This window comes from Chenopodium album, chromosome 16, assembly GCF_948465745.1.
Source record: "Chenopodium album chromosome 16, dcCheAlbu1.1, whole genome shotgun sequence".
In the NCBI taxonomy this organism is placed as follows: domain Eukaryota; kingdom Viridiplantae; phylum Streptophyta; class Magnoliopsida; order Caryophyllales; family Amaranthaceae; genus Chenopodium; species Chenopodium album.
Window position 1 is genome coordinate 2,005,423 of NC_137849.1, and position 72,089 is coordinate 2,077,511.

At 31.9% G+C, this 72,089-nt stretch overlaps 5 protein-coding genes and 1 pseudogene across 7 annotated transcripts; 4 read left to right on the forward strand and 2 right to left on the reverse strand.

Annotated features, from left to right (window-relative positions):
• The first annotated feature begins 6,569 nt into the window (after positions 1–6,569).
• Positions 6,570–7,568, forward strand: LOC145586002 (uncharacterized). The gene is made up of 3 exons (XM_081642702.1): positions 6,570–6,903; positions 6,988–7,116; positions 7,273–7,568. Exons 1-3 carry the CDS (start codon positions 6,570–6,572, stop codon positions 7,566–7,568), a joined length of 759 nt encoding a protein of 252 aa, XP_081498828.1.
• Positions 7,569–10,627: 3,059 nt separating this feature from the next.
• LOC145586041 (pentatricopeptide repeat-containing protein At3g58590-like) lies at positions 10,628–23,487 on the forward strand. 3 transcript variants are annotated; one of them, XM_081642755.1, is made up of 6 exons: positions 10,628–10,787; positions 12,076–14,738; positions 19,176–19,357; positions 20,253–20,310; positions 22,538–22,767; positions 22,909–23,487. In XM_081642755.1, the coding sequence occupies exon 2, from the start codon at positions 12,083–12,085 to the stop codon at positions 14,387–14,389; it is 2,307 nt and encodes a 768-aa protein (XP_081498881.1). In that variant the 5' UTR covers positions 10,628–10,787; positions 12,076–12,082; the 3' UTR covers positions 14,390–14,738; positions 19,176–19,357; positions 20,253–20,310; positions 22,538–22,767; positions 22,909–23,487. The 3 variants fall into 3 exon arrangements, with proteins under 3 accessions (XP_081498881.1, XP_081498883.1, XP_081498882.1); XM_081642757.1 differs by lacking the exons at positions 22,538–22,767; positions 22,909–23,487 and adding an exon at positions 22,280–22,346; XM_081642756.1 differs by lacking the exons at positions 19,176–19,357; positions 20,253–20,310; positions 22,538–22,767; positions 22,909–23,487 and adding exons at positions 15,068–15,141; positions 18,418–18,552.
• LOC145586042 (putative inactive purple acid phosphatase 27) lies at positions 20,607–28,397 on the reverse strand. The gene is made up of 13 exons (XM_081642758.1): positions 27,948–28,397; positions 27,087–27,174; positions 23,809–24,078; positions 23,465–23,573; positions 23,249–23,363; positions 23,009–23,141; positions 22,562–22,749; positions 22,272–22,458; positions 22,089–22,156; positions 21,811–21,904; positions 21,514–21,702; positions 21,250–21,330; positions 20,607–21,115 (listed from the first exon to the last, which is right to left on the reverse strand). Exons 1-13 carry the CDS (start codon positions 28,310–28,312, stop codon positions 21,059–21,061), a joined length of 1,944 nt encoding a protein of 647 aa, XP_081498884.1. The 5' UTR covers positions 28,313–28,397; the 3' UTR covers positions 20,607–21,058.
• A 10,854-nt stretch (positions 28,398–39,251) lies between these two features.
• On the reverse strand, positions 39,252–44,465 carry LOC145586006 (putative inactive purple acid phosphatase 27; annotated as a pseudogene).
• Positions 44,466–52,633: 8,168 nt separating this feature from the next.
• Positions 52,634–59,776, forward strand: LOC145584629 (uncharacterized). Its single transcript, XM_081641446.1, has 5 exons — positions 52,634–53,200; positions 54,976–55,661; positions 56,750–57,443; positions 57,556–58,028; positions 58,912–59,776. The coding sequence occupies exons 1-5, from the start codon at positions 52,642–52,644 to the stop codon at positions 59,599–59,601; spliced, it is 3,102 nt and encodes a 1,033-aa protein (XP_081497572.1). The 5' UTR covers positions 52,634–52,641; the 3' UTR covers positions 59,602–59,776.
• An 8,416-nt stretch (positions 59,777–68,192) lies between these two features.
• On the forward strand, positions 68,193–71,849 carry LOC145586009 (protein ACCELERATED CELL DEATH 6-like). Its single transcript, XM_081642710.1, has 2 exons — positions 68,193–68,751; positions 71,275–71,849. The coding sequence occupies exons 1-2, from the start codon at positions 68,193–68,195 to the stop codon at positions 71,847–71,849; spliced, it is 1,134 nt and encodes a 377-aa protein (XP_081498836.1).
• The last annotated feature ends 240 nt before the right edge of the window (positions 71,850–72,089 follow it).

A 72,089-nucleotide genomic window follows, 5' to 3' on the forward strand; every position in this document is an offset into this window, starting at 1 on the left:
AGATGGCGCACTCGTCTCGAATTGGGTAGAATGTGTAGTTGAAGATCCAGAGACGGCAACAGATCAAAGTTTGGCCATAATGTGAAGGAACATAAAATCCCTTTATGATCAAGCTAGAGAAGAAAATCAATCCACCATGCGCCCTAAGAACTTTGAGATCTATAAAAAGTTGGTGGGGAAGAATAAATAAAGATGTGAGTACATGGGTTGGTTGCTATAGTGAAGCGAAAAAAAGGTATAGGAGTGGTACCAACACTCATGATGAGATGACTGAAGCTCATGAAATATATAGAGGGACGTGTAATGGTTCACGCTTTGTTTAATTGGCTGTTGGGAGATGTTGAGAGACTTAGACAAATGGAGGCCAATAGACCTAGACATACCTTCTAGTGATGGTGGCAATTCAAAAAGATCATAGCCAGATACTCCAACTGATGATGGTCCAAAAACTCGTTCTCGTCGTCGTCGTTCGAATGGGGTGAAAGCAACGAAAAGAAAAGGTAAATCTGTTGCTAATTCAAGAATTCAAAATGGTTGAAGTTCTGAAATTCAAAATTTAGATTCTTTTACTCAAGCCCTTTTAGAGATGAATGTGATTAAAGGACAACACAAAGATGTTGATGAGAGGCGTATTGATGTAGCGGAACGTATGCTACAGTATCAAAAGGAACGAGATGCCGCCAAAGCTTAGAAAAAACAGGAGGAAAAAAAGGTTCGAGCTATTTAGTGTCCTCTTGCAAAACCAATTCTATCTAAAGATGAAAAAGAAATTTATGTAAAACTAAAGCAATAATTTGCACATCTTTTGGGCTAGTTTAAATATCAATTAAGTTAATTAAACTCCATATATTATTGTAGACACCAAATTTTGATCCTACTTTTGTAATTATCACTATCTTTTATTATTATAGTTATGGTTTTTGCAAATAATTACTATTTTTTGCTAAATATTTTTATAAACTTAATGACGTTTTTTTTATTATTTAAAACGAATAAAACAAGTAATAATAATGATTTTTATTCATAATTTCCAAAATACATGTTACAATTCGTACTTCTAAACTACTAAATTACAAAATACTGAAGTACAGCTAACACCACATGTATTTTTACCCTGCTCCACCGAAGTAATTTTCGAGCTTTACTTGTGGATTAGCAAGTAAATAAATGCAGCCATTAGGAGGACCACTAGCCCCACAATGTACATGAAGTACACCCGTAGCATCCTCATGTCTTCCTCAAAGGTGAAAACAGGCTGATCTTCCTGGTTGTTTTGAAACATGGTGGCCGAAATTAATGGTGGTGTTATTTGGTTTTTTCGAGCAAGGAGGGAGATGGAAGAAGATAAGAAGTGAGTGGTGAGTGGAGATTTTGGATAAGGGTAGTTTTCTTTTTATAGTAAAACGTAGTGTTTTATACCGTATTTTTGTACGTATATGTATAATAATCGTATAGTATAAAATACAATACTTTTTCATGCCAGGGGAATTTGTCATTTTCTTTACAAATAAGTATTGTTTAATCCTTTAAAGTATAGTAAGTATATTGATATGTTCACTTAGAGTGTTAAAATACTTTTATTATTTTAGTGATTTTTGCGATTTGTGCAATACTCTATTATTTGGCCAGCTTACCTATAAAGTCCACTACTCCAAGGACTCATGCCCAACCAATGTAGGGAAATAACAAATATTCCCACACCTAAAGAGATACTACATGTCATAGTACTAAAGGAACCTCCTTTTATACACACTTGTTTTACCACAGACCAGAATATCATTGTCTTTTTGTTCCCCAGTTAATACTTGATCCGATAAATACAAGTTCGGACCAAACCCATCGATATTTATCTAGGTGTTGTATGGATGAGAGGAAAAAGAGGGATACATATGGATGGGAATGTATAATTGTGATCATTTTTTTTTTTGGGTTTCAATCATTCTTTCTCTTTGCTATTGAATTCATGTCAATCTGACATTTCTTTTTTTCTATTTCGTTTTGTCCTTTTTTTTTTGTTTACCTTTTTTTTTTGTTTTTTTTTATATATATATCTTATTTATTTTGTATAACTTGTTTATTTCAGTCTAGTTTTTGTAACCTTTTGTCAATTTTGATGAACAATTGTCAATAGTGAAATAATGCTACCTTTTTTTTTATCCCCCACGGTTAATATTGGCTCCAATAGATATCAATTTGGATCAATTGAATCAATGATCATTTATCGATAGGAAGCGTGTATGTGGATAGGAGTAAAACAGGTTGATAATGGTCGAAATTTATAAGGAAGCACAGTATATTATTGTTAGCTTTTGGAGTATAATGCGGATTGTAATGCCATGGCATTTTAAAACCTTTTTATAATATGAATATTAGAGTCTGATTTAATTACGGTTTTCTTTATTTTATCAGTTTAAATGTTGCAAAACAAATTAAGTAGTTTGTTACATATAAAACGAAAGAATTTAATATAAAGATTCTCATTATTACCAAAATCTTGATATTTACCATTTAAATCCTTGAATTACATTTTATTTACTTTTTTTTTATTTACAAAATAACCCCTTTATTTTCCTAAAAATATCCCCCTAATTTTCTCATTTTGGGGACACCAAAAATTTCCTACTAATTCTCTCTCTAAAAATTCTCACTAAAATATTCTCCTCTAATCTTTTGCTTTAGTTAAAAACTCTCTAATTTAGCTTTATGTTTAAGTTATTAGCTTATTAAAAGCATCATATAATTAAGTTGTCATTTTTTATTTTATTTAAGTATTGTTATTATCTTTAATTCCTAAAAAAAAAAAACACAAAAATATTCAAGTTCAAGCATTATTTTTCTTTATTATCCTTGTTAAAAAATATTAGTGTAATTGCTTAAGTATTCCTAGTCTATATTAAAACCAAAAAAAGTTTATTTCTCAAGATTTAGTTTTATTTTTCAAGTTTATTTTCTATAATAATAAAAAAAAAAAGTTCATTAGCTTTATTTTGCACTAATTTCTTTTAATATCTCAAAATTCCAAAAAAAATCACTTAGTCTCTTTTATTTACTTTAATTAAGGAATTATCATCTTTTAATCCTTGATAAGCAAGAAGGGTTATCCAAAAAAAAATTGCTACATCTAGCTCAAGGTATTATCTTTATTCCTTTCTTAATTTCCTTAATTATTATTATTATGCTAACTAATGTGTTTATTTCCATGTGATGTTACCAATAGGGGTAATGACGATATTAGGTGCTAAATTAGCCCTAAATATTTCATTACTCCACATTAGAAAGCCAAGCCTATTGGTGAGGTGATAGGTTATAAAAGGGGGGGGGGGGGGGGGTTAATTGCATTTTGCTTTGCATCTCTTTCTAATGCATTTAAAATATAAAAGGTTAATACATTCATGTGTCTTCCTAAGGTATATTTTTAAGAATAATTTCCTTCTTAAAGTGAGCCTAAAGATCTAAGGAATTAAGAGTTTATGTAAAGGATGTTCAAGAGTAAAGAGTAATTTACCACGTCCCAAAGATGGCCAATGAAACAACCCTTACATCCAGAAACAGTTCCTTTTCTTTAGCTCAAGTGATAGAATTTTTCAAGAGCTTTTCAACCATATCTCACAATAATTTTTTCGATTTTTCTATGATTTTTAATGATTTTTTTTAGTTCAAACTATCAAAGAGATGAAAAAGGCACGTTTTTTCTCTTAATTGCTTTTTTAAAAGTGTATTAATTTATTTTTAAGAAACTAATGGTGTCATGGAACCTATATTACACTATATTATGTATTTTTCATTTATGAAACTTTAATTATTAGGAGTTTTAAGTACCTTTAATTTTATCTAGAGACGACTTCAGAAATAAGAGTTTTAACAAGGTTTAATTCTAAATTTTGTTTTAAGAAACCTTAATCTTATTCTAAAGATGACTTTAGAAATAAGAATTTTTACCAAACTTTAATTCTAAAAGATTTTTTTTTTTAAAATCTTAAATTTTATTTTTAAGATGACTTTCGAAATAAATGATGTCTTAAAGACTTTAATTTTATTTTAAGGCGACGTTAGAAATGAAAGTTTTAACAAACTTTATTTTCTTTACTATAAGACGATTTTAGAAATAAAATCTTTTATAATTTTGTGGACCTTCTTATTTCAAACCCTTTTGTAACACAAGAATGAATCATAACTTTGCTTGTTTTTTTTTAATAATTAATGATAGTTAATATGAGGTTCTGGCCTCATTTCCAAATATGAGGTTAAGATTAATTATTTAGTTGTATAAGGTTGTAACAATTATCCATCTCCATAAAAATAAGCTTATATCCCATTATAATTACCCGATGAATTAATTGACAATCGGATATGATTAAATAGTTTATTGTTCCCTTTTATTTGGAAGTAAGGCCCTGACAGGTGTCGTGTTTTATTTGGTCAATTCCATTAAGCCTAAACACATAACCCTTAAAACCTTACAAAATTACCCTTGAATTTTTATTTTTTTTTAAACCCAAAGTGAGATTATACATTGAACCCTTACAGCTTCACTCCAAAAAATACCTTGACCCACTAAAAAGTCGTCAATTGGGATGCATTTGTTGAATTGTCTTGTTCAAAATACATTTTTGGTGATCACCAATCGGGGTGATTTTCCTCAACCAAGGTGATTCATTTTACTTTATGAGTGAATCCGTCAAAAATCACTAAAATCCCACTTACAAAAATGACGTTTACGTCAACTACCCAAATTAAAAACCCAATGGACTTGATTACTTAAAACATGGTATCAGTCCGAACTACGAAGGATTTGATCCGTGAGTGAATTCAAAATCTCACTATGATCTGTACGTAGTGCAACTTTGGTGCTCAAACCTACCTTATATTAATTATTATGTCGTTTTATGTGATTAACATGTCTTAAAACTTGATTTTTAACAACGCAATAGTAAGAGCCTGTTCCTTAGAACGGAAGGGAAGACGAGTTCTAGACGTTCGATTCTCTTAACCTAAACCCCGAACCCTGTACCTTATTTATTTTTATGGAGTTATCAGTTGATTTTTTTTAGTTTTATTTCTTAAAATTGATTGTTTTAAAATTCGTCCTTATTCGGATAAAAATAAGGTGGCGACTCTAAGTTTTTAATTATAAGTCTTATCAGACACTTAAGTAGAACCTTTATAGACCAATTTTTGTCCGCTAAAAAAACCAGGTACTACAATTATGCTAGTTTTAATTGATGTAATGTTACTTTTATTATTTTAAATTTCCTTTGTAATATTTTGTTGTTAGTTCTTTCTTAATGCAATGAAGTTGAAGTTTTTATTATTAATTCTCTATTTTTGTTAACATCATAAATTATTTATTGCAAATAATTAAATTATTAATATCAACTCCATCTTGAAAAATGTTCTATAGTAACTTTTGAAAATATGTAAAATATGACCGACCTACAATAATGCTACATTGAAATGTCACATGTGTTGACAGAAAATCTATATGCATCATAAGAAAATCTTATCTTTCACTGTTATGTGTACACATGAATTGAAATGTCATACAAAAGAAACATACAAACTCTATCACAAAGGTAGAAAATCTGTAAACCTTATCGAAAATCATATCTCTTATACTTTTGTGTCAATATATCATAAACACCAGTTATTTGTTTTGAATTATTTAGAATTTATATATAAGGGGGTTGTACTTCATGGTTCAAATCATAAAAATAAGTATCATTTCTGCAACAAAACTCTCCTCCTCTTAACCAAAAAATATTACAAAATGAATTCTGATTCAAATTCTTCTAGTTCATCTAGTTCAGGGTTATTTGATTACATGGTGAACGACTGTGTAGAGTGGCATGAATCAATTACCCAAAGGCGAAAAGAAGAAGAATTGATCGAGGAAGCGATCAATACAGCCGTTGTTCCCCTTGTAACCTTTACTCACTCCTAAACCTACGTACCAAAGGTGGTATGTACCAAGAGATTGAGAATATGCTGATGTACAATTATATAACGACTACTTTAGTCCCCAACCATTGTACACAGACGATATGTTCCACCGACGGTTTCGGATGCATAAGAATGTGTTCACATGCATTGTTAATCAACTAAGAGAAAGTAATTTTTACTTTCAACAAAGGTCGGATGCCACCGGAAGACTAGGTGCATCCCCCCTCCAAAAATGCACTGTAGCAATTTGGATGTTAGCATACGGTACATCCAGTGGCGGATCCAGAAAATAATAAATGGGGGTCCAAAATAAATTTATAAAGGGGCACTACTGGTGTCCGATGGACGGTGCCACGGTGGCAAAGTCGGGTTGGGCAGTGGCAGATCAGATGTGAGAGTAGCAAATATAGGTGTCTGTTTGTATTTGTGGGTTCCTGGAGTTGGAGAGACAAAATTAGAATATGGGCCCTAACCTCTCGTAAAAGGTGATTAGATGACCAACAATTTTAAAAAAATAAATAAAAGAAAACATTATATCTAGTTGTCTTGGACTCTTGGTTAGTAGATCTTTAAGTGATGACATTAGAAATGCGGGTCCAAATTTATGGGTTTTTCTTCTTTTAATCTATATGGGCCTAATGGACCTGATTTATTTTTCACAAAATGGGGATGCAGCTGCACCCCACCTGGGCTTTATAGGTCTGCCCATGGGTACATCAACCGTTGCAGTTGACGAATATCTTAAAATCGCATCAAGTACCGCAAGGGAATGTCTCGCTCACTTTGTTGAAGGAGTCGTCTCTGAGTTTGGACTGGAGTACTTGAGGAGGGTGAATACAACGAATACTGAACGACTCCTACGTGAAAGTTATAGTCGTGGATTTCTTGGTATGATGGGAAGCATTGATTGCATGCACTGGGAGTGGAAAAATTGTCCACGTGCTTGGAAAGGAATGTATCAAGGTAGAAGTAAAACATCAACCGTGATCTTAGAGGCCGTTGCTTCACAAGACTTGTGGATATGAAATGCCTTTTTTGGTACACCAGGTTCTTGTAATGATATAAATGTCCCCCAACGGTCACCAGTGTTATCTGATATATGTGAGGGCCAAGCTCCAGAGGTTAGCTTTAATGTCAACAGAAAGACATACAATATGGATTATTATCTTACAGACGGTATCTATCCAAAATGGGCAATATTTATCCTAGCAATCAAACACCCACAAACCGCTAAACACAAATTATTTACCAAGAAGCAAGAGTGTTATTGAAAAGACGTTGAACGTGCCTTTGGAGTGTTACAAGCTCGATTTGCAATAATACATCAACCAGGTCTAGCATGGTCGACTGAAATTTTATGGAAAATCGCAATGGCTTATATTATCATGCACAATATGATTGTCGAAGATGAGCGAGATGGATATTTGCATTACGATGCATCCGAATTTATCAATGATCAACCGCAAAATGTAGTTGGGTCATCATCTGGTAACAACAACCAACCATTCACCGTGAGAAGTGGACGATTGGATAGGCTCAATTCAAGTGGTTATACGGCAAATAGAAATAATGTTCGTGATAGGGAGACCCATATTGCATTAAAAAATGACTTGGTTGAGCATATATAGGGATGTTTCAGCAACGAATGAATAGATGAGCAAAATCACTTTTAATGAAGATTGTATTTTATATTTATGTGTATCTCTTTGTTTTATAAACTATGTAATTTAAATTTTACATTACTATTGTATTTTTCATTTCAAAAATTAGAAAAAAAAAGGCTTACATATTTAAGTGATTATTAAGATTGTATTGTAGTAAATATAATGCTCTAATTAAAATAATAAAACAATTAACAATGTCTTAGTTTTATTACATAATTATGTAAGTTCAATAATTACAAATTCAAAGAAAGAATAGATGATGGGGTATTGATAAAAATTAGGAGAGAGAGTAGTGAGTAACCTTATCATTGTAGATAAAAAAATAAGGTAACTCATAATAGTAACTTTAAGATAGTGGAAAGTGAGGTGGAAGATGATTCGGAAGAGAGAGAAATAAATGAGATGAGTTGTAATGGTTGTGAGTTACCCACCATTGCTCATGCTCTTATAGAAGAGAGAGAAATAATAAAATATAACTTAAAGTTACCAAAGATAGAAATGATGCATTTTAAAAAAAAACACACCCCAAAATGGAAAGTGATGCTTTAAAAAAAAAACGGAGGGAGTATTAAAATATTGTTAATAGTATAATGTGTGATCCAATTTGAGTACAAAAATGATACGGAGTATACTGTATATAGAACTAGAGGGGGGGGGGGGGGGGCGGGGGGAAGAGATCAATTAGTGGGTAATTTATACATTTGGATTTACAATTCTATATTTCTATGTGCATGTGTTTATTTTTTTAATTTTTTATTTTTTTTGGCTTATTAGATGACAGACTAATATATATTGCTATTTTGATTTTTGATACTACATTATTTTAGTGATTTTATTGAATAAATTGTTAAATTCAATAGTTTAAATATATTGTGTAAATTGTTACATGCTATATCCGTGTACTCTGTTTTGAGATTGAAAGTTTTCCCGTATTTGTGTTGTATCCATATCCGTATTCGAACCCATTCTTGAGCAACCTAGGCACAAAGTAAAGACATTGGAGATATATTAGTAGCATAATAAATTAATAAAACATTTGTTTACAACTGATTTACAATAATATTAGTACAGTGTAAATTGAATAATATTTGAGAGCGTATTGCATGCGGATGTCCGCACAGAAATTTTCGTGCGGATGGCTTGGCTAATATGTTTTACTTGTTGGCTTATATGTTTCATGTGTTAGCTGATATGTTTCATTTGTTAGCCGATATGATTTTTGTGTTGACTTTTATATTCTTTTTGTTGGTTGATATGTTATTTTATTTTTTGATGGTTTCTTTTGTTGGCTGATAGCTGACATTATTTGGCTTATATGTTTCTTTAGTTGGCTGATATATTTATTTTGTTGGCTGATATGAGTATTTTAATTGTTGGCTTATATGTTTTATTTTGTTGGCTGATATGTTTATTTTGTTGGCTGATACGCTTAATTTGTTGGTTGATATGTTTTTTCTGTTGGCTGATAAGTATCTTTTGTTGACTGACAACCTGATATACTCCTTTTATTGGCTGATAAGTATATTTTGTTGGCTGATATACTCCTCTTGTTGGCTTACATGTGTTCAATCATTAATTGGCTTACATGTTAAGTGTACTGGATGATATATACGAACTTATTTTATTTCCTTCTCTCTCCTCTTTCCCCTTCTTCTTCCTCTATGTACAAACTATTTGGCTCCTCACGCCACAAATTCTCACGCCCACTCTCACCGCACCCACCAACCACCAACCATCGACCACCAAACCCACCACAACTCCCACCGCACTCACCAACCACCAACCATCTACCGACTGAACCCATCACCACCAACTCTTTCTCTCTCTTCCTCCATTGTCCCCCAATCACAACACTAGGGTTTTAATCGCAAAACCACCATTGCTGCCACCATTTTCTGATCGTCATCGTCGTCATTGATGTCTTCATCCACCATTTTTGTCATCGTCTTTATCGTCGCCGTCGTCTTCATCGTCATGTTGTCTCCTCTCGCAGCCAATAGTTTGTGATACACCCAATAATTTGTGATAATATATTATGACAACTTTTAGCCAATTGGGTCAACTTTTTGTCTTTTTTGGTAATTTTATACTCGATCCTATTTTAATAGACAACGAAATAAAATTTTAAATTTTACAACGGCAATATAATTATTTTCGATCACTAAGATTTGATTTTCAGTCATATAAAAGAGTTTACCAATAAATTGTAAATTAGATAACTTTTATTTGTATTGGATAACATTATTTTTGGGATAACTTTTTATTCATTTTAAGGTAATTTTCGATCATTTTAATACAATATTACAACATATGTACAATTAATGTTGTACACCCGATTGTGATAAAAAACTTTTGTGTCCATTCGGTTTACAATAACATTAGTGTACATCGGGTAACTTTTAGCCAATTTGGGATATACTTTTGCCTTTTTTGGGTAACTTACTAATTAAAACATGATACGATCTTAATGTAAATTAAAACTACCACACACGCTCGTACTTTAGGGCCTGCTCTCTTCAGCTTAATTTCAGTTCATTTCAGTTTAGTTCCTAATTTCCTACTCTCATAAAATATTCAGTTTAGTTCAATTTAGCTCAGTTCAGTAAATCGGAACAGACTCTTAGTCTCTTAGCAACTTGACACCCAAAGCTTACTACATCCATACTGGGAAAACTGGCTAGAATAGAGAATTAGAGATAGGGGTAGTGAAACCTACTGATTGTAAATTAGGGGTGATATATTTTTTAATTAAAAAAAGTGATTAATTCAACAAAAGGTACATTCAGTCATTTAGAAGTGGTTAATTTTTTTTTTTTTTAAAAAAAACCCTTTTACTAATAGAATCTTGCTAACGAGCGTCCCGTGGCGCTAGATAAGGAATAATTATATTGATCGAAAGAGTATTAAGTTAGGAATGCATGACAAAATCACGCGTCGTTGTAATTAATGTTAGTTTTACTCTAATATTTCCATTTTTAATTATCTTATCATCTAACGCCTCGGGTGCTCGTTAACTTTTGCCTAAGTAATAAAAGTTTTTTTAAAAATTGAAAAATTTCTTTTGCTGAATTCAAAGGAAATTGTTGCTCCCCCTCTCTCCTCCATTGAAAGCATACTCTGAGTTTTCCATTAAAGCAGCTCTTGAGCTTTCTCTCTCCTCCATTGAAGTAGCTTCATTCTGAGGTAATCTTTCATCGACATTTTCACATTCAAATATTAATCTTTAATTTAGTCATTGCATTCAATTTAGGGTTCTTCTAAGGTAGAATATTGAACTATTGGTTATCAACACTGAAAGATTATAACGACAAATTTCTTTGCTAGATTATAGTCAGTTTAGGGTTCTTCTTAGGTAGATAATTGAACAGTTAATTATAATAACTTAATGATTTTGACGAGAAATTTCATTGTTAGAATTTCGGTTATCATAATTTTAATCGAGAAGAACTTAATCTGACAATGGAGTGAAATGTGGTTGCTAATGTGTTACAGAACCCTTTGATGTTAGTACAGAACTATAAAAATGGAAATTTTCTTCCTGGAATTCTTAAGCGAGAAGAATTCAATCTGATAATTGTGTCAAATGTGGTTGCTAATGTGTTGCGAAACCCTTTAATGTTAGGACGGAACTATAAAAATAAAATTTTTCTTCTTGGCCGAGGTGGCCACCTCTGCTGCCTTACCTCAGAGACGGGTGTTGCTTTGAGGATGGTTGCAGAGTCAACTTAAGAGGTGAGGATTGAGGAGGGTACTTAAATGATATGATTAGCAATGAGGATTGGTACTGCAATTGCATGTTCTTAAGGTGATTAGTGGAGCTTATTATTATAAAAACTACTCACTATCCAAATGAAAGACGATTGATTATCGACCCAAGAAGATAGAAAGTCCCAAATGCAAAAAATGGTTATGAATAGAGTTGAACCAAGTATCATTGCAAAGGCTTAATAATTATAGGGTCGGGATGTCCTGCCTTCTCAACTGGATGTGAAGTTCTCCCCTCATTCGATTCCATTGGCAGGAAAATATTTCCTCATTGCTTCCCGTAATATCCTTCCTATCACGTCATGGGGGTTTGTAGGAGGCTCGCTTGGAAAGGCTGCTATACTATACCTTTTGCACTAACTCTAATCTAGTACTCAGCAGATATACTATACTAGTCCTTAATTGTTGTCGTGAAATCATGTCTGATTTTTACATGATATTCCCTACATTGTCTTTATAGTAAAATTTTATGCTACCATATGATATAGAAAAAAAAAAAATCATCGTTAATTAAGCAATTTATTACTCATAACTTTGCCATTGTTGGTATTAAGAATACACTCCATTCTAGCACTTATGTTTTCCTTTTATTATTATTATTATTATTATTATTATTATTTTTTTTTTTTTGACTTTGGGTTGTAACTTGTAAGTGTAATTCATCTCTGAACTTGGGTCTACTTGACTGACTTTTCTTCTTTAGCAGGGTGTACATGATCACCTCTTATATACCAAGCACAAGCCTCCGAAAATCTTTGTGCTCTGTATTGTTGAAATTGCCTTGTTCTTCTACTGCTAATTTAAGGCATTGTCAATTGTTCTGTACACTCCAACATACTTTAATTGGATACCAAGATGAACAGCTTCATGATTTCCTGCATAAATGCACTAAAGCTGCAACCCTCAAAGCAGTACAATCCTTACATGCTCTTACCATTACTCTGGGTTCATATGCTAGACAATCAACCTACTTTGCTAACAACATTATCTCTTTGTATGCGTGTTTTCATGAGTTACAGAGTGCACATAAGGTATTTGACGAAATACCCCAAAAGAACTTGGTCTCCTACAATGCTTTAATGAGTGCATATAGTCGCAATGAGCAGGTGGATGATGCTTGGGAACTCTTTTCTTGTATGTGGATTTGTGGTTTTAGACCGACCCAATTCACTTTTGGTGGTCTTCTCTCTTGTTCTTCTTTGGACTTGATGAGGGGATTTATTTTACATGGGTTAATGTTGAAGAATGGATTGCTATTTGCTGAACCTCATGCTGGGACTGCTTTAATTGGTATGTTTGGCAGACATGGGTGTATTGACAAGGCTGTTCGAGTTTTTGAAGATATGCCTCACAAGAGTCTGGTCACATGGAATTCTGTTATATCTTTGTTAGGATATCATGGGTTCATGGAAGAATCTATGCTTTTATTTCGTGAGATGATGAGGGCAAGTTATAAGATTTCCGAGGGCTCTATAGTTGGTTTACTGTCTGGTTTTACGGGAGAAAAGGCACAAGAATTAGGACAACAAGTGCAAAGTCTAGTTATTAAAACTGGTTTAACTCATGAAGTTTCTACCTCAAATTCCCTTCTCAACATGTGTGTGAAATGCATGAACTTTTCTTTGGCTGTAAAAATGTTTGAGGCGATACCATTTCGTGATGTTGTGACATATAATACCTTGATTGGGCCGTTGGCGAGAAGTGACAGTCCTAGCAGGGGATTAGAGCTGCTCTATCATATGCTCTGTGAAGGGATTTTGCCTAACAAAACTACTTATGTTGGTGCTATCAATTGTTCGGCCAATCTGCGGATACAACTGTGTGGAGATTATGTCCATTCTAAGGTTATAAAAAACTCAATGAAAAATGATGTTTCTGTGGGTAGTGCATTGGTTGACTTCTATGGGAAGTGCGATATGTTAGTTTGTGCTCGACGGTGCTTTGATGAAATATGTGATAGAAATGTTGTTTCATGGAACAGCTTGATTGCAGCTGTCACTTCTAAAAGTCAGAGCAGCTCTGTATCTTTATTTCAAGAGATGCTTCAGTTTGGTTATTGTCCTAACGAGTTTACATTTTCTGCAGTGCTGAAAGTATCTTCTGTCCTTGAGCTGCAACAGCTCCATTGTTTGATTATAAGAACAGGATACCTTCAACATGAGTATGTGTTTAGCTCGCTGATTACCTCGTATGCCAAAAATGGACTAATATCTGATGCATTGCTCATTGCCAATTCTGCGGAGACACCAATTCCAGTGGTTTCCTCCAATGTCATAGCTGCTGCTTATAGTAGAAAGGGGGAGTCTGATAAATCTATGGAGATCCTTTCTAAGCTGGATGAACCTGACATTATTTCTTGGAACATTCTAGTGTCTACTTGCTCTCATAATGGCTATCATACTGAAGCATTTGAAGTTTTTAAGCACATACTGGAACTTCAAATTTATCCTGACAATTATACAATCGTGAGTGTCCTGTGTAGTTGCACCAGTCTGCGCTGCCTTGCTTTTGGTATTTCCATCCATGGTCTCCTAATTAAGTCCAACTTTGAACGTTGTGATACATTTGTTTGCAACACCCTAATAGACATGTATGCAAAATGTGGATGTGTTGAAGATTCGGTGAAAGTCTTTGATGCTACACAAGATAAGAACCTTATTACATGGACTACTATAATTTCTGCTCTTGGGCATCATGGCTTTGTATTACAGGCCTTGGAAAGGTTTAAGGAAATGGAGCTCCTGGGGATCAAGCCAGATACTGTATCATTTGTGGCTGTGCTTTCAGCATGCAGACATGGAGGCTTAGTTGAAGAAGGAATGGCGTTCTTTTCACGAATGCAAAGGCTATATGATCTTGAGCCAGGGATGGATCATTATCATGGTGTGGTGGACCTATTAGCTCGTCATGGGCATTTAAAGGAAGCAGAGCAAGTGATCGCTAGCATGCCATTCCCTCCAAATGCTCTTATATGGCGTAGTTTCCTTGAAGGCTGCAAGAGACATATTTCTAACCATTAAAAAGTATGAAACTGAACCATATGCTTATGAAATTGATCTGAGTGTGTAAATGGTGAAAACACTGTAGCAGCTACATGCACCTGAAGATCACATGAAATTTGTTGCTTTTCATGTGCGGACTCACTTCCTCTTAGTTGGTCTTCCTCCTTTTCTCCCACTATGTCCTCAGCACTATATATCTCCCCTTTCACGCTGCTTCTCTCATTACCATCCTCTTTCTCTCTCCTAATTTCCTCCCAATTGAAGAACAAATCCAGAAATAACAGTGAGAGTGATCAAGAATATGAAGACAGTAACGGTGCACAAGCCAATTCAAGCTTTTGAATTTGATGGAAATCGCTTTTATCTTGTAAGTTCTTTTATTTTGGTTTACTGTTAGATTTTAGAATCTGAGTTTATTCTTTGATTTTTATTTAAATAATGTGATATTGAATTATTGAATTTTGGGTTTGTTAATTTTAACAATTTCCAGAAAGATGACAAACTTCTCATTACATATTATAACCCTCTAAGCCATATGCTGGTATTAAATAGGAAACCATTAACCATCAATTTAATCTGGCATTGTTGGTTTCACCAACACTTGTCATTTTGGTTGATTGTTTTATGTTGCAGTTAATGTGAATTAGCTGGCAATATGCCCTAACTTCCTCCTTTTTTTTGCCCCTTTTTCCTCAGCACAACATATCTCCTCTCACACTGTCATTCTTCTGCCATACTTACCACCATTGAAGATCCTTCTAATGGCTTAGGTTTGGGCTCCCTTTCTTGCTTTTCATTTTATAATTTAAATAGAGCTTTATTTGTTGTTTTTGATTTTCATTTACGGTTTGTTGAGATACCAATGTGGAAGGGAAAGGGAAGGGATTGAAGAAGAAGGCAGTGGGGAGAGAAGGAAGGGAGAGGAAAGGAAGGGAAGAGAGAAGGTAAGGTTACATCATATAGTTTATTAAAAAGGGAGTGAAAATGAATCCTTTCATTTCCTTTCCCTTCCCTCCTACTAAATGGTATCCAAACAAGGGCGGATGGATCCCTTTTTTTCTCCTCTCTTCCTTTCCCTCCAATTTTCTCCATCCAAAGATTCCAAACAAAGGGCTATTTTTATAATTCCATTTTTTGGTTATTTATTAATTGATGGCCATTTTGAAATTTGCTCTCCCCCCCCCCCCCCCCAGATTTCTTCAAATTTTCTGAGCTGATTTTCTCGGTGACACTCATTATTGTGTAAATGTGTGTGTTTCTAATGCATCATAATCTCCTCATCAGAACAAGGGCATGAAAGATGATATTCCTTTGGAGTTTCTTGAGAGGGTACATTTTATTAATCTCACTTGGATTTTACTTCTCACTCAAAGATATAAAAATTATATCACATTCATAACTGTAAGGTCTTTGGTGCATTGCCTCCATATATTTTACCTTTCATCACTTTCTTTGGTCCGGATTTGTTAGTATTATGTAATTAGCTGTAGTCATGGTGATAATGTTGGCACTTTTGGCAGTAATAACTTATAGAGTGGCATCTTTTTGCATGACTCATCAGTAAAAGTGTGAAAAGTCTTTTGAGGTGAAATTGCAGTCAACATAGTTGAGGTTCATTATATGTAGGATACTGCAAACGTGTGGAATATTAGGTTGTGCGCATTAGTTGAAATTCATTTGGAGGCACCTACTCCCTGCATGCTGCATATTATGCTCCTTAATTTAAATCTACACACTCTTTCCAATAACATTTTCTTACTCTCTCTTTCCTCTACATAAAATTATCCACTATCTTCAATCTGTGTACCTTTTTATTCCACTAGCAATTACATTTCCCACCAAAGAAAGAAACTCTTTAAAATTCTGCTATTTCCTATGATGAAATATATTGCAGGACACATGGAGTTCTATATTAATTAGCTTTATTTTGATTGTCTTGGAGTACATTCTTTTTACTTGAAAAAATATGATATAATATATTGGCTTGTGCAAGGAATCAGACTAGGCCTAGTATCCGCTTCACTTATGCAAGGAGGCCCAAGAATGTTAGCAATGCTTGAGAAGGGAATTTTGTTAGAAAATCAGTTTTGGATGGGAGAGGGTAAAATAGTAATCCATAAATAAATTAGTTATGGAGTTTGTTATTTGATTCCTTTTGCTAGCAGCTTCTAGAGTCGGTTGCTTGCTTCAGTTTTGGGTATTAATAGGGAATTGGGGTCAAGGGAAATGCATGCAAAAATTTGTTAAGAAGTTTGTTGTGGAGAGAACCTTCCTCTCGAAAGAAGGCTCGTATTGTAAGTTACTTTGATTTGCAATACAACTATCCCTTGGCTGCCATTGTTACTCTGTTTTCTTTGCTTTGACTACTCTGTTCTGTGCTAAATCCTAGCAAATTGAATGAGCTTAAGTTTAGTTGTAAAATGAATTTGGTACCCCGTATTGCCATTATTGGTCCTTATTAGAACTTATTTTTCACGTTTTTAATTTTTTCACAATTTTTTTAAGGGTGAAATAAAAAGGCCTTAGAAAATTATATTTATATATTGTTGAAAAAGGTACAGTTTTGCGAATGCACATAGATATTCTAATTTCTTGTATACATCCCTTTTCCTTTTCATTGATTCTCCATTTTGTTTGGGGACTTGTAAATGTCACAGTGCTTTGAAACCCTAGTTATTATTAGTCTTACCAATAGCTCATTAACTGAAATTACTCTATCATTGAACTATAACCTTAATCTAAATCTATTGGTGTCATATTTCTTAACACCAATATTTGATCCATATGTGCCACATACATAATCTACACTGCTGTTGGAGGATTGAGCTTTAGGCTTGTAATGATGATTTTTGTCTTTGACTGGGGGAGTCTGTAATGCTCCAAAGTAACTCATTGGTTGTGAGAAGTTTAGTTTGCAACTTTATCAAGCACTTGGTCCCTTTAACTTATAGCAATATTTTGCTAGGTTTTGTGATCAAAGTTGAGAATCTTCTCCAAGAAATCTCTCATTTGCTTATAGCCTTATATAGGTCATGTCTGACAACAAGTAACCCAACCTGATCAGAAGACTTTGTTTATCAATTGTGTGTAAATAATCTAATTATTGTGATGATAAGTAATTTGCTTTGTTTTTTTTGTACTTTCTTTCTTTTTTTTGTACTTTCTTTGTTCTGTTTTAGTTTGACCATATATTGTAGGGATGTTTGACATTGGTTCTATCATTTTCAGATTTTTGGTCTGGTTTGATCTTATTTCATGGTCTGGATAAACATTAACTGTATCTTTCATCAATGTATCCCGTTAGATTTGTCCCAATGTGTAAGTAAACAAATATTAGATCTTCTAGTTTGATTTTGTTTTTTAGTCTGATTTGATCTTGTTTGATTCTTGTAAGTATAAATAATAAGTTTATGAAATAAGTTGAAAAGAACAAGTTCTTAATAAAGTAGCGTAAGAAAAGTGGTTGAACTAAAAATAAAAGAGGATGTATGAATTTATGATAATTAACTGTAAAAAGCTCTATGAATGTTCATATACAGTTGCGTAAGAGTACCTTAAATCCAAACTTATGAAAGCAAAGTTGCATAAATTATTTTACATGGACTGTGAAAACAACTTTCAGGCTCATTAATGAGCATTATAACTTTGTTATTTGCTCATGAACATGGAGGATTGATGGTTTTATGATTTTCTCAGAAAGTCGATATGCTATTTGTTTTGTGTATCTTCATTTTCTATTTGATGAATTCACAAGTCAAAATCTTCTTTTGTCACTACTATAATTTTGTGATGGAGGCTTAGCTATGTTTTTGTGTATTGACTCTAAGGTTGAAGATCACCAGTAATAGCTTTGTTTTTTCTGTGAATCTTGATTTTGTGTTTTATGTGCTATGTTATATGATAATTAATGATTGAACTTTTGGATGCAAGTGTAAAGCATAATACTTGACAACCCCTCCCTCCACCTACCAAAAAAAAGGGTTGGCTGCCTTTTGTTTTCAGCAAAAGAAATAATGTGTATTTCTTCTGCAATCTTGCATTTGTAGTTCACAACCTTGGGCTACACAAGTGAACAAGTTTTACATGCTTTAGCTGAAGTTTCTGTATGTTCGCCAACCCAAGAATTATCTACACCCTGGTCCACAGTTCTTTGCCAACTGCGAGAAAATGAAGTTTATGGTCTTCACTCTGATCCTCAGCCAACTGGAAGAAGAAATTCTGATGATGCATCTACTAGCTGTAGATATGTTGAGGGTAAAGGGCCATAATAAGCCATATCATAAGTCTTGGATTTTGGATAATTTATATCATTGATCTTTTTTGCATCCCTATTAATTAAGAAATCAAATTTCACTGTCATTTTTGTTTATATTTTTCCTCCATTTTCTTTCTTGCTGAAGGTGAACAAAAGGTGACTGGTGTAGTTAATCAAAACGGTCTTACTTCCTCATCAACCTTGGTCAGTAATCAACGAATTTACCTTTTTTTTAGAGGATTGCTGAAAGCTGCCAATTGCACATGCATGTTTATCTCTAAAAAAATATTAGAAAGTAAAAGCAAGCAACTAGCTTAATCCTTCATGCTGCGTTTTTCCTTCTGATTTTTCGATTTTATTTGGAAAGTTTGTTTATGTCTGTTTGAAGTGGATGGGCTACACGTCCGGAATTATTAAAATTTGAGGAGGCATATTTTTTTTTTGCTACATTTGGTTTCTATTGGCTCTATGGAAATTCTATTGCTACTTTGGATATACTAATTTTGTGAATTTGGTTTTCATCACCTTTTCTATTTGAAAATGTTTTAGGATTCTCAGGGAAAAAAGGCTAGTCAACCTGCTTGCCAAACCAGTCCAGTTGATCTTAGACTGCCACCACTTGAAGTATTGCAGAAGTTCGAAGATACATACGAAATCGTCTTGATTTTGGATGACCGAGAACACTTTGCCAAGTGGGTCACTATCTCTTTTGTATACTTCGGGCTGTGACTGTATGCATTCCTGTACCATCTCAAATTCGTTTTAATTTCACATCGTGGTGGTTCTGGCTTCTTTCTTCCTTTTGATTGTATGTTGTACTTTCATGATGAAATTATTGGTCATTAGTCATTAATATTAAGGCTCCGTTCTCCTCATCTTAGTTTTACTTATCTGAAATCTATTAAGTTAAGTTAAGTTTCTGTAAGATAATGCCTATAAATTTAGATAACATAAGGTAATATAAGGGCTAATAAATCCAGATAAGATAAAATTAGACAAGAATTGGAAAGTTCAGATAAGATCAATTTAAGGTTAATAAGGTTCAATAAGGTATAATAAAACTTCATTATAAGGTCTAATAAGGTTGAATTAGATAATACTGTATAAGATAAGATATTATATGTATGGACTAATAAGTTTAAATTAGATAAGGGTTAATAAGTTTAGATAAGATAAGTTTAAGGCTAATCAGATGAGACAATACTTCCTCCATTTCTTTTTACTCGCAACACTTTGACTTATGCACTGTTCATATACTCTTCTTTAACTTGTTTGAATGATCTATAGTTTAAGAAAAATAGTCATGTGGGAGTTAGTTAAATTTGCCTCATTCGTGAATGAAATAATGCATTGGTGAGCGTGAAATGAGAAGTGTTGCAAGTAAAAAGAAATGAAGTATAAGTCTATAAGATAAGTGAAACTCAAATGAAGAGAACACACTTAATTTCCAAGTAATTTATTTTTCTCATAATGTTTTTTTTTTTTTCTTCTTCTTCTGTGGGAGGATAATTTAGTAGTAGACATGCATATATACTGTAGCCTCATTGCTGATGTCTTCCTAGCTTCTTGATGATATGATTTGTGTACTTGCTGCTTGTTAGTCTGATTTGTCTCTTCTGGTTTCAGGACAAAGTCAAGAAATCTTAAAGAAAAGATCTTTGAGGAATATAAAATTCAAATAGAGGTAAATGTTTGCTTCTTAATATTTCTGTATTTTTGTCCAACTGTCGTAAAACTTGGTCTGTTTCTCACTTCAGATGTTCTGAGATTACACCCTCTTACAAAATTACATCATTTTTATTGTTTGGGTTTTTTAATTCACTATTATCCATTTAACCTAGTTAGTCAGCTTTTGATGATGAATAGTTATCAAAGTCATTAGGAAGGGAAAAATTAGAATGTGTTTCTCTCAATCTATATTATCAAGTCCATATTTGCCTAAATTATGAGACAAAGGCCTAAACAAATGGCAAAGAAAATTTTAGCTGCATAATTTTGTATCTTATAATGAAAAACTGAAATTACTGAATACAAACAGTATCACCTGAGTAACACCCAATATGAACACGAAAGCTTCCAAACACCACATACAAAATTCACATAACTTTATATAATTCCTTCCATCCTTTTCCTATCAATTTCTTATGATCATGTACGCATTTCATTTCATACAAAGTGCCAAATTTAATTTTTGAATGAATCACAAGAATGTACTATTGTATGTGTTGAAATTTCAGACACTATATATGATTCTATACGAAACTAGCTAGTTTGATTAAAAAAACTATCCTTGATCAACTCTTCTTCATCAGGACTTGAAATGAAACACGATGGGGACACACTCTCTGTCCTTGATTAGCTTTGATCTAGTTCTATTGTATGGGTTGGTTTGAAATGAAACAAGTGCAAAAACTGCCCTTCCTTGATTAAGTTCACTTCTTTATGATCCGAAATGAATCCTCGACTTGCCTTGTATTTGAGTCCACAAACTGCAAGGTATGAAAAGAAGAATTACATTCGAAAATAGTCACATAAGAAATTTTACCAATAGTGTCTAACGAGTGCTTTAATATTTTTTTTTTCTTTTAATGGATTCATAATGAGTTATTTTGCAAAAACAAACCTCAAAATTCAATTCTTTCCGTTTTGCATGTATTCTTGAATAACCAAACTTGCTAATCCTCTTTAAACTCCAATCTTGTGCCTGTAACAAAATAGTGTTAACAAACATTTCTATAATTTGATGAAGATTAATATTTAGAATGAACTGAAACTTATGTTTTTTTCGAAATATTCTTTTTTCAAAAAAATATAGTTGTTTAATTTATGAAATCATTCAAATAACATGTAAGATCTTATACTATGGAAAAAGTTAACAAGGCCTTACTATAGGTGAGAATTCATCCAAAGTGAACCCTGCCATCCCAATAACAGCTTGAACAGGAGCAGCATAGTTTGAGTTATTAAAAGTGTCTACTCCATTTGCATCTTTCACAGGTTTGGCTTTGCATTTTCCTTTATACAATGCACAAGTCCTCTCATAGTTGTGAACATGCCCGAATAACACCAAATCAACCTAACACAAATCATATACAGTTGTCAGATTTTGTATGAAACCAAAAATTTCATTTACTAGTGCAAATATATACTACTTATATAAATTCATTTGAGGGGAAGAATTAACCTTGTTTTGGAGTAGTAATGGCTCAACAAAAGTAACAAATAACGGATCAACACTGACTAGAGCCGATTTTGCAGAAGTGTACATTGGCCTGTGCCTGAAATGAAACCATAACTTTTGTGTCAAGATTGGCTTTCATTAAGGTTACAACTGTAATACTCCCTCTGTTCCTGAGTTTGTTTCCTAAGATTACTCTTTGACCATTGATATGTATAGTTGCACAGAAGGACTAGTTAAACCACTACGCAGCGAAGAATAGTGATGGAAAATATTGAACTAACCCATTAAATATTAGCCAAGGAGTTCTTGTCCTGTTAACTGAAGCCATATCTGATTTCATCCAATTGTACTGCAAAAGTGCAACGGAAGAAGGGTAATCAAAGGACCAAAAATTACTGAAAATGATGCAGAAAGAAAAATAATTTTTATTTAGGAAGAAATGAGGATTAATGATTGAATTATACCTGTTCAGAACCTGGCGTCCACTTATGCTCGGTTGAGATGACAGTGAAGTGAACAGGACCTTGTTCAATGGAGTACCAAGGCTTATCTTTTAATGAGGTTGGCATTTGGAAGTAACTCTCGTAAGGAACACCACACTCTCCACCGGAGTCTGGTGTTGGGTACACTGATCCTGAATCAGCATAGTCCCTATTGTTTTGGCAAGACAATTGAAACAAGAAAGAAGCATTAATAAAGATGCTGATTGCGAGTTTGTTTGGATTTTCAGATCAGATAAGAAGATATAATGAACCTTTCATGGTTCCCAATTGCGGTCATGTAAGATACTCGAGATGCTAAGGGTGTGATGAGGTGAAGAAAGTAGTCCCACTCGACTAAGAAACCTGTGGCATAACTGATGTCACCTATGTGAAAGATGGAGTCCACTTTGCCTGTAGCAACTTCCTCTGCCATTGCATCCACCACTGAGAGTGATCCTGGCTAATGCCATAAATTAAGGTTAGCTGGCTGGAAATTGATGAAATATGTTTATATGACTGCAGTCAAAAGCAGTTATTTAAATTTAGTGATGTTGATGAATGCAATATATGGTTAGGATTGTTGACTTACTACAATCTAACCCGCACTGTCAAAATGCAGGTCAAGAAAACTACGATTCTAGCCAAGGTTGTGGTCTTAAGCACATTAGGACTAATTCTGGCCTACATGCCTTAAAAGGAGAAAATGCTATGGCTCTTACCTGAATATAATGCTCTACTGTAGAATCTCGAGGAGCTTTTCCCATATCACCAAAAGCTAAAAACATCAGTTCATCTGATCCTCCTGCAGGCGGTGTTCTAAATTGGATCTCATCACTCCATCCAACTGCACCACTGCACAGCAGCGCAGCAGAAACAAAGTTTTTGAGAACACAATTCAAGACTTAAAGAACCAAGGGGGAATAAGACTATTGGTGTGTCAAACAGTAGAGAAGAACAACCTTCCATATTTGTAGGAAAATTTTGCAGAAGCCTGAAGTCCTGTTATAACAGCTGTATGTATATAACCTGGATCATGCCATCCAAAATCCTCTGCAGGACTCTTCACAATGCCACCTATATGATTGTATTATTTGGACATCCAAGATTATAAAAACATGTAAAATTTACAGGAAAAGATAACGAAATTTGCTCAAATATTAGCAATGGGTTATTACCACACATATCATCTTGTGTAAATGTTGAAACATTTGATGTTACTGATTTGCCATTACCATATTGAACTTGTTGAGGTTCCATACTTCCACTCACCCATGTTACTCTCATCTGCAGTTTTTGCTTAAATTATTACGAAGTTCATAATCTAAAATTCTAATCTACTAATCCATGACGACAAAGAAACTTCCAAATATATTTTTGTAAACTTTGGTACTTCCTCGGTCTCAGCTCAAGGTGATTGGTTAGCTCTTAGCTCTGAGATTAGACAGAGGGAGGCCTCAAATATTTATTACATAATGTTCGATTTGTCTAATTATCAAGTTTAGTTGTATATGTGTATTACCGAGGTAGCTGCTGAGTTCACGCTTGAAATATGTCCATAGAGTGGCTTATTAGGAGTAGCAAATGGAAGAGGTGTAGTTCTCTTTAAGATGCAAGGTGCATTAAAGCCGTTGTCAAAGAGCACAAATTGGATGTCTGTTCGTATGTTGATGACGTGAAATATAATTGATGAGGTGCAAGTTTTGGTACTGCAGCTTCCATTAGCTCCTTGTTTCTTGCATTCACTCTTTTTGCAGGTTAAGAAATCTGGATCGTTTTTCAGAAATGCAGCCTATAATTGTGAGCAAAGAATAAAGTTAGGAATAAATAAGTGTTACTTAAGAAACAATTTTATCAAATTGAAATCAATTTCGATGGAATCCCTTCTCGCAAAAAGAAGTAATATATGCTAAGTTCATATTGGATTATTGGTTACACACATTTTTGTATTCATAACAGACTTTCGGGCAGCGGGGGAACATAAGGGGGTGTTATGGGAAGTTTTTGAAAACCGGCGGGCTATTTGATATGTAAGAATGAGAGTTTAAGGATTAAAAGGTGGGATGAGTATCGAGTATGAGTATGAGTAATTGAGTATGAGCACGAATGTTATTTATTTTTACATAAAAATATGGTCATTCTTTTGTTTGGTTTTTGTAGAGAATACAATAAAAATATATCAACAAAAATATATAAGAACTGTACTTTGTGTACCCTAACTAATACTATCCTTACCTCGTTTTATTAAGGACAATAAAGTCATTTTAATTACGTTCTATTGTTAATCCTTAATACGAACACCATATCTTTATTTTGTACTTTACCCCTTACCCCACATGCATGAAGACAAAATTATTGACTCATTCGATCAAACTAGTCTAGGGCTTCTTCACATTTACTGAATTGAGCTGAACTAAACTGATTAGAGATGAACTGAACTGAACTGAACCAAAAAGAATATTTTATGAGAGAAAGAAATTAGGAATTGAATTGAACTGAAATGATTGGAGCTGGACTGAATTAAACTGAAATGAACCGAAATTAAGCTGAACTGAACATGCCCTAAGTAGAGTGAAATGAGGGGAAATGAGCAATCTTTAAAGAACAGATGGAGTTAAGTACTCGAATTGAATACAAGTTAAAAGTTTCTCTTCAAGATCAATGCATGTGTTGGTCCATGAGTTGATAGCTGGATATTGATTCTAATTCTAAGAGTTTGTGGTTGGTTTTTATTGAAGAAGTATGGATGAAAAGCATTCACAAAAAATGTTTGGTTACAATTTTGATACTCCGTATGTTTTTATCGAAACAGTTTGAATATAATTCATGTGACATTTGATGGCAATGTTTGTAGTTGGAAAAAGTTGATCCACATTCAACTGGTTCAAGATAATTCTAGTGCTACCAATTTAAGACACGATACTTATAATGTCGACCAATAATAAATGTGTGAACATAAACTAGTGGATTTAAATTGACACTTTTATTAACTTATAATACTCTATGATTTTTTTGTTATATTTTTTATTTTATTTTTTATATAGCGAGAAATAACTCAAGTGATTAAAGCTTTACTAGTGATTCTAAATGAATAAGAGATTAATTTTTATCACTCGTCCTTGTGGCTCTACATTTTTTATTTCTTATTAATTTTTTAAATTTTACTTGCAACACACTTTATATTTGAGGAAGTAATTAGAAAAGATAAACCGATGAATGAAGTTTTAAAATTTAAACCATAACTACTCAATATATTCTTTTTATAGGAGGTAAAATTATTCTGATTAATTTGTATGTTTATAGTCTAATATTCATCTTAGAGTGCTTGCCAAAATAATGTGTAGAAGTAATATATAAATGGAGGAAGTATATGTTAACCTCTTCAATTTTATGCAATTCAAGTAAAATGTTTCTTTATCTTGGAATATATAGAAGAACTATGTTTTCTTTTTTTAAGGCCAGATGGCATTCTAATTAGTTGTTGGTACAACTTTGTCAATGCTTCTATTATAATGAAAATTTATTCTCCATTACCTTATGATCGATCAATGTAGGGTCACTTGAGTTAGCTAAGAGCGTGTTCCCACCAACTAGAAAAATTGAAATATTTTATTTTTATATTTAACAAATGTGATCATTAATTAAATTCCTTAATTGGTTAGTAATTAACTAATTATAGCTTTAAAATCAACAAGTATGAAATATAAAAGTATTTATGGATCAAAACAATTAATTCTTTCTAGTACAATTAATTCTTTCAAAGGCCCTTAAGTGAAAGTAAGGATTGTCAGTTGGCTTAAACTTAGGGATATCGGTGGCATTGAACTTCTGCGGAAGAAGTTCCTTGTCCACTAAGACCCCTTGCGAGCTAATGCCCTGGAATCTATAGTCATTGGATATTTTGCTCAAGCTTTCTTGCATGAGCTCCATTTGTTGTTGTTTCACAGGGTCATTGATTTGAAGGGTTAAAAAAGTTTAGTCACAATCAATTCTTCTTAATAAAAAATATCTAATCAATAAAATTATATTGTGTACTAAATAAAATAAATTTTAATCAAGAAAAATATGTTTAGATCGTCAACAAATAGTTGAAATTCTTGAAAAGAATAATATAATTTATATATTTAAGTCTTTATTATAATATACATAGTACTAAAAATCTAACGTGTTAACAAGTCTAAGCTAGTTATTATTTGTTTCCCTATTATTATTAAAAACATGTTACGTGTGAACCCATGATGACATGATATAATAAACCTTAACTTAAGAAACTTCATCCACTAAACTAAATTATACCTTACTGATCATAACCAATTAAGGTAAGTTATAACTAAAAGTTTAGGCAATTCTTTCGTAATTTTTAGTTAAAAAGTAATTCAAGTACCATTTAGGGGGCCCCCCATTTAGATGTATGTGGATATAAACAACTTAACTTGTATCTTTCTCTCCTTTTCAATAAAATTTAGGCATTTTCCATGACATACCACATACATGATACATCTTAACTTCTACATTCCGCAACTCAAATGATTTATCATTGAACCGTCATACTTTATTTAATTTATATTCGCATAAAATACTTTATTCTATACTATGTTCGATCCACAAATAACGCATATATCATCTATAAGATGGTTACCACAACTTTCAACATTGCATCATATACTCTAATAATTGAGAGAATAATAGACAACATAAATAATTTGTTAATATGAATGCAACTTTGATATTCAACACTTCTAACAATTCTTATTAACATGAAAAATATGTAAAATAAATAGATAAATAAATAAGTGATACCTTGACAGGATAATGGCAAAGAAGAGGAAGATTACTCAAATCCCCAGTTTGTTTATACAACAAAGTGTTAAGAGGGCAGTATTTCACACTGGAAAATATCAACGTAAATGTTAAAACAAATTATTACAATATTCTTTTAAATAAATTTAGCTTTCAAGAAGTAAATGTTAAAACAAATTATTACAATATTCTTTTAAATAAATATAGCTTTCAAGAAGTGTAACAACAACATAAATTCATATAATTTTCAATTTTTCGTGTATAATAATTTGGTTGATACTTTTCAATACAATTAATTGTTAACATATAAATAATTTTATTTTAACTTCACTATAGTCTATATTCAGTTTGAATATCAAATGTAAAAATGTGAGTTTATGTAAGAAAAAACCGAATAAAATAAAAGAGCGAGTGTAGAAATGTGTAATTAAGTAAAATCAAAGGATCGAAAAAAAAAAAAAAGAAAGAAAAAGATATGTCAAAAATAAGGTAAAGCAGAGTGAATAGGACAAAAAAGAATTAATAGATTAAAATAAAACATGAGTAGAACTAAAAAAAATGAAGAGAGTAGTTAAAATGTTATGTATTAGTTATTAAACAAGTACCAAGTGGTACATAACTAATATGTTGAAACTAATTAACGTTCTCTTGGTAATTATTTTTAGGAAAATCAAATGATTATATGTGGTATACAAAAAGGAAATTATGAGTAGTTTGTTGTAATGTTTGAAAATTTCTTCTTTTTGAGAGAAAAACCCGGTTAATTTTTTACTCCATAACATTTTTGTGAGTAAATTAACCTCATGAACAAGAAAATGGCGTGATGACATACAATAAGAACGAGCTTAATTATGTACGTACCTAGAATGAGAAGGAGAAACCATGGCAACCCAATACTTATCAGACGGTCGTGATATACCGGAGATGGTGACATTGATGTATTGCTCATTAGAGAGATGTGAAGAAGTATTGACACTAATTTGAAGATAAGGGTTAGAAGAAAGACAATCAATCAAATGTCGTCTATTAAGTTTTCGAAAAAGGGGTATTTCATGCTCATTATTATGCGAATTTTCGGCCTCGAATTGGACATTTGAAATAGATGAAGATGTTGGAAGTGCATTAGAAATTGTTGAGCTAAGAATGAAGATTTTGATGATGAAAAATATAAGAAATTTGGGGTTGAAAAATGTAGGGAGTGACATGGTTTTACTCGTTCTTTTCATATATTTGTCACTTATTTTTGTAAATGATTTGCAAATTGTAATTAGATGAATTATATGATGAGTATTTATAAGAGTAGTGATGTGTAAAGTTTTAGTTTGATTTGCCTTTTTATGATGTGGCTTGTGATAAACCTTGAAACACTTTTTACATATTTTTTTTTCTTTTTTTGAAAACCTCTTTTTACATAATTTTGTGTTCACACCATTTTTTTTGGTTGGCATATTTTATTCACAATTTATTTTTATATGTCTATAGTCACCAATAAATGAAGAAATCATAATTGATGGGGATTATCCAATTTGATTTTTATAGTGTATATATGGGAAATATTCCTATGGATTTTAAAAAGATACCATGGCAATGTTGATCATCATACAGTATTTTAAATAATTTATATATTCTCTAGTATTATTCAGTGTAATAATATTGATTAGATAAAAATTTCTTTTAGAAAATAAAATAAAAATTAAATTCGGTTGAAATTAGTTTGACAATGTATACTAACATGTGAATACTCACAAATTCGAAATTATAAACGGACAGAAATCACATACTAAGTACTCCGTAACAATTTCTGTTTGATAATAAGGGTCTGTTTACATTTATTTAATTTCATTTCAGTTCAGTTCAGTTCAGCTCTAATCAGTTCAGTTTAGTTCAATTCAGTTCAGTTCACTTTAGCTCCAATCAGTTCAATTCAGCTTTTAATTTCCCTCTCTCATAAAATATTCATTTCATCTCAGTTCAGTACAGCTCCAATCAGTTCAGTTTAGTTCAGTTCAGCTCCAATCAGTTCAGTTCACCTCAGTTCAGTAAATATGAACAGTCCCTAAGAGGTTAATAAATTTCGTCAAAAAAAAGGGTTAATAGATCAATAATTTAATTGAATAAATTTGAAACTTTGAGTTACGTAATTTGATGAAGATGAGATGATCTCATAGTCATGAGCTCGTGACGTATAAAAGCTAATTCTCCACATTTCTTTCTTTCCCTTTAAGTTTTTCCTTTTTTTTTTTCTTTTGTTAGAGAGGCATCAAGTACCTTCACCAATCAGATTATAGCACAATGCACAATTTTTTAGTATTTTAAATTAATCAATTCAAGCCCGTAAAAATTTAACCCTTCTCTTACTAAACAGCGACGAAGCTAGACTTAATTAAGGAGAGGGGCCAGTCTAATAAAAATATAGGGACAATAGGGTCGTCATATGAGCCAATTCAATTGGCGCGAGTAGGGCGAAGCACCATAGGGGCCACGGCTCTCATAGGACCCAACTAAGCATCGCCTCTGTTATCAAACCCCATAAGGCCATAATTAAGTAGGCTTGTTCTCATGTGCTCACATTAAACCCTATTTTGAGATTAATAGATCAAGACTTTAGCAGTTTACTCCCAAATATCATCTCCTTGCCTAATCTTAGCATGGTATTAGAGTTACTCTAAATTAGGGTGCTAATATTTAACAATTTTTATATAAAAAGACATTCTCCGTAAAAAAAAAAAAAAAAAATTATAATCCACCACATGACTACTTTAAGTTCAGTTCAATTCACTTCGATAAATGTGAATAAGTCCTACCTTAACTTTCTCTATTCTTCGTCAAAAAAAAAAAAAAAAAAAATATCTATTCACTAATTATATTAAATCATGGACAACCTTAATTTTCAACCCTAAACATACTCAACCTAAGTTTAAATATAAAATAATTACTATAATAGATAATAAATTTCAAATTTATTAATGGCAGTTAAGGCAAGGTAGAGAAAAATAATTTTCAAGTTAATTAATGGCAATTAAGGCAAGGTAGAGGAATAATTAAGGCCTTGAAAGCCATTGATTGGCTTTAATTTGTTGTTAAAACCATAGTTATTGATCAAAATCACGATTCAAATCTTAAGATCTTACTTATCGGATTTATGTATGCCATACGATTAGATCTATGATTTTATATGATTTTATATATTTATCTTATTTAGTTAAAATCTCACAAACTTAAAACATGTCTACAAAGTTATTAATAGAAAATTTTGCCAACAACTACCATTTAAATGACCACTTTTGAGAACAACTACCATGTAAAATTTTCTTTTAAAAAAACTACTACAAAGTCACAAAAGCTTTGAGTAGCACTACCATGTTTAGTTTTTTGGCAAGAATTTCCGGTTGAGAGAGCCTGGATTATAAAATTTCAATCAATTGTGGTATAGAAAACATGAGATAGATTTCAATAGTTGAACACAATTATAGGTCAATTATCTTTAACTTCGCATTATAATTGATTTAATTTCTCACTTAAATCTTACAATTAGGGATTATGGTAAAAAATTTGAATTAAGGGATTCATGAAATTGGGGAATTTTGGGCAATTGAGGTGCATTATCCAATTTAGGGTTAATGCAAAGCAATATTTTCATTTAATTTGGGGTTTTTTTAGGGTAATTTTATAATATATGCCCCTAAAACAAAGATTCTTGCCGAAAACAATAAATGTGGTAGTGCTACTCAAACCTTTTGTGTTTTGTGGTATTTTTCAAAAAAAAAAATAAATAAATAAATGGTAGTTGTTTTCAAAAGTGATCATTTAAATGGTAGTTGTTGCAAAATTTCTTTATTAATATATATTGTCAATCGGCAAAACTGATCTTTGAATCTGGATTAACTCAAAGGGTGAACTGGGTGGAACACAAAAAGAAAAAAATAATTGTCAATCGACCATTTAACGTGTGTTCAATTTACCTGATTTTCACTTATTTAAACTTAACTGAACTTAACTTATCTAGACTTATTCAAACTTATTTTAGTTTTAATTTGTACTTGGTAGCCCTTATTAAAATTTATTTTTCCTGAACTAAACTTATTTGAACTTAAATTGAATTTATCAGAACTTAGTAGACTTGAAATAAGTAAAAATAAGGTAAATAGAATAGATAGATAACTATCTTCTATCAATATAACTAGGTTAATTAGAACCTGTGCGATGCACGGTTTATATAAAACCTATATAAGAATTATGCACCTTAAAAAAAAAAAGAGTAATTTTAAAATTTTAGATTTTCATCAAAATTGTGAAATTAAGTAGTACTGGTCAATGTCACCTAATATACATTTCAATGTTGGCCTAAAAAAAAATGTAGGAGGTAATTTATTAGTATTATATTTAAAATTTTTAGGATAAATTGATAGGTTTTAGTTGTAATGTGAAAGCTTCCAAAAAAAAAAAAAATGACATCATCCTTGCATTTAGGCAGGAATTTTTTTTTCTTTTTTTTTAATAAGGAAGCAAATGTATGCAGCGGTGACGTCAGCATACTCAGTTTTTGTAATAGTTAATAGATTAGGCTTTTCACATTTAGATACAATTTAATCAAATATGACAAGAACTTCTTGATTATGCATGTTACATTCTTACAATTTAAATGCTCATTTTGACTCACAGTAGATTCACAATATTGATAAATCTACCAATTGGATGTTGGTATAGTGGTGATTGAGACTACATACACTTGGTAGGAAGGATCTATGTTCGATCCCTGACAACAACAATTGGGAGGGGACTGGAACCTAAACACCCAAAATTAATCCCCGAATCCAGATTAGCCCAAAGGGAAAACCGGGTGGAATACTTTATAAAAAAAAAAAAAAAAAAAAAAAAAAAAAAAAAAATTGATAAATCTTATTAATTGGTTAGAACAGACTATAATACACCAGCGCCAATACATCACTATACCAAGAAATAATGTTGGAAGCTTAGTAATGAAAATTTATTTATTTATTCATTATTAATTTTAAAATTTAAAAAGATCATGGAAAGACTAAGGATTAAGGATTTGAAAAATTGTACGGAGTATTAAAAGTTTGAAACTGATATTCTTATACTTCATTCGATTTTAGTTGACACGTACTCTCTCTGTTTTTAAATACTTGCTTTACTTTTCTTTTTTGGCCGTTTTTAAATACTTGCTCCATTTCGTTATTTGGAAAGATTTTACAATATTTTATTCATGTGTCTTACCTAGTGGACCCAACATAAATCATATTTTATTAAATTTATATTCTCTCTCCTCTAATTCTCTTAACTAATTTTGTTTTTTTACAAAATTTTATTCTTCCCCCTACCCCACTAACTCCATATTTTATTATTTTCTCCAATTTCTCCTAAAACTCCGCGCATGGAGAAATGGAGCAAGTATTTAAAAACGGAGGGAGTATCTTTTATATGTTTGTCAATATATAATTTTAACGACTAATATCTTTTAAATATGAACATGTAAAGGTAAAAAAATTGATGTTAATAAAATTTACATTGAGACTTTTTTTTTTTGGGACAAAAACATTGAGACATTTTAAATACGGAATTTTCACCATATATCACTGAGTTTAAGCTTAATTCACCATATACCACCAAAAACTTTCTAATACACCATGTACCATTGAGTTTAACATAAATGTCACAACATGCCCTTTTTTTCTTAACCCCATTAGTCATGAAGAGTTAAATGTGACACGTGACAGCCTCTAATTGGCTCTTATTTAAAATATTTAATTAAATAATTAATTAATTAAAAAACTTTAACAAAAATAATTGAAAAAAAATAAATAAAACCACCACCAACTGTCAGCCATCTCCTCTCCCCACAATCACCACCTAGCAGCCTAGCCCCTCGCCGCCCGCTCCAGCCTTGAACCACCACCGGGTCGGCGCCAACTCTCACCCAGCCTTAGCTTGCGCCGGTGCACGAATCTCTCCCTTGATCCACCATACCCAACCCAAATTCTCCCTCCCGCCCCACCTAAAACGTCTCCCCCAGTAGCCCTTCCACCTAAGCTGAAAACCACCATGCCGAAACCCAATGTCGGTGGCCCAGCTCCCCCTCCCTCACGTTGCCGCTGTTTGATTTAGCTACAAACAACCAACCCAAAATCCCAAAACCCAAAATCGAAACCCTAGATTTTGATTTTGGGGTTTTAGGGTTTTGGGGTGGTGGTTCAGAGGGTGGAAATGGAAGATTGAGGGGTGACTTAGGTTCGCCGGCGCAGGGAAGGTGAGTTTGGGCGCCAGCAAGTGGGTTTGGTCGCCGGAGAGATGGTTTTTCGAGTTTTAGGGTGGGACTTGAAAGGGTGGTGGTTTAGGGGAAAGGGATGGACGACTTCAGGTGGATCGTCTTGAGTTATGGTGGTTGCCAGCGGGGAGGTGGCGGTGGTGGGGGCAGGGCTGTTGGCTGGGGTGGGGGGCAGCAGTGGCTAGGTTGGTGGTGGTTCATTTATTTAATTTATTTTAAAGTTTTTTAATTCTTTATTTAAGTAATTAATTAAATAATATTAATAAGAGCCAATAAGTGACAGCCAAGTGGCATAATTAACCTTAATGACTAACGGAGTTAACGGCGTTAGTCATTAAGGGCATGTTGTGACATTTATGTTAAACTCAGTGGTACATGATGTATTAGAAAGTTTTTGGTGGTATATGGTGAATTAAGCTTTAATTCAGTGGTATATGGTGAAAAACCGTTTTAAATAAGATGTCATAGGTTTTCAAAAAAAAAAAGATGTCATAGGATAATATTTTATCGCATTTAAAATCACAATGATTAGTCAAAGCATAATTTGCAATTAATATCAAAATTTAAAGCACATCAATTACATAGAAAAGAATGGAAGAAATATTATGGATTAAAAACTTCGTATTATTAATTATGAACTTAGTCGTTCACTCGGTAGTCAGCTAGGTTGAAAGTATCTCAACACGGTAGCCAATTGGTTTTTGGTGCAGTTGTGATTAGGACTGCATTTGGTAGGGTGGATTGTTTTTTTATTTTATTTTATTTATTTATTTATTTTTATCCCCTGCAATAACAATAATTGATTGGAGATTGGAACCTAATCACCCAAAACTGACCCTCAAATTCAGATTAGTCCAAAAAATAAACTAGGAAAAACACACAAAAAAAAAAAAAAAAAAAAAAGGTCAACGGTGACAGCAGGCCTTGAGGATGTCCTAACTCCTAAGCAATATACTACTATAAACTTACTAAACTAAATACGGCAGCTTTTATAAATTCATTAATTCTTGGAGGCAAACGTTACGTGTTAATATTTGCCACACCAACCTTAGCTTCTTATTTTGTACTTAATTATACTATAATATTACTATTACAAATATTATATAGATAGAGCTGTCAAAACCGACCCGAACTGGTGAATCCGAACCGTTTCGAACTGTTCCGAAAAGGAACCGAACCGCTGTGAACCTGTTATTTTAAAACCGTAAACCGACCCGCCCCATTTTTTAAAACCTAAAACTGAACCGATCCGAATGTTTGAGAACCGTTAATGAACCGTACCCGTTATCAAGTAGAACTGATACAACCCGAAACCGAGAACAACCCGAACCGAGTACTTCCGAACCCGATAGCAACCCGACCCATTGTAAACCGAAACCGATTAAACCCGATAAAAACAAGATAAACCCAAATCGTTTACAACCTGTAACTTAAAGCCGAACACTATATTGTATTAAAAAAATCTGAATCAAAAGCTAACTCTAGATTTGTTATTATTATTTGATCATGAAAATCTTTATACAGAAAATGGACTTAACTAAAGCTAAACAACTAATTAATACTCCATATGATCTATTGGAATAACTAATTATAGAATGTTGAGGATATACTAGGATATATACGTTAACATAACCCGTTTAAAACTGGCAAAACCAGTTGTCAAACCTACTATGTTCAACTCGAGCCAATTATGACCTGAACCGATTACAACCCGACCCGATATGTTTTGAACCAAAATCCGGTTTAAACTGACAAACACCGTTTTTAAACCGACCGACTTTAACCCGAACCGATTATGACCCGAACCAATTATAACCCGACCCGATTAGAATCCGACCCGAAAAGAAACTGTAATAAAAACAAACCTAACCGAACCGACCCAAAATTATTTAAAACCGATCCGAACTTACCCGATAATAATTCCAACCCGTTAAAACCCAATCTGTTGTAAACCGAAAACCGATAAACCGAACCAAAAACCGAACCGCAAAACCGATTGACACCCCTATATATAAAGCATCTTCAATACTAACCTAATTTAATACCATACCACATATGATTTCAAGCTAATTTTGTTTATAGCTATTTTTGTCCCAATGGTTAGCTCTACTAGCTTGCTAATTAATAAGTTTGACTTTCTCAATGAACTTTATATATTAATTATTTTAATATATTAATCTCAAAAAATTGTGGAAACTTTTTCTCAAGCAAATTAGCTTGGGTAAGCTAATTTGCTTGACCAAGCTAATTGTAATTTTTAGCTATTTTTATTGCTTGACCAATAAGTACTTCTATTACTCTAGTAATAATACGTATAGAGTTATTGGAGATTTAAAAATGAAATAAACACCTAGTGGTCGTCGGCAAGTACTTTTAGGTTTTAGCAGCCTAAATTTAGACATATTTATCAATACGTACAATATATAAGTATCATAATTCAATTTGGTTTTTTGGTGGTCCTTTTCTTGGATCTTTTTCCTTAATTACCTCAAGCTCTTGCCGTTCGCATGATTGCAACAATTCAACGATATAACATCAATGGTTGCATTTTCATACTCTATCCGACAAAGCAAGCAATTAAGTTATTTTGTATACTATTGACACTATACAAGATTACACACCACCACGTACAATTGATTGGATAACTTGCAACAAGACTAAGGTTAAACATTGTGTCAAAAAAAAAGGTTAAACATTGTGGGGAAAAAAAAAGACTAAGGTTAAATACAAAATTTAAGGGAGCCCAAATTAGAATTAAAAAAGCTTTGAAAAAGCGGATTTACAATAATTAGTGTGTGGCGGACAACCAGAGGAAACTTACCCCTGCTTCACATGTGTGCAAATTTTACCCACCCAAAAATAAAAATTAATACTCTTACGTATCTTTTCTCTGTCCTCATTTCATTTCTTCTTCTTTTGGCTACCATCTTTCTCTCTCCTCTCTACTCAATCTATCTTTAGTGATTCAAGCTTGTAGAAGCAATCTTCCTCCAAGTATCAAGTTTATTTCCTTAATTATTTGTGTTTTATCTTAGTTTGATGTAATTTAATTCTTGCCTTTTGTTTTTAAATACCTTAAACCGATTGATTTCATTAATTTTCAACAAATTTGCAAATTAGTGTTACTCGTAAACACAATGAAGAAAACTCCCAATCTACCTTCTGATGAAGACGATCTACATGCATTTATTTATAGTTTGAAATTTTGAATTTTGTTGCTATAGTATGTCGAATTTTCCTTTTTTTTTTTTTTTGTGTAATACTGTTTAATTTTTAAATTTTCAAGCTCTGTTTTGTATTTTTAGTTTGATGTCTAGTGATTTCCATGTTAATGTACTCTTATTAATATGGGTCACTTTTGTAAAAATATAGGTATCTTTTGCGGATAGAAAGAGTAACTTTTATGCATTAAAAAAGTACTTTTTGTGGATAGGAAGGGTAACTTTTATACATAAAAAGGGTACCTTTTTGTGGGTAAAAAAGGTAACTTTTATGCATGAAAAAGGGTACTTTTAGGGGTCGTTTGGTTGACAAGGGAAATAACTTCCCATAGGAATTGACAAATTATGGGAATTAACTTCCCACATTAGAAATCCCATGAATTGTTGAAAGTTGTTTGTTATTCATGGAGGAATTTGCAAATCATGGGAATTTCAAGTTACCAAGGGGGTACTTGGTAATTTAATTCCTATGTTTTGTGGGAATTGGAAATTCCCATGAATTTGAAATTCCCACATTTTTTATGTTTTTTGGTCAACCAAACAAAACCTCAATATCCAAATTCCCATGAATTTCTATTTCCCCCATTTCTTTTGTGCAACCAAACGACCCCTTAGTGGGTAGAAAGGGTAACTTTAATGCATAAAAAGCGTACTTTTTATAGGTAGAAAGGGTAACTTTTATTCCTGAAAAGGGTAATTTTTAATTAATTAAAAGGTTGATTGTATAAAAATTACCTTCAGTTTCATTTGATTTGGATGTTTGTGTTGAATTTGAATTGAATCAATTGATTTACGAGGAACCACTTGATTTTCTATCTCTTCTACATTGTTAATTACTTTTTCTGTATTGTCAATTTGATTACCTCTAAAAATTTGATTACCTCTAGTGTTAGCATTGTTATTATCGTCAAAATTTGGAACAAATTCATCTCTAAAACTCTTTGTTTCTTCTTCTTCAATAATCGATCGATTTAAATCGATTTCAACAAAAGAATTTGAGTTCTCAAAATCACCTAACAATGGAGTTTCAATTTGCATCTCCAGCCTCAAGGTACTCGAATTCGCATTTGCTTTCTACGTTTTCTCACTCTCTCTCCTCCATTGTTGTTCTGCGATTTCTAACTTCTAGCTCTTTGATTTTCGCTAGTTTTGTTAGATTTTTTTTTTATAAAATAATTTAGCTCGCACATGTGCGGGCACCGTTGATTTACAATAAATTTATTGTAAACCGGGGGTATGTAAAAGTTTTTGAATTAAAATACCTTGGTTACGAGCTACCCGTATTTTCTTACATCTGTCTCTTTTGACTCATTAAAATTATTTATAAATAACTGGCTAAGCACCTTAATATATATATATATATATATATATATATATATATATATATATATATATATATATATTTTATAGACAAATAAAAAAAATTGTGAATGAATTTAACATTGACAAATGTGAAATGAGCAATATTATATTACAATTATAATCAATGAAACAGGAAAAAAATACTTCCTTTATTTTTTTATAGTTGCAACACTTATCTTTTCACGCTTGCCATTGCATGTTTCCAATCGTTTACATTTTTAATTACCAATATGTAAAAATTATAAACATTTGATATTAATATTGTATAAATCGACACGATTCTAAAAAGATCCCACATGACTATATTTTTACTTAAGCATAAATCGGTAAAGCTAGTCAAAGTGAAATAAGTCAAAAGTGTGAAAGTCAAATTGTTACAACTATAAAAAACGGAGAAAATAGTACTTTAACGATTGTTTTTAACTTTATACATCTAAACTTAGTCACAAGAAATCTTGTTATATTTAACATGATTTGATAGGTAGTTCTAAATTTGTAATCGTAATTTAATTATTTTTTGCAAGATTCCAAGAACATGTATATATTGGAGAGGCAAGATTGAATTAAGTTATATGTATTAGTAAAAAATTAAAGGGGGAAAGCTGCATGAGAAATGACTGTTATTGTAAAGCACGTAGGGCCTGTTCATATTTACTTAATTTCAGTTCAGTTCAGTTCAGTTCAACTCTAATCAGTTCAATTCAGCTCTTAATTTCCCTCTCTCATAAAATATTCATTTCAGCTCAGTTCAGTTCAGCTCCAATCAGTTCAGTTCAGTAAATATGAACAAGCCCATAGTACATAATTTTTGTGGCAAATCTGAATTAACTTTTGGACAAGTTGGCTTAAGGTACTTTTTTATATAATTTTTAAAATTCCAGTATGGTACTTACTCACAAACTTGAATTAAGTAGAGAAAGATTATCATTTGATATGTTAGAATAAAGCTCTGTTCACTTCACCTTATTTCCGCAAATCAAGAGAAAAAGTTCACTTTACAAGTCTAAAGGATGTTCTATTTCAAACCCATATGTAAATAGAAAAAGTAGTCCCTTAGCCTTATAAAGTGTTTAACCCTTTTCTTCTTTTCACAATGTGGGATACTTACATGTGTTATTTGGTAGGATATAACCTTCAAGGATATATAGAAAATGTAAGATGATTGAAATGATTATAACTTCATATCAACAACAAATAATAATCAAATTTCAATTTACATATACTTACACTTTATGTGCATCTTAGGTTAAAACTTCAAGATCTTCAAGTATATGTGCATCTTAGATTAATCATGTCTTATGTCTTTATGATTCGAAAGGAGTCATCCACTTTTCTCGTCTTTGAGTTCACAAACTGAAAGTCAGAGAAGAACACAAGTACATAACTGTTAACTGCAAACAAGCTAATGATTCCTCATATTCCTTTTTATAATATTATTTTTGTCATCTTTATTTTATTTCCTTCCTTTCTTGCATAACTAATTCTAGTATAACCATGTATATATACTAACCTCTAAGTGTAACTCTTTCCTTGTTGCATGTACTCTTGTATATCCAAACGTGGTTAGCCTTGTGATACTCCAACTGTTTACCTGTAAAAATGTTCATACACAAAGATCTATCTATAATTCAAAGGAAATTCAAAAAAATCACAAAGTAATTATTGTACATATTTTGTCTAAAATAAGGCAAAAAAATCAAAACTTACAAAGAGTGAGAATCCTTGCAAACTGAAGCCTGCCATTCCCATAACAACATGAATAGGAGCACTATAGTTAGTATTATCAAACAAGTCGATTCCGTTCTCATCTTTCACAGGGTTAGCCTTGCATTCGCCTTCATAGACCGCGCAAGTCCTCTCATAGTTATGGACATGCCCACACATCACCATATCAACCTATGTACATTACATTTTAATTAAGGATCACAATATAAAGCTATAATAAACTTTAATTTGACTGATATAAAACATGTATCAGTCAAAAAGCAAGAAATAAATACCTTATTTTTGAGTAGCAATGGCTCCAAAGATTTAGCAAAGTTGCTATCAACACTGAAAAATGATAGAAGATCGGAACTGTACATCGGTCTATGCCTGAATGTATTGTACTATTCAGTAAGTCAAAGTGAAGTTTTATAAGCGTAAAAAGATGATTAAGAAAGTGAAAATTAATATGAATTTGTAGAGATTAATGATATAACATTTTGACATACCCTGTAAAAATTAGCCAAGGAGTTTTTGTTCTGTTCATGGATTCCATGTCTGATTTAATCCAGTTATACTGCTCAAAATAATTTTTAACGAATAACACAACAAATATATTATTAGTTTTCACTAATTATTATTACTACCTCCGCTCCAAAATGAACACATTTTATCAAAGGTGTGTATTGTAAAAGTATAAAATCAGTTCCAAAGTTCAAAATCTAATGCTGTATAACTTAAAAAAATTCACCTGCTCAGAGTTAGGCTTCCAATCATGCTCGGTTGAAATGACAGTAAAGTGAACAGGACCTTGCTCGATCGAATACCATGGGTTATCCTTCGCCGGGGTTGGCATTTGAAAATATGTTTCGTAAGGAATCCCACATTCTCCACCCGAGTCTGTTGTTATATACATTGATCCCGAACCAGGGTAATCTCTGTTTTCAATTCATGAGATCAAAACGAATAAATGTAATTACAAAGAAATAATGTCATAACTCATAGTACTATTAGCAGTTTTAGTACATAAACTCTTATATTTATGTACATTGAGGTAAATGGTTTGGGACTGATTTTTGTCACGGAACAAAAGTTGAGTGCACCCCTAAGGCACTAATGCTATTCGCCTTTTTAATTTGTACTACAATTTGTGTTTAGATTCATGTAATAAAGAGTGTTTCGCGTACCTTTCATGGTTGCCGATAGCAGTCATGTAGGGTACTTGAGACGCAAAAGGACTAATCATATGAAGAAAGTAATCCCATTCAACTAAAAATCCGGTAGCATAGCTAATGTCTCCAATGTGAAAAATCGAATCAATGTTGCCTGAAGAGACTTCCTCAGTTATCGCGTCCACCACTGACAAAGATCCTGGCTAATATTGTTGGCACAATTCAGAATGTAAGATGTATTAAATTTCAATTTTTAACAAAAGTTTTCATCTCTTCATTCAATGCAACACTATGTTTAATGATGTTTGTATATACCTGAATGAAATGCTCAACTGTATTGTCTCGTGGAGCCTTTCCCATATCTCCGTATGCTATAAACTTTAACTCGTTCGATCCTCCTGCAGAAGGAGTTCTGAACTTGATGTCGTCGCTCCACCCAACTAAATTACTGCATTTCTATATGCATTTATATTAGTAGGCGGCAAATTAACTATTGTGTGGTCCATTTTTTTTAATAAAAATTAACTATTTTGCCATTTGATAAACTTGTATTTTTTCATTATAAAACATATTGGACTGTAAGACACCGATTTAATAGCTCTATTATGTGCAAGAAAGGTAACTAATGCAGATGTACACACAAGAAAAACTCATATACAAAGTATGATACAAGTTAAATACGTTACGCACCTTCCGTACTTGAAGGAATATCGGGTTGAAGGCAGAAGACCTGTCATGATTGCTGAATGTATGTAACCCGGATCATGCCACCCGAAATCTTGTGCAGGGCTTTTTAGAGGTGTACCTATGTACACCCATATTATTTTTGCATCAATTCACAATCGCCGTGTAATAATGTTAAACTGATATAACAGAGAAAAATGTATAACAATACTCAGGCCTGTCATATGATTATGAACTACTTCGTATATTACAATCACTTAAAATGTTTTTTTTTTTAAAAAAAACTCAGCCTTTCATGTGCATTTAGACCTCCCAATGGTTTCTTATTACGACATATATATTTTTTTTCAATTACATCAACCTTAATTATTTTATAAATAACATGTAATGTAATGTACACACTCAAGCATTTTACGACAATGGAGTTAATTGAACAAGAACAATTGTTACCGCTAGCACTGTCAAAACGTTTGACAGTTCGGTTTCGGTTCGGTTTGAAATCGGTTCGGTATTTAATCGGGTCGGTTTGGAATCGGTATAGTTGTCTCACGGGTCGGTTTTGGTTCGGTTTAAATAGTTATTGGTTCGATTCGGTTTCGGTTTATTCTTAAACGGCTTTAATTCGGTTCGGGTTGTAAACAATGCGGGTAGTAAACGGTTCGGTGCAGACGGGTTGCGGTTTGTTAACAGTGCGGTGTAAACGGTTTTTATCCCGATTCAAACAGTTTCGGGTTGGAAACGGTTTCGGGTTAGAAACAGTTCGGTTCTTTTTTGGTTCAGTTTATAACTGATTCGGTTCTTTTTCGGTTCAGTTTTTAACTGGTTCGGTTCTTTTTCGCTTCAGTTTTTTAACTGGTTCGGTTCTTCGATGGTTTAACCACTTTAACGTTATTCATATCGGTTCCATTTCAAGTTTACTAAATTACGATTCGGGTCGGTTTTCGGTTTCAAAAAATAAATTGTTAATCGAGTTGTTTGGATTCGGGCAGTTAAATGGTTTTGGGTTGAAATTTGATAATACTTGCTAACCTTTTGCGTTCACAAGTTTTATATAAAGTCGCGAATCATTTCATACTTAGGCATCATATTATAAACAAATTCTCATTGATTTTATAAATACATATTATGTTCTGTTTCAAGTTTAGTCATACTGATCTTACTAGTTATATTCCCGTAAAAAAAAAAAAGGTTTGTAAACGGTTCGATTTAATTATATTCCCGTCAAAAAAAAATCCATTTAATTATATAAAAAAGCTTGTAAACGGTTCGATTTAGAAGCGGTTCGGTTCATAAACGGTTCGGTTTATAACAGTTCGGTTTACAATCAGTTCGATTTTTAAATGGTTCGGTGCAAACGGGTAGCAGTTTGCTAACAGTTCGGTGTAAGCGGTTTTTTTGCCAGTTTAAACGGTTTCGGGTTGGAACCGGTTTCGGGTTAGATACGGTTCGGTTCTTTTTCGGTTCGGTTTTCTTTCAATTCGATTTATATTTGGTTCGGTTTGTTAACGGGTTCGTTCTTATACGGTTTAACATTATTCGGGTCGATTCGGTTTCGGGTTTACTAAAATACGGTTCGGGTCGGTTTTCGGTTTCAAAAAAATCGGTTTTTATTCGATTCGGTTCTCATTTGGGTCGGTCAGTTTCGGGCAGTTAAACGGTTTCGGTTTGAAATTTGACAGCACTAGTTACCGCACATATCATCTGAAGTGAAAGTGGTGACAACAGATTTCTTTGATTTTCCATTGCCATATCGAACCTCTTGAGATGAATTATTGCCACTAACCCATGTAACTCTCATCTGCAAATTAAACATATTTGCTCTTTACCAAATTATAAAAGTAGTGAAAAATCAGAGTAATTTGTAGCTAGCATGATTAATAAGTTTAGTAGAGTACAGATTTCCCGGTTGAGTCTATACTTGAGATATGCGCGTAGAGTGGCTGATCAGGATTCGCGAAATGTAGTGTCTGAGTTTTGTTGATGCAAGGGTCTTTGAAGCCATTGCCAAACAACACAAATGTTATATTTGTTCGTATGTTGATGACATGAAACTTTATTGAGGCCGTGCACGTTGTAACTAAGCATGTACCCCTTGTACTATTCTCCTTGCATTCACTTTTTTTGCAACTAAGATAATTTGGATCGGATTTTAAGTATGCTGCCTAGAATTTAGGTTTACAAGAAGAGTTAGATATCAAGAATATATACTTGAGAAAAGAAATTAAGGTGTTTGTTCATTTTTAGAGCATAATAGATCATTTATACCTCTATATAATTGAAGTTATCTACAATATAAAGCTAATCATTATATGCTTGCCTTACCTCAACAGCCTATTTAATTTGGTACTCGTAATGTAGTAATGAGAATGAATTTGTATGTAAATTTAATTTGTTACGTGTGCAAACAGAATATATTACCTTAACAGGGTAATGACAGAGGAGAGGAAGATCACTGAGATCCCCCGTCTCTAAATATCGAACAACATTAAAAGGACAATTTCGTACACTGCAAAATATTAACATGATACATTGTAAGAAATTTTACTAGAGAGTTTCACATCATAATATTTGCAGTTTTCTACATTTATATAACAAGTGTAAATAGTCGTCTAAGATATTAGTAGTATATATTGTGGTATACCGTACTTTGAATGAGCGGGTGAAATCATAGCAACCCAATCCTTGTCCGATGGGTGTAAGATGCCGGAAACAGTTACCGTAATGATCTGCTCAGCGGCGAGAGGATAAACGACATCAGTACGTATACGAAGGTGTGGACTAATAGGAGAACAACAGTTAAAAGTTTTCTATTGAGCATCCTAAAATGAGGTATTTCAGCATCATTGGGTAAATTATGTGGTTTGAAATGAACATTTGGAAATGAAGGACTTGGTGAGAATTGAGAGTTTGCTGAGCGAATAATGCCAAATAATAGGAAAAATAAATGCATGACTTTTGGGTGATAGATTAAACATGAATATTTTGCTGCTCTAAGTAGTGTATTCAAAGTCATAGTATTTTTTTTCCTTGCTACACTTTGGAGTTTGAGGAATATATATGGAGAATGTAGTTCTGTGTGTGAGGCTTGCATTTAAATAATTGAATATAAGTGTAAAAGTAACCTGAAAAACCCAACTCAAATTGAAAATGACTTAACCTAACTTAATCCGACCCAATTACTAGAATTGACACCTTTAGCATTATTGATCAAACATGTCCTTAAATTCTATAACCACTCCCTCCGTTTTTAAATACTTGCTCCATTTCTCCATGTGCGGAGTTTTAGGAGAAATTGAAGAAAGTAATAAAATATAGAGATAGTGGGGTTAGTGGAAGGTAAAATGGAAGAGAGAGAATCTAAAAGTAATAAAATTAAGTCCTATTAGTTGAGAAAAATGAATTAAATATTATAAAAGCTTTCCACATAAGAAAATGGAGCAAGTATTTAAAAATGACCGCAAAAGAAAAATGGAGCGAGTATTTAAAAATGGAGGGAGTAGTTTACTACCACACACAAGGTTATTGTAAGTTTATTTAATTTGTTTTATATAAACTAATAATTTATACTATAATTAGTTGTTTTTTTTTCTTTTATTTTTCCTCAATTGTAATAATTTTAGAGGATGATCAAAAGAGTGAGACGGGGCGGATTTCAGACAAGAAAAATAAGCCTATTTTATCGGGTTGGGCCTAAAAAAGCATGCCCAAACCCATATAATAAGATTGAGCTTTTTGTGCGCAAATTCTTCTATGGATCCTGGTCCATTTAGAAATAGGTGGAGCATGCCTATACTTTTAAACATTTAGTAAAAAGATCTGAGCAATTTCAATTTTTGTACATTTAGTAAAAAAATCCGAACATTGTAAATTTTGAACATTTAGTAAAAATATCTGAACAATCGCAATGTACCACGCCTATACTTTTGAACATTTAGCAAAAAAATATGAACAATTGCAAAATTTGAACATTTAGTAAAAATAAACCAAACATCGCAAATTTTTAACATTTAGTAAAGATACACGAACAATCGCAATGTACCACGCCTATAGTTTTGAACAATTAGTAAAAAAAATTCGAACATCGCAAATTTTGATTATTTAGTAAAAAAAATCTTAACAATCGCCTAGATTTTTAGCATGAAATGAAGTTTGTAGCGTAAATGGGCTGGTGGTCCAGCTATTCTAGTTGGACCAAGCTTCACAATAGACTTATCGCTTTTTGTGCCGAGCCAAAAAGATTAACTTAGAATCTAAAAAAATGCAAGTCCAAACTCGGGGAAAATTAAAAAAAGAAGAATAAAAAAAAAAATAATCGGGTTGGGCCGAGCCTAACCCATCTTCAGGCCAAAAAATTCTATCCAAAGTCCGTTCAAATTTAGTTGGTTCGAGCCGGGTTGACTTTGATCAACTCGAAATAGTTCTTATTCTATTTAGTGAATTGGGCTTAGCTCGTCACATTCAATGAAAAAAAAATATGGAATTTCACATTTTAAAATTTATTTCATTAATTTATTTATTGCAAAACTGCTATATGTTCTTTAAAAAATAGCGGAATGTTCTTTACAAAATAGCTACACATTCTTTCCGCGCTTTTTGTCTGTACCAAGCAAGGTACATGTTGTTGTACCTTAAAATTTTCAGATGTTAGTAATGTCGAGTTTAAAACAATATATATATATTGTAGTTATTATTTAAATAAACCTAAATTAGACCCGAACAATCCAAACTCATCAATCCGATTTGACTCATTTATTATATTTTGTAATGATATTAAGTTTTTACACCTGTTGACCAACTTTTTAAAAATAAAATTTTATTGACTTCTCAATACCTCATATGATAATTTGTCCAAATTGATCATCAATACCTCATATATGATTACGGATGCAATTAGAGAAATGATAATAAAAAAAAAAAATAAAAAAAAAAAAAAGATTTTGAAATTTAAACGTAATTGAATATATAGTGTGATTTGTATTTCAATTTTTACGCTATTCGCAATTAAATCAAGAAAAAAGGTAATTTCTTCTTCTCTTTTCGTCCGACTTTTTTATGGTAGATGAAATTTCCAATTTTATCTCCCTTTATCCCACTACACAAAATTGCCAAAGAAGGGGTTCACTTCAATTTCATTAACTCTTTTTTAAAGGGAATAAATAAAATGAGTTGGACTAATAAAATCTAATGTTATTCATTACGTTTATAAATTATAATATGTAAGCCCGATGCACGGATTTTATTATAATATTTTTGAATATTTTTTTTTTAAAAAAAAAAAAAAACTTATAATTCTTTTTTTATAAATCCCTTTGTACATTAAAGTATTTTTAAGATTAGCTTCTAAGTATTTATTGGAGATTGAATATGTTAATTCTAATTAAATTGTATTCTTTTATGTTAAAATGTTGTAGTTCATCCGTTTTCGAAATTTCGAGTCACTTTGTATTTGCGCGATCTCTAATGAACATCTATTTTTGACCATGAATATCTTTGGCTATATATGAGTAAAAATTATTAAAAGTTGATATTTGAAAAATTCATTATAAGGTGAATCTAATAAGATCCCAAATGCTAATTTATTTCTAATGTATGAATCATAAACTGTGGTCAAACTTATGTTATTTTGGTCACATAAATATAAGTGAGTCGAACTTTCAAAAACAGAGGTAGTATATATTTTGTGGAAAATATTGTAATTCCAAAGCTAAAATAAACATGCTCCATATAAAGAAAATATTTTCTTCAATATAGGAAAATTTGCAAATTGCAGTCATTTAAAGTTAGTATTTTACAAATTGCAGCCATTTAAAAAAAAATAAAAAATTCCAAATTGCAGTCCAAAAGTTATTATAAATTGTAAATTACAACCTATTCAATTTTTTCATCAGTTGCGTGTCGAAAAATGATCGTTTAAGGTTTTAGGGGTCATTTTAGTTCTTAAGGGTTCGAATTGAGCTCGAAATTGGCAAAAAAAATAACGCAAGTACCTTGTTTACGTAATAAAAATGTATTGATTTGTGGAAAACTATTTTTTCTAGTAAAAAGAGGCACTTACGTTAATTTTTTGCCAATTTCGAGCTCAATTTGGACCCTTAAGCCTTAAAATGACCGCTAAAATCTTGACCGAACATTTTTCGACATGAAAACCGATGAAAAAAATGAATTGAGTTGCAACTTTTTTTAAAATGGCTGCAATTTACAAAATACAAGTTTTAAATGGCTGCAATTTGCAAATTTTCCATATATTTTGGAGAAAAGTGTTGGACGAACTTGGCTTTAAATGAGACATGAACATAATCACCCTGCAATTAAAAATAAGAAATTAAGTTGATTTTTTTTATAAAATTAATTAATAAAAAAAACAAAAAAAGATTTACACTAATAAAATTTAGGAAAAATTATCAAAAATAAAACGACCTTTTGATTATTCTAAAATAAAACGACCTTAGATATGAATTTGCTCAAATCGGTAACCTGTTTAATAGGTTACACCGGACACGTGTTGCTTTGTGATTGGTTAGGATTTTTTGTTTTAATTTTTACATTTTCATTTTTTAAAAAAAAGTTATTTTAATTTTTTAATAAAAAGTAAATAAAAAAAAAAAAAAAAAAAAACTACCCCCTTCCCGTACTGCTACCTTTCCCCTCCCCTTTCCCGTTTTACTACCCCTTCCCATCTCCTTTGTCGTTCTCCCCCACCAGGCCACCACCACTTCATCCCACAAACACCAATTAAGCAAGCAGCCACCAATCACCTCTATCCATCGCTGCTACAACCATGCCAACATCGATCCCAAAGCAGCCATGCAACCCCCTTTTCAGCAAAAACACACAATAACACCTTCAATGGGTAATCCAACAATTCGCTGCCCCTTCCAGCAATTTACCATCTAAATTACCACAAATCCACGCCAACAACAGCAAATCGTGCCACCCAACAAACACAATCTCACCCCCACCACCTACCCCACCGGAAACCCACCCCAAAACCGAAATCCCACTGATTTAACTCACCTTTAATGGAGGTAAACGAAAGGGAAGGGGTAGGGGTGTGGGGATGGTCCCGGTCGGTTGATTTCTGTTCATATCATGCATACAGCTCTGGTTGCTGGTTGGGCCGGTTCGACGGCTCTCCGGCTAGCGGGAAGAGGGGTTAGGATGGGTTTGACCGGCGGGGAAGGGAGGTATTGTTGGTGGCCGGTTGGGCGACGCTTACGGGAAGGGGGGTTGGTTTTATGGTTTTTTTTTTAAAAAAAAAATTGAAATAAGTTTTTATTAAAAAAATATATATAATGCAAAAGTTAAAATAAAAAGAAACTACCAATTATAACGAGACACGTGTTGTAATAAACTTGTTGAACCGGTCACCAACAGGTTACGTTCTATTTTGAGGGAAAGCACGTCAAAGGTCGTTTTATTTTTGAAAGACCCGTGAAAGGTTGTTTTAATTTTGACAATTTTTCCTAAAATTTGATAAAGGTAAAATTTTATAAAAATATAATACCCCCTCATCCAGTAAGACCACATCCAAATTTATTAAGTTATCTTGTTTGCGGATGTTTAGTATGTCAAACAGGCGAAAACTCGTACTTTGATTTTCCAATCATTGTTGCTCGAATTATATTCCCCTATCAAATTAGATACGCATGTAAAAACAAAATTCAATAAATTAAACAAAACATAAACGTATAATCGTTAAATATCCAAAAAAAAAAACATAATGTAAATAATAATTACAAATATAAATTTAAACATAGATTTTAAAAGTTAAGCTAAGATTTACCCAACCATTGCTGACTTAAAACTGACTGAAAATTACTAACGTAAATTCGCTTGATAGGGTTTTGTATTGATACAAAATTTCGTTGATAAATGTCGTATGATGCTTCAATTTATAAGCTATATAAAATTATCTTATAATCGTAGGTATCACGAAGTTTATTAAAGACGTCTATCAATTAAATCTAATATTACTAGATGAAGTCCGTGCGATGCTCGGTTTGTTTGAATTTTTTAAAATATATATATATATATATATATATATATATATATATATATATATATATATATATATATATATATATATATATATATATATATATATATATATATATATATATATATATATATATATATATATATATATACACACACACACACACATATATATATATGTGCTAAAATTTGTTATACATTTAGATAAAATTCCTGATATCAAAAGATAATATTTTATATTTAATTAATTTAAACTGGGAAATCTCATTCGCCAATTTTGCTTAAATTATGTGTCATTTAAATTATTTAATTCTAAAAGAAATTAATGATCTCATATTTAATTGGCTACCCCTAAAATTTATTATCTAACATGGCGCGCTAAACAAATTAGATTCTACGTGGCTCTCTAAAAACTCGAAAAAAAACTCCCCTTTATATATATATACTAGTTTTGTGACTCGTGCGATGCCCGTGTTTATTAAATTTTAAGATAAATTTTTAATATCTATGTCAAATTTTAAAATATATCATTGATACAAAATTAGTTAGCAATTGATGTGCTTTTGTGATGATTTGCATGTAATGACTAATAATAATATTGGTGAAAATGTTCGATTAAATACATAAAAAAAATAAATAAATAAAATAAATAAATGTTCATAACCCGTTGGGTTGACCCAAACCCAAAACTTTGGGCAAGAGTTGAATATTTTTTGGCCCGTAACCTGAAGTGACCCGATTCGAGATGACTTATGACCCGATCCCCGATTGGTAAGTCTATGTAGTAATAAAATTATATTAGATTATTGTAATGTATATTATTTCAACCGATTAGAATATATATATATAACTGGATGTTATACATTTTGATCTACTTCTTTCGCTCCAAAAAATATTAAAAAATAAATTTATATGATAATTCTTGAGAATTATAATCTAATTTTTTTTTGAATAAAATTATAATTCAATATGTACATCTGAAATATTGGTATTTATTGAAAATAAAACTCTAAACTAACACTTTTATCCTAAAATTCTATCCAAATTTGATTGAAAATAGAATTCTAATTTTTTTTTTTTAATCTTATGAAGTCTATTTAAATTATAAAAAATTATCTTATAATGTACAACCTTATGATAACTTATAATGCACTTGATCTTACCATTAAAAGAAAATTTTAATTTAACCATTAATATCAAAATCTAATTTTTTTTTTAATAATTTAAATCCTAATATTTAAGTATTATTGTTGGTTTTTGTCAAACAGATAACTTTAGTTTTTTAAATAATTTATATCCTAATAAATTTCTATTCATTGTTTAAACTACATGGAAAAATTCTTAAATTTCATTCATCACTTTTTCTTAGGTGGCGAATAAATTATATAAATTAATTCTAAAATAAAATACAAATCTAATTTTTAATTAGTCGAAACTTATATGACGCGTCAAATGCACTTGAAAAATGCCTACTTTATTTATATAATATTAGATTACACTTTCTTAATAAGGTTGTTCATGTAAAAGAAAAATAAGGTTGTTTTTATTAAGTACTACTGTATTATACTTTTAGTTTTGGCAAACTACTACAGATATTTTAATACTGTCCTGGAGTATTATATTTCTCTCCCCTATCTCATGGTTCACATACATATTCATTACAAAATTATTTATCTTCTCTAACATAGCTTACTTATCAAATAAATAATTACTTCTCATTGTTTAAAAATACATTTCCTGAAATTTTAGACTATTCATATCCTTCATCCGTTTCTAAAAGTTCAACTCACTTTGCATTTGCACGGCCTCCAAAGAATATCTTTGACCACTAATAATTTTGGCTATATATGTATAAGTAAAATTTTTAAAAAGTTGGTATTTGAAAATTTTATTATAAGAGGAATCAAATAAGATCAAACTTTTTAATTTATTTTAATTGTATAAATCATAAAATGTGATCAAAGTTAATTTATTTTGACCACATGAATAGTAAGTGAGTCGAATTTTCAGGAACGAGGGTAATATATTCTCATAAAAACTATTGGACTATTCATATTAAACTTGCTTGGACTTAATTTTTTTTAATAATATTTATTTTTAAAAAAAGTTATTGTCAAAATTGTTGTTGGATAAGTTTTAATTTAACGTCTACTTTTATAGTTTTATTTTAAATATTTTTTATAGTACGTAATTAAATTTGAATTGGTGATTAAAAATGTGTCTCGATAATTGCACTACTAGTCAAAGTGATGCAGTAGTACGAAGTAAAAATTGAGGGTTGGAGTATATCCACTATTTTTATTTTAAAAGTATTTTAATACTCCAACTGCTCTACTCACATCTTATTATAACATTTGTCAACTAAATTACCAAAAACAATGTATCGTTCAACGTAGAACATTTAAAAATAATGAAGCTAGTACAAGATATGGTACAAAATTGATGATATACAGTGAAAAGTCAAATAAAACAAACAACAAACATGAGTCAAAGGAGTGGTATTAAATTCCCTCCCTTTTATAATAATTGGAACACTTTAATTGATGTATATGTCAATGCAAAACTTTGACTATAATATTTATACTATATAAATTATTAAGAATTATAAAAGATTAATAAATATACATCATACCATTTCATAATTATTTTACATGATAACATATGTTTTAAGCATATAAATAACGTAATAATCAAATTGTTGCGATTATTATTAAACAAAGGTGGTAGAAAAAGAAGACTTAGAACATTGAGCAACCAATATTTATATTCTAGCTTAGTAATGGCCAACGTGTAAATCGAGGAACAAGAATAAAGTAATTAATTAAAGAGAAAGCAAATTGATAACTAAGCTGCTCAGCCTTATGGTAAATTCTTGAATAAAGTGATAAGCAAAGAATATGACAAATTGAAAAACGACTCAAAGTTTTACTGATCGTACTACTAGTCTACTATACTGTAATTCTTTAATGTATTGATAAGCAAAGAATAAAATAATTTCTCAATTGGTTACACGTGAATGCATTTGCTTGCATGCTTTACGCTAACGTAGTTTACGTTAGTGTGTATATATATATGCTTCACTATGTAGTACGTAACTTATATCACTACAAACTAGATATACACCACCAAAAATGGTGAAAGCAATGTACCGAGCAGCCATGGAAGGGGACGTGGACTTCCTTCGGGTAGTCCGCGACCGAGAAATCGAAACTGGCTGCTGGAACAAACACTTTCTAGGTTCCCTAACACCCCAAAAAAACAACATAATACACATTGCATCCCAATTTGATCAGTATGATTTCTTAAAGAAGGGTTTCGCTTTATTTAATTTCTCTCCTCTCATGATTGCCAGCACAAATGCTAATGGTGATACACCTCTTCATGTGGCTTCCAAGAGCGGTAACAAAATGATGGTGAGGCTACTAGTAGAAGCCTTTAATGAGTTGGTGTTTGGAGAGGTAGAGATATTGAATGAGTTAGGGGGAGTGAGTAGCGAGGCGGCCGAAGGGGAGGAGAAGAGGCCATGGAGGGTTAAGAATATGGAGGGAAACACACCCCTTCATGAAGCACTCATCAATGGCAAGATTGAAGTTGCGACATACTTGGTAGAGGTTGATCCTCTACTTGCTAGCTTTGTGAACAACAATGGAGAAACTCCTCTTCATCTTGCCATCAAATACAATGTGGATGGTATGTTTTTTTGTTACTTACTATACTTCAATTTGTATTTAATTACTACTGTCTAGCTTTCAAACTCGTGCAATGCATGTACTTAAAGTGTAGTACGTACTTAATTGTCATGTTCATGGACGGTTTGATAGAAAGGAAGGATGCAATATAATATAATTATATAAACAATAGATTTACCTAAATACATCATTGAATCATGGATAACGTACCTATAGTAATAAAAAAATTTATTTGGTAAAATAAGAAAGGTAAAAATAAATTAAATAAACAAGCAGTTTAAAGGTTTAGGAAATATAGAATTCACCCTCCATTTCATTTTATTCATTACATTATTACTTTTGTAACCAGCTTATAAAAACTATGACTATTATTACAATATTTTAAAGCTTAATAGCATATCAGTTGGAATGATATTTAGATTGTCTTGAAATGAATTTTCATTTTTTTTACTCATAATGTCTAACTGAAGATGTAAAAGTCAAATCATAACTTAAAAAAAATATAAAAGGATTGAGAGTGTGTACAAGTACTATGTACAAGTAATAATTAATGTTAAGTAATCCAAATATATATACAGAGTAACTTTTAGAGGGCTATATAGTTAATATTAAATCAGTTGATATGTTTAATATTTCAAATTTTTTTTTTTTCGGACAGTTTTGCAATGGCCACAATAATATTGTAGTCATTGTAATCTTTCAATCTAGACCTTTAAAATTTGATATTAAATCTTGACCATTTATAAAATTTGACTACATAATTATTAAAATGATATATTTGTATACAATAAAAAATAAATAGTTTTATTTGAAATTAAATTAATGATGATAATGGATATCACTTTTTAAAAAGTCGATCTTAAAGTTTGTTTTCAAATCCTTTCTTCCATTGATTTGTTTGATACCAAAACTCGATTTCCGTAGGATGTATTTCGTGTGACAATAGTGTTGGGTTATATTTAATTTTGTGGAAAAGATGATACGGAGTTAAGGATAGAATATCTAATATTTTGATTCTTGATGATTATACAAATTTAACAATGGTAGTATACTGCTGTACCATTAATGGAGATTGAGAGATTTGCTTGGTTGAGGAAGCGAAACTGCTTGATTTGGCGACAAAAAGAGGATTTTTTTTTTTTAATTTTTTTTTATAAAAACAAGTAGTTTAAAAACAAGTAGTTTTAAAAATAAAACAGTTTTATTATTCAGTCAAATATTTCATCAGTCAAATAAATAAATGAATAGGATTTATCCTTAAAATTTTAATGATTGAGATTGAAAACAATTACAATGGCTATATTTTTATTGTAGCCATTTTTCTTCTTTTGGTATACGCATAAGATAGGTTAATACACTGCTATACTATACTGTCCAATTAAAGATTACTAAAACACCTTCTAGCAAGTTTCTACGAAAAGTTATAAGGTCCAACACTTTCTCCTACTTATTAGTAAAAGAGGTGTACTTTTTAATTTTTTTTTTAATTTTTTTTTTTAATTTTTTGTTTAGCATGACAAAAGTATAAAAATGAACTTGACTTAAACGTTTGAATTAACACCTCTAATTACAACTATATTCTATACATTTGATCTCGCTATTATGATTTATTACTTAACTCGTGTTATATATGTCTCATTCCAATCACATATGTTAAACAATCAATTTTATGTGGAGAGAATAACTTGTTGATATTGTTAAATTATCTTCATCAAATGAAAAATCACACATTTATGTAAATATGTTATGATATTAAATTCGCGAAACCATGTACAGGTGATATAAAGTTAACAATCGACACCATTGAGCTAATGAACAAGCAACAAGCAAGCCTATGTTACCAAGGATCAAGGTTGGAAGAAGGTTCAATGTCCATAATAAAACTTCTCTTACAAAAAAGCGAAGTTTCTGTCAATGAAAGGGATAAAGACGGTCTAACCCCCTTACTCCGAGCAGCCCTTCAATCTCATTTTTGTGCAGTTAAAACTATACTCGATGAACATCCAGAGTGTTTGGAGATGTGTGATTTAGAGGGAAAGACCATTTTGCATCTCTTGAAGTTTCAAAGCTATGACGAGGCAAAGAAGTTTTTTCATGAGAATCCGCGAATTCTTAACTTGAAGGATCAACAAGATAATATGGGGAACACTCCAGCACATATTGCTGTAATGAACTGCATTGAAAGGATTTCGAAAGAGCAAGATGCTGGTGTTACGATGAAAGATGATGATGACCAAGGCAATGAGGCCAAGGGAAGCACACCGACATCACCCGTTGTTGTAATGAAAAACAACACCAATGAACAAAAGTTGGTCAAGAGAGAGCATGACATTATTGGGGTGGTAAGAGCTTTGTTGGAATCATCAACAAATTTCAGCCTTAAAAATAAGGAAGGTGTATCAGCTATTGCTCTACTTCAACAAGTTAAACCGCGTTTCAAATGTACAAGCTTACTACCTGAGGTAAGATCGATCTCTGATCTTAGCTAGTTTCATTTAATTGATTCATTTCAAGGTCTTCAAGCCCTTTAAGCTAGGTTGTCCTTATTAAGTAAAATGAATTTTTCAATACAAGCGAAACAAGTATTGGTTGTATATTACTAGTCGAACAACATCATCTAGGAAAATAAATTGGTGCATTGCTTTGACGTACACTAACATTAATCCTTGTAAAAATCTATCAAGAATAAAATATGAATTTTAAATTAGTGTTATAAGTTTCGTATATTGTAATAATAGTCAAAACTAGTCAACCCCAATCCCAATTACTCCCATTACTCAACTAGATGTAAATGTGATAAAGAGTATGATATTAGTCTTTTGTGTACATACATTTTAAAGCGATATTAGTCTTTTTTTGTAAATGTATATGATTATAAGTATCATTGAAGGGAAGAATCTTAAAATGAGAATGATTTGAAGGTTGGATGTGCATCTGTTTGTATTAATATATGCATATTTTTTTAGTTTAAAATGCATATGCACAAAAGTGAATCACTCACATTCAATCGTGGCCATTGATTTAGTATGAATGGATAAATAGAATTCCTTCTCATTTTCACTATAGTCCACATGTTACTATTTAAGAGACACAATAGCAAATTTCATGCATGTAGAGGCATAAGTTTGACCCTTGATATCTTTAGAATAAAAAATTTATAATTTTGATATTATGAAAATATACATTGAGACTAATCCAACAATATAGTGTAAAATAACATTAAATTACTACATAGCAGTTAAAAAAAATAAAAATTATGTCAAAACTAATATGTGAATAGTGTAAAAAGTTAAAGTGTATTACTTACAAAAAAAAAAAGATATGAATATTATAATTAAGTTCAAACGTTAATAAATGATGTATAGATTTAGGAAAAATAAGTTTGATTAGGTAAGGTTTAACGTCTTAATTAAGTGTACGAATTTAAATATAAACCTAATATTTAAGATATGTCCATGATATGTTGTATATGTTAAGTTCAGTTAAGATTGGATAAATGAATTCAGGTAATTGAACACTTAAATTAAATGCATACTGTTTAATCTTGTAGCTTGATATGGAGATAGAAGGGTTGTTAGCAGAAAAGAACCACAAATGGATGGATGAGAAAATTTTAAGAGAAGAAGTGAAAGGTATGAAGAATGTGAATTGTTTGAGCCAAGAAATGGAAAATTGTATAAAGGATGGTATTTTGAGCATAACAGATCTCCTCTACATATTGGTAAAAGCTTGTGAGATCAAACATAGTGATGACACTCAAACAATGAAGTTTGCATGTTGCTTCAATGACAATCATAGCGAAAATTTTGAGAGTCCAAAGACTACAAGCACATGTAGTTGCTACCAAAAAATTGAAGAACTCATGAAGTGTCTTTTCGAAAAGAACCCTTTGTACATATACCAAAGAAACTCTCGAGGGGAAACTCCACTTCATGTAATGGTGCGCGTTCAAGGGCTTTTTCCAAGTGGTTCACTCTTAAACCAAATAAAGCAATTGCATGAAAATGGCAATGAGCTAGGGGTTTATTGTCCACCTTGGAGGGTAAAGAACTTGGAAGGAAATACACCGATTCATGAAGCACTTTTGCATTTTACTCCAAAGAATGAGACTATTATCAAATTCTTGATGAATTGTGAACCAAATGTGTTTCGAAGCCAAGACAACAAACAAGATCGCAATATCATTGGTATGTACTTGAACAATCAAAGTGAGACACCACTTCATGTTTTTTGTGGAAGCAAAGGTTAGTTTCAAGTCTCTTCATCATGTTTTAATTACTTATTACATTTTTTTGTATCAACTTTTTAACATACATGTTTAATAAGGCCGGTATATCTGTCCTTTTCTTGAAATAGAAAAAATTGGTGATGATCATCAAAATATGATCAAGGAGATACTTGAAGCAAACAAATGGGCTGCCACATATCGTGATGCATATGGTTTAACCCCATTACTAAAAGCAGCAAAAAATGGACAGATTGCAGTAGTTAAGCAGAGTTGGGAAACTTCTCCAGAATCAACACACCTACGTGATTGCGGCGGTCGAACATTTTGGCATATGCTGGATATGCCAGACACAACTAAAAAACAAGAGAGAGAGCTTGTGAAAAAGGCACAGCTACGAGAACCGATAGTAAGATTATCAAGAGCAACAGATAATGTTGGGAAGACACCACTTGTTCAAGCTATAAATGACCACAATTACAACCTTGCACAAGTTCTTAGTACAATCACAAAGAGAAGTGTCAATGAAGTGCTAACTGAGCAAGCTGTTTCAATGCGATACACTCTCTTTATACTAAGTATTGCAAGTTATCTTCCTGCACAGGTACGTACATATGTATATCAATTCAATTATTTGTTGTTGCTTCATTTATGTTGACTCATTTCAGTGGAATTGCAATATAACTATAATATTATTCTATATACTAGAGAGAATGATGTACAATATTACACATAAAAACATGAAATTTAAGTAAATTAAAAGGATCAAGCAAGTATAATAACAGGAACGTACTGACATTAGCTATATGAAATAGAAATTAACATATGATAGGATAGTTTTCAAATGGCCACAGTAAAATTGTGGCCATTGTATAAAATCAAATCATATCCGTTTAGTTTTATTGACTAATTTAAGCCGTTGATTTGTTTTATTTAATTTTGAAAAAAAAAATACTGACCAAAAAAAAAAAAATCACGTTGTTATTAGTTTCTCTTAAGTTTCTTCATTGTTTACTCAATAATTTTTTCCCTTCACTTCTTTTTTTTCAATCTTTGTTCACCCATATCACTCCGCACTTTAGAAAAATACTGGAGAATAATTGGAAAAATCTGATTGTTTAGAAGATTTGGCCGAGGTCGATTTGTCGCTAGTCTAATTCAAAGGACTTAATGGTGGCCAATTGGTTTGGATCATTGAGATGCTTATTTCTTGCTCTGATCAATTTGAACCTGATTATGATCTATGATAAATTTAACTAATTGAATAGCATATGATGTAGTATTTGGAGTATTTTCTTTTAGGTATTTTTTTTTATAATTAAAATCTTCAAAAATAAAAAGTAAACCATATCAGCGATTCATGTTAATCAATAAAAAATAAACGGTTGTGATTTAATTTATCACAATGGCTACAATTTTAATGTAGCTGCTCAAAAGTCATCCTATGATGATAAATAAAAATAACATTGATTATTTTGGTTTAATAGTTAGAGAAGGAACTCTGGAAGAAAATGAAGAATTTAGGCGTGAAGAGCATATTTGGAGTGCCAAAATCAGAAATAAGCAATTATACCAATACAATTGGTGTAATAGCTGCTCTTCTAGCCACAATTGCATTCCAAGGAGCTTTCGCGGTGCCAGGAGGATACCATTCAGATGATGGATATCCAGTTCTGTTTAAAAAGCATGATCACCTCAGCCAAAAAGATGCTACAATTGAATTCTACAGGGTAGCTGCATTCTGGGTGTTCATGGTCGCGGATATACTAACAATGTGTCTATCGATGATGGTTTTGTTTTGTCTCCAATGGATCCTCACCGGCGATGATAAGGAAAAGTTTGTTATAACAGACCTCTGCCTTTTTCTACTTAATTTAGGTTTTATGACAACATTCGTCGCGTTTATGATGGGAGTGTTTGCCTCGAATTATCATATGGAGAGTACCTTGGCCATCTTCACTGTTGCTGTGTGCTCTATAATAATGTTGCTTCTCCAAAAATGTGTAGTTATGAGACCCCTTCAGTACGTTTTCCTCACTGTCTATTTGGCAATTACGGGCACCTTTCGATGGGTTACTTCGAGCAAAGCAGTAAAGAGTTTGTACAACAGATTAAAAGACGGTTGCCATCGACTATTCTTTTGCCAATTCGGATTGCGCGATTGTATGCACCATTGATATCAATGTATAATAAGATCCTCTCTAGTGCGTTGGTTTGAATCGTGGTGAGTTTAAGCATTGTGACTAATAGTATTATGTACAACTTCTTCATTTTTTTTTTGGTTCAGTTGCTTACTTTGAAAACCATGCTATGTAATAACTATTTGTGCTAATTTTAATAATAATGGCTTTGTAGGGCGCTAAGGGTTCATTCCTTAGCTTGTCTATAGACTATATTATTCTAAGAAATTACCACACAGTACCAAATTACATGATTCTCTGCATAAATGTTAAGATTCTTAACTATACCTATGTGTTTTCATTGGCTTCATTCTTTTTCCTTAAGCTCAAGTACTAGTCTACATTATATCCATGCATAACATGCATAATAATACATATATTATGAAGACATTTATTTGTCTAGGCATTACAACCCATTCGAAATGCCAACGAGTGTATGGCCCTAACATTGCACCGGGATGTAATGTGTATTATGTTATTTTTAGCGGTGATAGTGAACCAACGTAGTGTTTGTTTAAGGACCAATTCAACCAAAAGGTTAAACTCATGGTTAAGGCCTAAGAATATGTTTAATACTCTATTATGTCCCCTCACATGAGAGCCCTTTGGGCAAATTTTAACATGCACCATGGTGCATGTTAAACTGTGTGCACCACCAGTGATAAGATGCCACGTATTTTAAAATTTGTCATTACTACCAACATTATTATCTCTCGGTATTTTCTCTCTCCTCTCTTCTCCTCCCTCACACTTCTGATTTGTCATTACTACCATTATTATTGTCTTGATTTCTGATTTCTCTCTCCTCTATCTTCTCTCTTCTATTTTTCTCTCTTTTAAATTCATTCATTATTTTGTTTTTGATTTAATTTCTTCATCACCATTGTTCATCACCATAGATTGAGATCCTTCATCTCCTCCTCTTATAATTCACAATTTCTAATTTCTCTCACCTCTATTTTTTTTTTCTTAAATTCATTCATTGTTGTTGATTTAATTTCAAAATTCGTTTTCTTCAACCTTCAACTTGAAGCTTTGTTAACAGAGTTTTTGTAAAGAATTGAAGTTTAAAATGGCGGATTTGACGAGGAGAAGGTATTTAAGACGACGGAGTTAATTATTTTCCAATGAGATTCCTGTCTAAATCACTATGGCTAGGTTTGAGTATCGAAATATGTAGTTTTCATATTATTTTGATTTTTTTTTGTTAGTGATATTTGTGTATTCTATTATCAACAGTTCTTTTTTTGTTATCTTTTGGTATTTTGAACATTTAAGTTAAAAATATGAACGTAGGATACGTTTCCTATAAATATATATTTTTATTGACATATATTTTTGGATTTATGAACATCTTAATTATAATTTTGAACATGTGATACATTGTTATGAACTTTTTTTAGATCTATGTATTTTGTAATCATTTAAATAAAAAAAATAAAAAATAAAAATTGGTGTTCTGTACTTTACAATGTATATATCTGAACATTTGCTTCTTTGCATATGAAAATTTATTTTGGTTTCGATTTATGAATTTTTAAAACATTTTTATGTTTTGTAATTATGAACCTATTATGTCAGATATCAGAATATGCATATGTTTTTTTATGAACAATTGAGTTAGATTGATTATTTGAAAGATATTCATATATTTAATGTTATTTAAGCTGCTGAAAGTGTGTTGAATTTGATTTTTGATTTTAATTGCTTTTTTTTTTTTTTAATTTTCAGTTTCATTTATAATTTAATTGTTGAATTGATGTTTTAATTTGTATTTTATGAGTATAATTTGTTTATATCATGTCTTTGAACATTTTGTTCATATAATTCGAGTAACACACTTTTCATTGTATTTATTATCAAAATTGTTATTAGCAATACCATATTATGAACATTGTTTCTACTTTTATGAACATTTAGGTTACTTTAATGAACCTTTCCGTTTTACATAATTCTCTGAGTATGTACATATGCTTTTTAGAAAATAATTGCAAACGTGATGAATTTGATCACTTGTTGATTGAACTATTCATGAATTTTGTTTTATATGATTCTGAACATTCGGTTCATATGATTTCTGAACTTGATTTTGATATTTAATTACAATTGCTTATTTTTTCCCGTATTTGAACTTTGTTGTTTTATTTTTGAACTCTAGTAATGGTTATTATGAACTGTGTTTGTTTACTAAAGTTAGAACGTATGAAGTTGTTTATAAAGAAAGTCTGAAGCCCGAGCAGCAATCTGAGTAGTGTCTTCAGGTGCAGAAGTTTTTGAACGGTGATCAATAGTTTGTGGTTAGGGTTCAGAAGTTTTTGTAGGGAGTTTAGAGGTTTTTGTAGGGTGTTTAGTGGTTTGTGGTTAGGGTTTAGAAGTTTTTATAAAGGATTCAGAGGTTTTTATAGAGTGTTTAATGATTTGTGGTTGTTGTTCTTGTTCAATGGTTTGTGGTTGGGGTTCAGAAGTTTTTGTAGGGTGTTTAGTGGTTTGTGTTTGGGGTTCAGAAGTTTTTGTAGGGTGTTTAGTGGTTTGTGATTGGGGTTCAAAAGTTTTTGTAGGGTGTTTAATGGTTTGTGATTGGGGTTCAAAAGTTTTTGTAGGGGTTCAGAGGTTTTTGTAGGGTGTTCAGTGGTTTGTGGTTGGGGTTCAGAAGTTTTTGTAGAGGAGTCAGAGGTTTTTGTAGGGTGTTCAGTGATTTGTGGTTGGGGTTTAGAAGTTTTTGTAGGGGGTTTAGAGGATTTTGTACGGTGTTTAGTGGTTCATGATTGGGGTTTAGAAGTTTTTGTAGGGGATTCAAAGGTATTTGTAGGGTATTCAGTGGTTCGTGGTTGGGGTTCAGAAGTTTTTGTAGGGTGATCATTGGTTTGTGGTTGGGGTTCAAAAGTTTTTGTAGGCGGTTCAGGGGTTTTGGTAGGGTGTTCAGTGGTTTGTGGTTGGGGTTCAGAGGTTTTTGAAGGTGGTTAAAATGTTTTTGAAGGGTGTTCAGATATTTTTATAGGGGGTTCAGAGGTTTTTGTAAGGGGTTCAGAAGTTTTTGTAGGGGGTTTAGAGGTTTTTAGATGCTTTTCACTTGTTTCTTGGGGCTTTTTAGCGGTTTCTGGTGGGTTATATGTGTTTTCTGGTGGCTTTTCAATGGTTTGTGGGGGGCTTTTCAATGGTTTCTTGGGCTTTTCAGAAGTTAGTTGGGGCTGTTCAATATTTTGTGGGTGTATGATGTCTATGCGGGCTGATCAGTGTTTTGTGGGGGATAGTTTAGATATCTGTGGGGGCTGTTAGTTCAATGTTTTGTGGGGGCTGATTAGTGTTTTTTGTGGGCTGATTAGTATTTTGTGGGGGTAGATCAAATGTTTCTGGGGGCTGATTAGTGGTTTATGGGGGGCAAATAAGTGGTTTGTGGTGGCAATTCAGTGGTTTGTGGGAGCTGTTCAGTGGTTATTGTGTATTGTTCATAAGTTTCTGGTAGCTATTCAGTACTTGGTTGATCTGATAATTAAAAATCAAACAACAAAGTGAGCAAATAAATAATATCTAAACAAATTATTACATCATACGAACGTACTTAATTGAATTTCTAAACAAATTATTACTTCATAAAGCACATAATATATGGACATAAAGCACAACGTATATGAACATTAAACAAAAAATATATGAACATAAATATACTTGTTAATTGGACTTTCTAATATTTCTTTGTCTAATTCTTCCAATATTTTTTGATGAACAATTGGAATTCCTTTAGGTATATCATCTAACTTCCTTTTTTTGGTGTTCTGATGTTGAACATTTTACTACTTGGACTACTAAAAAAAATTTAGGGTTTAATTTAGTATTTAATTCCAAAAATCAACAATTTAAGATAAAATTGGGATGTTGAGCAATAAATTAATTACACTTCTTCATCTTCATTAATAGGAGAAGATAGTTTTGATTTTCTACAAAAATTAAATTGAAAGAAAAAATTAAAACGACAATTATGTTCATGAGTTTTGAAATTTGTTGAATTATATTAGTAAATTTAAAGAAATTTAAGTAATGTTCACCTTTTAGAAGGAGTAATCTTCTGTTATTTATTTTTATCCATGGTGGTAAAGCAGTTTTCTAGAGAGAGAAAAATGGAGAGAGGAGAGAGAAAATTAAAGTGAGTAAATGAGAAAAGATTTTGAAATTATGAGAAGAAACATAATTTTTCAACAAATTAAAAAAATTGATATGGCGGTTGAGAGAGGAGGAAACAATTTTTTCTTAATAAAAATCTGAATCTGAATAGGTATTGGGCTCGTATGTATTGGACATGTTTTTTGGATGGATATAGCTATTGGGCCCTTTGGACATGAAATGTGGATGCAGCATGGGCCCTCTGCATACCCTGCGTGAAATATTCCACTTGAAAGTGGGAAGTGGATGAGATTCAAACCCTTGACCTTTGAGTCACACTAGCTTCGATACCAAGTTAAAGGACCAACTCAACCAAAATCTTAAACTGATGGTAAAGACCCATGAATATGTTTAATACTCTATCAAGTTTCGTTTTCTCCTTATGCACATGGTTCCCATCCCATTTCACTTGTATTTTTATAAAATTTATTTATTTTTCTCTCATTTCTTACTTTTAAATAGTTTATTAATAATCTTAACCTACTATCTTTTTTCATATACTAGGTTAATTCCTGTGCCATGCGAGGTAATTTTTAATAACCATTATTAAACTATCATTATAATTAATTTTTTAGAAATAAAATAAAGTCTAAAAATATAATTAACAAATTTTGATAAAAAAAATTACGAAAGGTATGTTAGATATAAGATGATATAAAAAATAATCAAAATTATATTAAGAATGTATTAATTTTTTTTATAGCTATATATATTTGCATTATTAAAGATATATCAAAATTTTTTATTTTAAGTAATTATATTATTGTATAAGATTAGGGAATTATTTTTGTATAAGATTTATTTCTTTAATAGAATTTTATTCAGCAACAAAAAAATAAATAAAAATAAATAAGAATACATCAGGATATGACACGTGTCATTGCTAGTGTATCGATCTTTTAATATATACTAATATATGTCCCAGGCGTTGCCCTAAACACCCATTTTAAAGAGTGTACTTATTTGTGTGTATATTATAATTATAATTATTACTATTAGTATTTATATTTTTATAAAAATGTTAGATACAAAAAGAGAGTAGTAACACTACCTATTATTCTTTTTCACGTTTGTTATTACTTTCTATATTCACTTGGTCTACTATGACCAATGTTAGTAAATTATACATAAAAAATATACTATCTCCGTTTTATATTTTTTGCAACTTTTACCAAAAATGGATGCTACACATTATTTGCAACTAATGTTTTGTTTCCTTTTAAAGTTGTCATTTCTCTCTATCTCTCTCCTCATCACATGCATTTCTAATTTTCTCTCTCTATTTTACACTCACAAACAAATTTTGCCTAGGAGTCCGTACACTCTTCAAAGTTGCAAAAAATGTGAAATAGAGGTAGTATATAAGTAAGATATTGTCTATCGAAGTTCTATGTCGACATATGTGCTAAATTTCAATGGGACATTAAAATAATAGAGGGAGTATAATTTTGTGAAAAGAAGAGTGGGTCGGTAAAAAAAAATATTAATAAATAAAATTTAAAAGTAATTATTTTTTTAACATGTGAAATCAACATATTATATTATTGGCCTAATTGGACCATTTATAATATATGGCTGGTAAATGAGCTACGGAGGCTTTGTAAAATCCGTAAAATTCTAAGACCTTGTTAACATCTACCTGGATTCACTTCAAGGTTCCCTTGTATTGTATAGTTTTTGTTGTATCATAATTTTAGTAGTTTTTTACTTCTTTAATTTATTTTAAAAAATCACAAACATACACAAAAATATATTACAACCGAATATGAAAAATACATGATTGAAAACTTTAATGATAAATCAATGATAGACTAAAAAATATTAATGATATGTGGCTATATTTATATATAGTTATAACTACGCTTTATCCGTATAGGAGTAAAATTCTATTGTTAATTAGATATTCATATTAATTATAAATATGTGGTGGGTTGCTATAAGTAAAATTCTTTGTCAATAAAAAGATAACTTTTTTTCAAAAGAATTATAAATTATTTTATGCATATTTTGTTTATCCTAAATCTATCCAATCTAATCTAACATGGCATTTAATCTAATCACAATAATATCTATTTGTCTATGTGGCTCGATCCTTGGCAAATAATTAGAATGTCAAGTGTCGATGTCTCGTAACCTGACTACGACCGACTTTATTTATTAGTGACTAATTTTGTGCCCGGGGCGATGCCCAGTTTGTTTATTGAATTTTAGGATAAACCTTAAATACGGTCATATAATTACTTTTGATAATGCATAATATTTAAGATGCGATATCATACTTAAATTATTTTTACAAAACTGAAAGTATTTTTACCGGTTAAAACTTTTTTTGTACTAATTCTCTATTATTTTAAATATATTATAAATGGATCTTATTTTATAGAACCTTTTAAAACGAATTATATGATTGGAAATAGAACCGAGTTATTAGATTTTTATTAAAAGTTATGATTAAATTTGTATATATGAAATATTATTAGTGTATCGATAATAAAACTCTATACAACATTTTTTCTTCAAAAATCTATCCAAAATTCGATTATTTTGCATCGTATTTGTCGCCTATGTGGTACGATACTTGGCGAAAAACTGAAATGCCAAGTGGCGCTATTTCGTGACCTGGCTGCGAGACCGGCTTTATATATTAGTGATATTATTAATGATTATTAATTGATGATATATATATATATATATATATATAGGGTTGTGATCCAATGAGAAGGAATTTAAAATGAGAAGGATGAGAAGCAATCTCAACCGTACAAATCATTAAATCCAACGGGCCAAATAACAAAATTAAAACACTGGGAAAAATGAAAAGTCCGACACTTTAAGATTGCAACTCTGTAATTATCTCTCTCTTCCAAGGAAACAATTCCATGACTTTCCTCGAGCAGAAGCAATTCAATCATCTTCATTATTATTTATGGATCATCAATTTTTTATGAAGCTCGCCGCCATTCGCAACGCCGATGAATGTCGTTCCAGAAATTATTTTAAGGCTTGTGACCCCTCATTGGTCACCGTTGCTATCACCCTCGATGTCGATTGCCGTTGTGTATTCCGTAATAGAAGATGAGGGAGACAGAGGAGTAAGAAAGTCAACATGTCTGTAAGCTCAACATATAAGGCAACATGCAGACTCATCTTAATGTAAATAAAGGATGAAGGAGACACAGAAGTAGGAAGAGTGAACAATATGCATATTTAGGAGTAAAACTATGCACATTTTGTTCAAAAATTATGCACATCGAATTTGAGTTGAAAAATATTTGCACATTCACTTTGAAAAATATGCATATATTAAGAACAAAATATATCCACATAAAATACTTCTCATCCTTCTCATTTTAAAGAACTTCTCATTTGACCCTAAATCCATATATATAACAAATCTCATTTATAAAATATTTTAATAAATCCAACCCAATAGTCCAACCATCTAATTTAAAACTCTGTGTCGCAGTGCCAGCTAAAGTGTTAAACTAATAAAATGGAGGGAGTATGTATTTTGAGATTGGCTCTAACCAGTTCCAAGTCTGAGCCCCTTAATTTAAATTCTTAAAATTGTTTCAAACCCTTAAATTCACACTTTTATATACATTTGATGTACAATAATAATATTGTTCATCGACAAAATTTTTATTGAACTTAGGTAAATTTTAGACTTTTTTGGGTAATTTTTATCAACAAATCATAAATAATTTTTATTTATATCAGGATAACTAATATATACTAGATAACTTTTGATCATTTTAAGGTAACTTTATAGCAAATTGTATATTATACATCTGGTTTTTGTAAATTTTTGGCTTTTTAAAGATAGAGAAGTTTTTTTGCTTATAATATTTCGTTGTACAAGGGCTAGTTATAAAGGTGGAATTTAATGTATGTATATAAATGAGGCAAACTCGGAGGGATTTCTATTAGAAATACAAGGCAATTTGATTAGTAAGACCCAAGTAGCAAATCATAATTACTCAATACCTTTATAGTAAGATCAGTAAACAATTAATAATCTAATGATGACCCAAACGTGTAAACGGAGGAATAAGAATAAAGTAATAAATTAAAGACAAAGCAAATTGAAAGTTAAGGCTGATCGATCATCAGCCTTAGTGAATTCTTAAATGGAGTAATAAGCAAAGAATATTAAAAGACTCCAATAAAGCTTCATAGAACTTTGATTATTTTAATTGTTAAATGGAATGATAAGCAAAGAATAAATAATTTCTTAAGTTCGTACACTTGAAAGCACTAGAAAAAGAATTTAATATGCATGCATTACATGCTTTACGCTATAGTTGTATGTTCATGCTAGTATATATATGCATCACTACGTATTAAGAACCTTTTATCACTAGAAAAATTCAAAAAAAAAAATGAGTGACAACCATCAAAAAGTTTAGAAATAACAACCAAAACCAAAAATGGAGAAGACAATGTACCGAGCAGCCATGGAAGGAGACGTGGACTTCCTTCGGGTAGTCCGCGACCGAGAAATTGAAACTGGCTGCTGGAACAAACACTTTCTAGGTTCCCTAACATCCCAAAAAAACAACATAATACACATTGCATCCCTGTATGATCAATATGATTTCTTAAAGAAGGGTTTCGATTTATTTAATTTCTCTCCTCTCATGATCGCCAGCACAAATACTAATGGTGATACACCTCTTCACGTGGCTTCTAGGAAGGGAAACAAAAAGATTGTGAGGCTACTAGTAGAAGCCTTTCATGAGTTGGTGTTTGGAGAGGTAGAAATATTGAATGAGTTAGGGGGAGTGAGTAGCGAGGCGGCGGAAGGGGAGGAGAAAAGGCCATGGAGGGTTCAGAATATGGAGGGGAACACACCCCTTCATGGAGCACTCATCAATGGCAAGATTGAAGTTGCGACATACTTGGTAGAGGCTGATCCTCTACTAGCTAGCTTTGTGAACAACAATGGAGAAACTCCTCTCCATCTTGCCATCAAATACAATGTGGATGGTATTTTATTTTACTTTCTTACTATGATATAATTCTTTTATTTTTTTTTTTTTTTTTTATTAGTCGACACCATTTTATTATCACGCTTGCTGCGCTAACACATGTTTTTAACGATTAATATCTTTAGTTATTAACAGTAAAATTATAAAAAAGGGATATTAATAAAATATATATTGAGACGATTCAGACAAAATCTCACATGTCTATATTTTATCATATCTATAAATCACAAAAGCGAGTCAAAGTGTAGTGTATAAATAGTGTAAAAGTCAAACGGTGTCAACTAAATAAAAACGGAGTAGGAGATTTCATTGAAAGGAAAGATGTAATGTAAACAATATGTTGTGATGAGGATTTTTTAAAGGATTTTTTTGTGAGAAACTACCTATTAAAAATTACTTTTTTGTGAGAAATTACCTTTTATAAAATATGTTATAAGAAACTACCTATTAAAAATGCAAAATGTTATAAGAGACTACCATAGGCCGGAATCTCGTCGTTAACTTATATTTGCAGCGTTGACCATGTCACGTGACCTTTACTAATCCCTCCCCCATTGTCGCCCCATTTTCCCCATAAGCTTTTTCGGCCACTCCTCGCCCCCACTTCCATTTCCGGCCGCCCCTCCCTTCACCGCACCCCCTTCCTCATCCCTTCTCCGAACAACTCGAAACCCTTCCCCTATCCTCGCTTCTCGATTTACGACCCACCCCATAATAACTTTTCTGGCTAAATATCACACCCACCCACACGAATCCCCTGCCCTCAAAACCCCGCCCACCCTCCCTCGACACGTACCCAAGAAACCTTGACCCCCCTCGAAAACAAAACAAGAACCCCTTTTTAATTTCTGTATTTTGGGTTTTGGGTGTTTCGGAGGTTTTGAATTCTAGGTTTAGGGACATTGAAGTGGGTTTGGGGGGTGGTTGCGGGGAAGGAGGAGGGTAGGGATAGCTAGGGAAAAGGAGGGGGTGGGGATGGCCGGAAATTGGAAAAGGGGGGCGGAGGGGCAACATCAAGTGCATGCAGTAGAGATGAGGGTGGTCGGAAACTGGACAATGCAAGGGAGGGAGTGGGGGTGGTCAAAAACCAAAAAAGGGAAGGGGTGGAGGGGGGTTAATATAGGGCACGTGACCCTCACGTGGTCTGGTCAACGCCGGAGAAAAAAGTTAACGACGAGATTCCAGTCTATGGTAGTCACTTACAACATTTTGCATTTAATAGGTCGTTTCTTATAACATATTTTATAATAGGTAGTTTCTTACAAAAAGAGGTTTTTAATAGGTAGTTTCTCACAAAAAAAAATCCTTTTTAAAATTACTGTCAATGTATAAAACATATCATACTTAGATCTAATTCGATTCTTCTTAACGAGTATTCTTGTAGTTTACTAATATGCAATTGAAAGAACATTTAGGATCTGAGGGAATACTAAGCATTGGCGAGTATTATGTACTGTGATCCATTTATAGTAAATATTGAATCATCTGATATATTAAATATATAATATTTCATATTTTATTAATTTTTATATAAGATACTATAGTCATGTGAGGCCTTGTTCGTCTCAACATCTATTTTTTAATTATTTTTATAATTTTGCTTATATGTAATCAAGAGTATTTGTATTTGAATGTATGCATAGATATGCCAAATTAAATGTGACAACTAATATGAAACGAATAAAATGTCATTTATGAGTATATCTAGACTTGGCAAATAGGTCATTCGAATTGGGTATAAGTCAATCAGGTCGGGTCAGCTAACATTCAGGTGGGGTTAATTCGATTTTTATTTGGGCATGTTTGGGGTCGAGTCTATTTTGTTTAGGGTCTATTTCGAATTGAGTATGTTCAGGTCAGGTCGAAATTGGACCGGGTATGTTTGGGTCGTTTAATTTTGTGTCATTACAGTGGATCCAGCTGAAATCGAAAATTTTATTAGTTTTGTTATATCAGTTACGATTGGGGATGACATAGTTTGAGTCATTTTTGGCACCAGGTATTTTTAGTTTGGGTATAAGATAATTTTAGTTCGAGTTTTTTCCTGTATAAATTTTGTTCAGATCAAGCAATTCGGGTTAAAATCAGATCGAGTCAACTTCGGGTCAGGTAATTTTGGGTATTGAGTCAACTTCAGATTTGGTACAATTGGGTCAAGTTATTTCGGGTATCGGGTCAACATCGGGTAATCTCCGATTTCGGGTCGGCATAGGTTGGGCTGAGTACGTAGTTTTCAAGTTTTGGGTTATTGTTTTTGAGTCAAGTTCGGATTACTAGTTAGGTCATTCGGGTCAGGTCAGAATTAGCAGGTCTATATATATATATTTATATTTCATATCCTTTATCATGACTTACTTTGTATTACTTTACTCGTCCTTTTTTTAACTACAATATCAGATAGTATGTTTAAAACCCTATCAATTTTAAGAATCAGAGACTAGCTCGATGGGCCTCGATCTTAGTTGATACATTTTCAATAATGTATTCAATTATGATAAATTAATTCGAGAAACTTGTGCAGGGGATAAAAAGCTAGCAATAGACACCATTGAGCTAATGAACAAGAAACAAGCAAGCCTATCTTACAAAGGATCAAGGTTGGAAGAAGGTTCGATGTCCATAATAAAACTACTCTTACAAAAAAATAAAGTTATTGTCAATGAATGGGACAACGATGGTCTAACCCCTTTACTCAGAGCTGCCCTTCAATCACATTTTCGTGCAATCGAAATTATGCTTGATGAACATCCAGAGTGTTTGGAGACGTGTGATCCAAAGGGAAAGACCGTTTTGCATCTCTTGAAGTTTCAAAGCTATGACGAAGCAAAGAAGTTTTTTCAAAAGAATCCACGAATTCTTAACTTGAAGAATCAACAAGACCATATGGGAAACACTCCGGCACATATTGCTGTAATGAATTGCATTGAAAGGATTTCGAAACAAAGTAATAAGGTCCTAGGAGGGCAAGATGGTGGGGTTACTACGATGAAAACTTCGCAACTCCTTAGCTTGAAAGATGATGAACAAGGCAAAAATGAAGAAAACACTCTTAACACCACCCATTGTAATGAATCGCAAGAAAAACATTCTCGATGAACAAATGGTCATCAAGAGAGACGATGACATTATTGGGGTGATAAGAGCTTTGTTGGAATCATCAACAAACTTCAGCCTTAAAAACAAAGAAGGACTATCAGCTACTGCTCTTTTTCAACAAGTTAAATCGCATTTCTCATGTACTGGATTACTACCAAGGGTAAGATGTCCGCGCTTAGCTAGCTACATGTTTTTATTTCTCTCTTTAATTTAGTTGATTTAGTTCAAGCCCTCTAAGGT

Bases quoted from the DNA above. Each gene is read 5' to 3' on its own strand.
- LOC145586002 (XM_081642702.1), top strand. From the start codon at position 6,570: ATGGGCCTAATGGACCTGATTTATTTTTCACAAAATGGGGATGCAGCT. The intron at 6,904-6,987 runs GTAGAAGTAAAA...TTGGTACACCAG, and splicing joins TTGGAAAGGAATGTATCAAG to GTTCTTGTAATGATATAAAT. The intron at 7,117-7,272 runs GTATCTATCCAA...TACATCAACCAG, and splicing joins GGATTATTATCTTACAGACG to GTCTAGCATGGTCGACTGAA.
- LOC145586041 (XM_081642755.1), top strand. From the start codon at position 12,083: ATGATCACCTCTTATATACCAAGCACAAGCCTCCGAAAATCTTTGTGC.
- LOC145586042 (XM_081642758.1), bottom strand. From the start codon at position 28,312: ATGAAAAGAACGAGTAAAACCATGTCACTCCCTACATTTTTCAACCCC. The intron at 23,364-23,464 runs GTAATAACCCAT...ACAATCATATAG, and splicing joins TACACAAGATGATATGTGTG to GTGGCATTGTGAAGAGTCCT. The intron at 22,157-22,271 runs GTATAATTCAAT...GCACTTTTGCAG, and splicing joins GGACGCCAGGTTCTGAACAG to TACAATTGGATGAAATCAGA.
- LOC145584629 (XM_081641446.1), top strand. From the start codon at position 52,642: ATGGTGAAAGCAATGTACCGAGCAGCCATGGAAGGGGACGTGGACTTC. The intron at 53,201-54,975 runs GTATGTTTTTTT...AACCATGTACAG, and splicing joins CATCAAATACAATGTGGATG to GTGATATAAAGTTAACAATC. The intron at 55,662-56,749 runs GTAAGATCGATC...TTAATCTTGTAG, and splicing joins GTACAAGCTTACTACCTGAG to CTTGATATGGAGATAGAAGG.
- LOC145586009 (XM_081642710.1), top strand. From the start codon at position 68,193: ATGGAGAAGACAATGTACCGAGCAGCCATGGAAGGAGACGTGGACTTC. The intron at 68,752-71,274 runs GTATTTTATTTT...AAACTTGTGCAG, and splicing joins CATCAAATACAATGTGGATG to GGGATAAAAAGCTAGCAATA.